The following is a 72,089-nucleotide window of genomic DNA, read 5'->3' on the forward strand; positions in this document are numbered from 1 at the left end:
AACAGATGGTGCTATGTATAACAGTTTTATGATATTGTATAACATAAATATAAATATTACAGCTAAACCGTACATGTAAGTACTATGTTGGAAAACAAATGTGAAATTGAAGTTCACAATAATAAATGCTTACCATAAAAATTAGACGTAAGGAACAGTAAATGTTAAAGTCACTGACAAATGTTCTTTTATCCTGCAGCTAGAGGAAGATGGAGTTGCATGTGTAAATCTGGCTGTATTATCAATGTTACCGCTTTCATACATGAGTATTTTTTACAAAATTCGATCTTCACAGCGGAAAATTTTAAGCACGCTAACGTTATCACTGCCTGTTCTGGTTCCTAATCTTCTGGGATTAATACATTTTATCTAAATTGAGACAGAAAGGATGCTCATACAACTGAAGTACTACCACTCCAGTAAAGAAGAGTTATGAAATGCAATTTTAATTAAAAATCACAGTGTTGAGTACCACCAGTATTACTTATTGTGCTAACATTTCATTATCCAAACTGTTCAATAAGTTTCTTGACACTACTCAGGTATGTAAAATTAACCATGAAGAAAATATTCTGTTTTCTGTGGGCTCAGTTCTTTTTGTAAATGAGATGGAAGCTGCATGGAATAAGGCATAACCAAAGCTATTATGGTGAATATCTTTGAATTTCAAAAGATAAATCTTATGTAACTAAATAACTGATTATAAGTCCCTCTTTTCTCTATACCAAAAAAAAAAAAAAACCAAACTAAAAATGTATCCAATAATGCATTTGCCAAATATTATATGTCAATTTCACTGCAGCATTCTGGCAAAGCTGTTTTCAACATCACTTTGTGTAATCCTTTGTCTTTCAAAGATTTTTATTTTTTTAAAATTTGCTGCCTTATTGAGCTAAGCAATAGTTAATCATATTTATCCAGTAACAGCAATCTTGCTGAATTTAAATAATATACATTTCAGCCTACATTCAAAATACTTCCAGAACATGCCTGTATTTCTACAATATAAAAAAAAATAGAGAAAGCTAATTACAAAATTTTCACATAGAAAAAGAATTTATTAGTTCTTCATTGGGCTGAGTTGTAAAAAGCTTCATCACTGTGGAATCCCATTACTTTAACAAGACAAAGTATATGTTTCACTGAATGCTGAAACAAGATGCTCTCAGTCATACAAAAACTGACAATCAGATCCTCTTTACAAGAGCAGAAGTATATTTTATTTTTAAATTTTGTAATGTCTTCCTTTTCTTACAGGAATGTTTAAAGTTTAACAAAGAGGTCTTAACTTTACAACTTTATAAAACTTAATTTCTGGTGAAAATTGTTTAAGAAATTTGAACTGTTTGTACCCTGCCTCCTTTTACTCCCCCTTTTTCAAATAGTTTGTTAAAAAAATAAAGTACTGTCATTCAACTAGTTGATCATCACTGTTAAAGGAAGACTTAAATGCTCATGCACAGTATAAATTAGTATCATGATGGTAATTCTATATGCTTACTGAAAAATATTGTAATTTAAAAAAAATACTAAAAAGACAGTTGCTGGTTTTATCATATATTTCATTTAATATATTGATTAATGACCCAGGATGACATAGTACAGCAATAATTTGACCGCATGCTGAGAGGTTTTTGAACTGAAACTGAATTGCTAGTGTCTAGTAGGATACTTGAGCAAAAATAGAAAACATTTTTCTTTGTAAAAACAAAATAAACACTATTTTGAATGGAAAAGATTCAACTTCAAACCAATTTTGAGATGTTCACACACGTGTTCAGAATTTTCTTCCATCTTGTCTAATTCCCTACTTTCCTCTTTTGAGTAGAGCAGCACTGTATTACTACTTTTCTACTATCTTCAATGATTCTGCTGCAGCCTTTAGTCCTGCTTATGTACAGTTTGTTGCCAAAAGCTCTCAGTGCTTCTTTCCTGTGAAGATTCAGAAACAGGGCAAGATCATCAGCTGCTGGTGCTGAGGTTATATAATATTTCATTTTAACTCCTATCACCGAAAAAACCTGTATCTCTTGTATAGCTTGTGGGTGAGTGATGGCAGACTAGCTCTGGACCTGGACTATCCTATTTTGCCACAATGGGGCAGGAAGTTGGGATGGTGGGTTTATTAATGGAAAGAAGCAGAGAGAGGTTGGTCCTCAGCAGGACTGTATGGAGAAGTGAATGCAGAAGCCTAGGAAGGATGTCTGGAATAGAACTTTTGTGAAGCTGGTGGTTTTGTACAGGATGGTGTCATCTAATGAACATTTTCTTCTCACTATCAGTGGCATACCGCTTTCCATCATCAGAATTACACATTGCACCGTGATGTAAGTGTGCATACTTTACCTTATCTTCTATGTCGCTCAGGAAGGAGAAGGGGAAGGGAAGGATCCTGTTGGTGTAAAAAACAAAAGAGAGTAAAGTCAGCATGGGATGAGTTGCAAGGAAAATACTACCAGGAACTGTCTCCTCACATTCTTGTGGTGAAAGTGAAACAAATGGCAATATTTGTATTGCCATTGCTGCTCTGAGCTCTTTCATTTTGCCCCTAGGGATTCTAGCTTTTAATTAATTCATTAATTGCATTGGAATATATCTAACTACACATCTATAATGAGGTCTTACAACTATTCAAGCCAGTGGTAAAATATTAACTAATGTTGGAGGGGAAGGAGATCCCAACCACAATGAATAGATCTATAAATACAGTTGCAAAGCACTAGCACTGATATCTGTGTTTCAGTCAGCTGGGAAGCCATGACTTAATTTCAGTACAAATGTACCATATCTATGTGTTTAAAACTATAACATCTGTTGTACTTACCACTCATACTGTGGCTCAAGCTATCTGTGCTCTTACTGTGTATTTTTTGCCCTGTCACTATCCAAACCATCCACAACAGATTCCTGCCTGGCCTAATACACCCTCTCTCACTTTTCTTCTCATACAGCCTATGCTCGATTGGTACTATGACTTTCTGTCTTGTCCTCAATATTCTTTCTGTGCACTGAGAGAAAGGACATCACCTCCGAGATCAGATGCATGTGTTCTGCTGGGGCCACATACACCGAGAGCAGGAAGTCAGAAACAGCTTCCATTCAACATTACCTTGGTAGTGGGAAGCTTGAGACTGGCTATCTGCAGGTCTGTAACTTGACAGTGGCTTCAGCTCTCCTCCCACTAGCCCCTCTAAGTGGAAGGGAGAGATAAGCCTCTGCATTGGAGACCAGATAAACTCCCATATATATAGGAAACCCCACAGTAAAATCCTTAGTGATCATTTAATGGATTTTTGGCTAAGTAGGCCTGTGCCCCGGTGGCATAGAGAAACAGGTACAGTACCAATCATGTTTAGTATCGCTATATGTTGTTTAAGAGATAATACAATATTTTCAGTCATCACATGATGCTGAATGTCAAGCCTCATCTAGTATAACTGAGTTCATATCATCATGAGAGCACTGAGTGCCCCAAGTAGGAGAGAGACCCACTAGTTCCCGTGCTCAGTGTGGGACCATTGCCAGAACTCGCATATTCATGTTGTGCCCATTTCCCTGCTTTTATTCTTTCATCCCTTTGGTTTTCTTCATCTTCATACCAGTCTGAGATTCCTTTACTACAAGATTACATGCAAGTTTGTTAAAGAGCCTTTTAACTGAAAGTGTGGACGGTCAACTTGCATGTACTTTTGTGCTTTTTTGCAATATAGCTCCTCTCTAAGGAATGTTGCATACTGCCAAGAACTCTTCGCTACATGAGTTTCTCTAACTACATTGTTTCTTAGCTACACGTTAAGGTCACTGTTATGAGACTATCTTGACTTTCACAGAAAAAGCCTTACCTATTAACCAAGCTGCATTTTTCTGATAAGATTTTCTTATTAAATAGCAGTCTACATTAATAGTTCAATGATTCTGATGATAGAGGGGATTATTTTAATAAGGAAAGGTTGTAGTTATGACCACTATTCCTCATTACATGATCTTGTTTCACCTTTACAGGAACAGACACAGGAAAATCACAGAATATATTGAATCCTCTGGAAGATGGGTATGAATTGTCAGCAATATTGCCATCCACAACACTAGTTCTTGATCAGTTAGTTATATGTTCTATTATTTTGAAAATATTTGACTGATACATTTTATTCTATAATTATAAGACTGTCACATTTCAATTACATACACACAACACTTCTCCAAATGTTCATACATGAGGTGAACTTCCTTCAGGTTGAAAAATGTCATGATAATTAGTGTGATGACAATTTTTTTAATGTGCTGTTACCCATTACTTTACTATAGGATTATTGTAGAAATAGGATTGACTAAGTTACGAGTTTTAGAAAGATCTCATTTCAACAAAAAATGGGGGTTGGTATATGCGCAGTTTTGGCCTAACCATCCTCTCATGGAAGATAAAGAGTGTTTTATAAATGGTCTCTTTGTCACAACATCAACAATTCTAAATACTTTCAAAAAGGACACTTCTAAGATAAAATTGCTATGTTTCATAATCCCAAATAATAATATCTCAATGAAAGTTTGAAGGAAAAAAGGGGAATCAAACTTTTAAGTGTCATAATTGTGAATGCCATTATCACTAGCAACACTTATGAAAAATACATCATGTAAATGTACAATGTAAAACAGTTGGATAAATTGCAATTACTTTTAATTAGAAATGTGTCTTTGCAGATAATTTTTAGAGGAACAGCAATTAATACCTTGAATTTAATTCCTCAAGTAAGCATCTTTAGGAAAGAACAAGGATGGTGTTCAAGAAAACCCTTAAAGACATGCAGTGATGCACAGATGTGCTGTGAAATTCTTATAATATGAGATAACTTTAAAAAAATCCTCACTGAATAATAAAGAACCTTTGAAACTGCTGCCCAGAAATAGCATTTTATGCTCTGCTCTTGCTGTGGGAGTGATGAGAGCTAATTTTGTCAGAAATGAGACAGTTGTCATTTTTGTTTACATAATTTATTTAGATTTACAGGTAAGTTAGATAATGGGATTTGTATTCATGGGTTGCTATTAGACAGGGACAAGTGTTTTTAAGACTCTATCATGCAGACTAAAGACACTTTAGAAGTTTGATTGTAGTCATCCATAAATGTTGAAACAAATAAAGCTATAATATGGGCATTTGACTGTCCTGACAGATAATGCCCTACGGATAGCCCTTTCTGCATGCAGCCCAGCTTCTTTCAGTGACATTCTTTCTGGGGACATTATATTGGCAATGTGGGGTGACAGGATATATAGGTATGGGAAAATGTGTAGGGAGAAAATGTACACAAATACTCTGAAATTCCATGTTCATGGTAGCCATCGAAACAAAAACTGTGGAAAAAGATGGGCTCTTGGTTCTCACAGAAATGTAAGCTATGTTTTCAATCAAGAGCATTTTTCTTTCTGTAGACGGTCAGTACTGTTAATCAGAGACTGTAAATGTAAAGAAATTATAGTGGGGGAGCTGTGAGGCTGATGAGCTTGGCACTGTTAATTTTCCAACAGGTCACATAGGTAGGACCTCATGCTGCCTCTGCCCTAAGTATAGTACAATATATTTTATGACAGGCATACTATTTAACTACTAACCTATCTCGCTTTGTGATCTTCTATTTTTCTAGTATTTTCTCTTCCAGTGTAGGTTGTCTATTCATATTTTAAAAGAAAAAGCTTTAAAACCAAAGAGAAATACACACCTTGTACCACTCTGATATCCCACTAGCAAGTAGGCAGAAAAAGACAAAAGGTTAATTTTACTATATTTTGGCTCTGGTTCCACAACAGAGAATTTTTTCCAGATTCATTATTATTAGTATGCTTTTATTTACACTTAAATATATTGACATACTTGACAGATTTTTAAATTTAGCCGGGGAAAGTTATATTCTGAAGTAAATAATTGGCTTGGTATTCATCACAGTGTCTTCTTTCTGAATGCTTCCAACATTTATCACTGATCTTGCTTTTTCATAACTTCCACTGTTAGTATTGCAAATATTTCTTGATATTTTTTATATTGTTTCTTCAGCTTAGGCAAGTTGTGATTTTTTTTTAGAATAACTACACATCCACACACCTACAGTGCACACACATTGAGTGCTGTACTTCTGTTTACTTTACAAGTGCAAATTTCTATTGCTTGCATGTGCTTGCACATCTGTATGTGTAATGCAGCCTGTGATCTGTTCCCAGAAGCTCAGCAGAAGTCTTCTTATTCTCCATTTAATAATGAATGAGCAGAATCCCAGAAGCAGCTAGTAGCTGCCTGATGAGAGTGCCAAATAACTGACCCATCATCTGTAGAGATAGGTTTCAGTTCTCTGAAACAAATGTGATTGACTTCTCTGACTATTTTAAATGCATTCTAACTCATAGAGATGAGGTTATGGTGCGTCTGTCACCTCTGCCAGAAGAGTGCCTCTGATAGACAAAGGCTATGGTATGCCAATCCTCTTGGCTTCCCACAAAATCATCCCTAGAAGAAACTCCTCTTTTCCAGCTGCCCACAGTGCTAGAATTTAGGGCAGAAAAACCTTTTTTTTTTTTTTTTTTTTTCCCATCGGATTTCAGTCAAACTAGCAGGGGACAGAAAGCATCTTGAGCTTTCATTTACCACTCTGAGATATGGCTTCCTTCTCTTTGGTGGTTTCTCTCTGAAGGCTAAGAATATGCTATTGGCCTGGTTATGGAATCTGAATTCAGAGTTTTCTCTGAAAAGGACAAATCTACAATATCCTTTTCTACCCCGCTGTCCAGGTAATGCTGCTGCTTATAACTAGATGAAGTGTATGTCCTATTGTAGGCATTATCTAGAGTACTCTCATTAAAATGAAACTTTCTCTAGATGCCACTAAAATAGAGCAAGCATCTTTGCTATTGTGCTCTGCCTCAGGGTTAGCAGAGTCTTATTTTGAGAATCTCTGTATAGCAAAATACTGATTTGGAAAGCATTTCCCTGTGTACAAAATTCATTTGACTGGGTTTGTGAGGGCAGAGATATGAATAATTTCTACTGTCCCCATTTTTTTTTTCTTAGCCAGAAGTGAAGCTTGGCAGTAGATAAGGAGCAATTGCAATAGAAGTATTTCAATCAGTATGCATATTCACAATTAAAGTATGTTCACAAAACCACGATGTCTGCTTTTTTTTTTTTATTTTTACTTACTATAGTATTTGCACTGTGATTATTTAAAAGTCAGTTCATGTGTTTTATGTTCAGAATACATCAATTATACCACTAGATTAAGACAATGTTCCTCTTGCTTACTAATTTGATGGAATGGTTGTTATGTTAAGCCAAAATTGTATAGGAAATGGCAATAAAAAATATTGCGCTCCCAGAAGTTTTTCCCAATATTTTATATTTTGTCTCAAGGCACAGGAACATCTCTTGGAAAATATAATATTTTTTTAAATTATTCATTTAAATGTGTCACTTAATAATAAAAGAGATTACAGGGTATGTATTATGGGATAGCTTCCACAAAGTGCTATTAACATGCCTTGAAGCCTGACCAGCCAAACCCACTCATGAATATAACTTTTAGCCCTTGTTATACTACTAGATACATCTCTCATCCATCTAAATACCTATTAGTTTTTAAATTATATTATATTTTTTTCGTTTTTATATTATATTAGTTTTATATTATATTAGTTTTTATATTATATTATATTTTTTTCCTTAGGATGCCAATTATCTTATAATTTTTTCTTCTACTAGTCACAAAACAGTTTCTGTACAGTTCAAAACGCTGGAGATAAAATGAGAGAATCCCATCTTTTCACATGGGAATAATCTGTAATATTATGGGAAAGTGGGAATAAAAATTACTTTATCATATTTGACAGGACTTCACTTAACAACTCAGTTTCTAAACTCTATGTGAGTTACAAAGCACATTGTATTTCAAATTCAGTGCACCCGTACTCAGTGACTGAATACTTGGATTAGTACATTTATGAGATTGGTACATTTGTGACCTGGCTGTGGCATTCCTTTTCCACGCATGTGGTGTAGAAACTCACAAGTGTTTCAGAGCATAGATCAATGCTGATCATACAACAGAGTTACTTTAAAGGTAACAACATCCCAGGGCTCTCTCAGCTGTCATAGAAGAGATCTGCCAGGAGCAATACAATTGGAATATCTCTAGTCAAATGCCTTGAGGGCTGCTGACAAAACTCTTGCCAGCATGGACAGATTTCTGGCGTATATTATCTATTGTCACCTAAAAATTAGATAGGAGACCTGTGGTGGCTATTTTGTAACAAAATGAAAGAGCATGAATAATCAGATACCATTAGACTGTATTGCCACTTTATGTGACATTGTGACATGTGTCACAAAAGCGCTGGGAAGTTTTACATTTCTATGCCAACTACTGAAAAAACAAAAACCTCCCCAGAAGCTATTTAATTATTTAATTGATGATTGGAAAGAACAGCTGATATTTAAAAAAAAAATAATAATTTTAAATATTTTTTGCAAAGCTCAAAACCATAGTCCAAAATACAATGTTGTTTCCTTTAATTATAATTTAAAATGTGGTGCTGCAAGCATTTTCTCACTTGCAGAGCTTTCAAGTATCCTGTCAATGCAGAGGCCAGAGGTAGAGAGCAGACATATATCTAATATAGAAACCATTTGAACAGAACAAGTCTAGTCTCTATTTATGCAATATTACAGAAAACAAAGTTCTTCTTTTAGGGAAATAAGTCAGCAGTCTGGCTATTTTAACTTCTACCTTTAGCTACACAAATAATGGTATATTTCACAACCAAACAACTCAGCACAAAACTGTAGCTTAGTTAACATCAATATAAATTGAAATGAGTTAGGAAAGTGCTTAAAGTAATGTCGTCTTAACAGAACAATATTAGGGCATTATAACCCATCCCTTGATTTATAGAGAGAAGTACTTACTTTTATAGCTCTCTTCAGAGTCTTCTGCAGTGGCAATCACAGTGGTAAACATTCTTCTTGGCACTAAAATCTCCACGTTTTCCTGCTAATGATGAATTTTCTGGCAAATTATTGGTACCATTTCAGTGGATTCCATTTTAATTTATTGAGAAAGCTTGGTACAAATTTTGCTTGATAATTGAATGGCTTTGCTAAACAGACCTTATATAATTGGAATGTCTACTTTCCACCTGGCTGACAAGAGGTCTGAAGGGCAGAAGAAGAGCATATCCTTACTTAAAATACGGCTTGAACTATATTTATATATACATTTCTGGCAATAAATTTAGTCTTGCTATGATGTCACACAAGCAGTGATATACTTCCTTCTGTGTAGCTATTCTTGAAGTATTTTGGATCGAATTCACAATTAGACATTATTTTTTTATCTCTATTGTCTACTGCAGTCTTTCTTAATGTTTATGAACCACATCTGCAATTTAAAAAATTATCCCAACAAACGTACAGAATCACTTACTATGTTAAATTTTGCTCACATTTTTCTAGTTCAGCCACTCTGAAAAAAAATATGGCAACCCATCACACTGTAACAGATTTCCCTAAGAAGTGGAGAGCCAAGTAGTATAGTGACACTTTGTATTTGTTTGTGCATTATTTATCTCTGACTCTTCAGACACTTCATGTCTGTATAGCATTCTTACACTCTTTCCACAGGGTGTGGGTGGGGAGTGCTTGGGGTGGAGCAGGATTTTACTCCACTTACTTCTTTGGTGCATCGTTCCTCTACTACCCAAGTTATGAAAAAGTAAGATTGATATATTGAAAGCAAATTTATGCTTTAATTATCCTAATCTCTCTTAAATTTTTACTTATATAATTTCACAAAAAAATACACCTAGGTTCCTGTCATCATCCTCTGTAGTTTTTATGTTACGTGCCCAGTAACTCCAAGGCATCCCCCACTTCTGTTACATACAGCTGTTCCTTCAATAGGTAACACCAACACTTAAGCATTTGTCCTGAGAAAAAGGTTTCATGTCTGTCATGAAATTTTACATTTCTATTATGGCTACAAATTTTGCTCATATTAGCTTTTTAGTAAATCCTTTTGGTCTTTTAATTTTTTTTTTTTTTTTTTTTTTTTTTTTTTTTTTTTTTTTTTTTTTTTAATTTAGGACAACAGGAAATGAGGTAAAGCTCCTCCAGGAAGTGTTCAAGTTGGATATTAAAAAAAAAAATTCTTCATAAAAAGAGTGATTAAACATTGGAACAGTCTGCCTTGGGAGTTGGTGGTATTCAAAAGATGGGTAGCTGAATTGCTACAGTGAATGGCTTAGTGGTTTGGGTCTTTAGGCTAGACAGCTGGACTTAATGACCTTAGAGGTCTTTTCCAACCTTGATGATTCTATAATTCTATGATTCTGTTCAAAGTAGTCTAAATATGTGCAGCTTCACTCACATAAGAATATGGACACCAGTTTAGCTACCAAGGTGGTGGAAAACTATCGTAGGTTAAAATAATTGTATTTCTCTTTCTTCTGTGGTATCAAATGTGAAGAAAACTTCACCTAAAAAAAATAATTAATTTTCTAATTAGTCTAATAGTTAGTTTATTCTTTCACCAGATAGAAGTGTCTATCCTCAGTTTGAAACCAAATTCCTTTACAGTTACAATGTTCACAGACTAGTTGTTGGCTGGTGGACTGTCTGAAATGTTGATGTCACACTTATCACTGGGAAGTTTAAAAGCAATTTCTTCTTGTTCTATGTTTTCAATGTTGTAAGATATTGAGGGGATTTACAACAAAGAAAAATGATTTTACAATCTAGACATTTTAAGGTGACAAGAGATCAAAGGTACAACAAACAGTATTCCTCCAACAAAGTACACAAGTTTCAAAGCTCTACCACGCACATCAAGTGCTTGGCTTATATTAATTTCCTGATAGAAGCTTTAAGCCATAAAAATAATTTTCTGAATAACCTGCTGGTTTTTTATTCTACAGCTCCAATTAGACTGTTAAGGTTTACTAAAGACACAGCCATCCATGTAGTGAGGTTATGGTCCAGTAGCTTACTTAACAGTGCTCTTTCTCAGTTCGGAACAGTTTTTGGAAACGTTATGATTTTGAAATTAAAGGTATGTTTGTTATTGTTATTGTTTTGTTATTGGAAAGATAGTAATTAACCTGAAAGTTGTAAATCAGATCTTTGAATACCTATACATTGAAGTGAGCCTGCCTCCAACATTTATGAAACTACAGTCATTTTTCAGTGGGCTCCTTTTAGTTTGTGTAACACAACTATTTACGATGTTCCATGCGAGTTTTTGTTAGTAACTGAAGTCATGCCTGTGTTGCTGCCTTGATATTATTTACCTGCATCTTTCACTGCATTCACATATGCAAACATCCCTTATGTTAACACCTTGCTGAGCTGTCCAGCATTTGAGTCAGTATTTGGTGCTTAGCCAATTTTGACAGTTTAATAACAGCTTGCATTAAGTTGTTGTAACTGGACATGCAGTGCTTACCACAGTCTGGATGTAGCCCAAACCATTCACTGCATAACTAATTCTTGTAAGTAGAAAAACATAAAGACCATGTGGAAAAAGACAAAAATACAACACAGACATGTCTTTGGCAAAACACACAGGAGCCTGTAGATAAGTTTTCTAGAGATAGGAATAAAACTGAAGAAACATGATATCTGGAAAGAGAATGTGCCCCCTCTTCCCCAGTCCTTCTGTATACCAAACCCCAGGAAGGGATAGGGTCTCCTAGCCTACCAACTTGTCCACTGAAATTTGGCCACCTTGCTTACCTTGAAATAGCATGTTTTTGAGGTCCTCCAGAGAAGGGATCACTCTTAGTCATTGACCAAGTCTACTATATTTTCATTGAAATTTAACTCAGTTAAATTCTGGCTAGCAGAGTGCATCTACAAAAATCACATGCAATATCCCAAAATTATGGTTAAACCTATTTAACTTACTATGCGTAATAAATCACACTCAATGCATACATTCTTGCTGCTTAATATATGTCAGTGCTACTCTTGGACAAGTGAAACAGGTTGGTGATTCTCTGATAAATACATGAAGCAACAAGGAAGAATTGATCTGGATGGGTCACTTGGTCCTGCCACAGGCCTGGCCTTTCTGCAGGAAAGTCTTGATCTGTGCCAGTGCCACATAAGAAGCACTACTTCCACTTACACCTGTGTGCACAGAGACTGAAGGTGCTTCTTTACAGCCAGTAAGACAGGCTGTGTTGCAGCTGGTGAATGGAAAAGTCATTAAAATCTCTTTGAGTGCCAATAAATTCAGCATGTAACTTGAGAATGCAGCCTGCCATCATTCATGTGCCGGCAATGAATCCACTATCAAGACAGCCCAAGTAGGGACTTGGCTGAGCTGCAGTCAGGGGCAAAGCAGAGTTCAAGGCACAGATTGTGTTCTTTCCCCAAAAAGTTTTTGGCTAGTGGAAGATACATAGCCACAGATGGTACAGATGCCAAGGCAGGACAAAGAATATGAGATTTGGGCTGAATTTCCCATTCCACATCTCAGTGAACAGGTTTTTGAGGCAAGAAGGCTACTCTTTGGAAATAAAACCGCAGTCCAGAAAAGGTTTGAGCATATCACTTACAAGTGCCAAATAATCCTAGTGAATACCCTGGTAATAGTGATAAAGTTAAATATGAATAATTTGAGGGAAAAATGTCTTGCTAAAATAATGGATGTATGCTTATAAAGCAAGCATATATGTTCACAAAGGTCAGTAGTCTGATGTCAAAACGAAGCTGCCATAAAATACAGTACTTCCACTAATAAACATAGTTCACTTCAAAACAACATTATAAATAACCATCTGTGAATTGTCAGAATTGACTATAGTTTATGGAAAAAAGTATGAACTAGATTTTTTGAGGATATCTTCTTGTCTTCTTTACTTGAAAATTTACTTCATATTCTAGGTTTTTTTTTTCTTTTTTGGTAAAATGACCAAAGGCTACAAAATACTTGTTAGTAACACATTAATATTTTTATTTTTTTTTCTATAGCTTTCCCTTTCCTTGAGGAACTGTTAATTCTAATTGCAATTGGAACAATTTTAATTCACTGAAGCTTTAGCCAAAAGCAGAATTTGTCAATTACAAAGAAAAAAAGAAATACAAGTTAATTTGCAAACATTTATGCATTCATTTTGATGAGAAGAATTATGATCATGTATATATATGATGTTTCTTTCTAAATCAAATTAACTCAAATTCAGAATACTGAGCACCTACAATTAATTTCGGGAGACTAATTTAGAGATTGAAATTGATTTTAGTGCTTAATTTGATTTATCATTTAAGAGTTATAATCCCATTTATGAAAATTAAGAATAGTTGTTCAATTCCAAGTTTTCAGGAATTGTTACCTGACACAGTCATAGAATATATCAGTCCAGTTTTCCTTTCTATTGTATTTGCTATATTTCTGAATTACAGTCAATTGATCTTACAATCTGCTCTTTTAAGTCATTAATCCTATAAGACCTTAACTAATTAACAAGTACATATGAAAGAAGCCATACTTAAGAGTAATACTGTCGATAACTCTTAAGCAATTTATGAGGTCTACAGACACTCACATAAGAAACAAACAAAAAAAAAACCCCCAAACCTACCAAACAAAATCCAACCAACCAAACAAACAAAAACTCCAAAACAACAACAACAAAAAAATGCAAAACAACCCCCCCAGAAAACAGCTTTACAAAGATTTTATATCAAATATTATATATGTCTGGAATTGAGGAATTGTCTTTGTTTCATTTCAGTAACAAATACTTAATTATTTGCTATAGAAATAGCTATTAGTGGGAGGGGGGAGGAGACGAAGATAAAAATAAGCCCCTCTAAAAGAAAAGGACTGACAATTATGTGTCTAGGTAGACATCCTTGTATGAAAAAAAAAAAACAGAAATAGGGCTGTAGTACACTGGGGTCTAACCATCAGGAGGCTTTCGTTTGTTCTTCTGGCAGATATCAGAGATAGACTTGTTTCAGTGAATAACCCTAAGACAGCTCAACAGTTTTAAGTACTGTGGCTGCAGTGATGCTTCATTTGTTCTAGATTTTGCTTCAGCCAAAGTATGTGTCACCAATTGTATTTTATGGATCTGTTTCTGTAAAACTGCAAACATTACTATCTGCTGTTGTGTAAATTCACCTTTAGGTATGACAAGGCTTACCACCCTTGTCCAACAAATTCTTGTTTTCAGTAGAAGAGTATAGTATTTGTTTATAGCAAATGGAACTCTTGCACTTATCCTGTAGCTTAAAAATTACCTCTAGGCTAGTGTCCAAGGAGTGGAACCTGGAGCCCCACAGACGGATCCGGAGTGGGTAGCTGATGCTGGTGGGTTTCAGAGATAGAACTCATATGGGGCAAGTGAAGTCCCACCAGAACATGTTGTACAGGCAAACTGTCTGCTTCTGAGGCCAGCTATTGATCAGACACTCAGTGTCTAACTCATTGAAATAGAAATTTGTACTAGAAAGGCAGCTCTAGGAATCATCCTCTTCAGTAAGGAGATAGAAGTAGCCCTTTGGTGTGCATGACACCATACAATCACTAAAGAGTTTCCAGATCTCAAATACCAATGCTCTCTCTGTAACACAAATATTTGGTCCTTTTTCCATACCTACTAAAAAACTCTACAGCACACATTAACATGGTGTACTTTAGAAATGAAATTTATTACATCTTTCTTCAAAAATTTGGCAAAGAAGAGGCCAAAGAAATAGTGGTGTTCTTGGCAAGTGATCTTTAAAATATTTTCTAAGGCTGTTCTTTTTCCAGCAACCTTTTCACATTTGATTAATATTCCTTCCTGTTTTCTGGTTCAGAACTTTGTTTCTTTGAGATGCATTGGATCTAAATCTGAAAGTGAAAAAAAACAAACCTAAACAAAACAAAACCCCTTACCTTTTAATCTTAGGATTACTGACTCTTGATTATTTCCATATCTCAGGCTTGTTGTGTAGGTTGTCAAGACACAATAAAACTAATTTTTATATATGATGCAAGAAAAACAAATGAAAGACAAGACAAAAAACCCCTAAATTTTTCAATATAATCTGGCTTTGCAGCTAAATACTTTGCAGTGGTCCCAAACACAGTAGGGCAGATATTCTTCGATTATGTTCCGTTTTCCATGAAAGTACAAGACTTCATACAAAAACTCCGTAAAAGAAAGCAAAAGACAAATTAATTTAAAAGGAATCACAGAATTTCTTTTGGTTAAATCCATGTAGTAATAATCCACAGAAAACACTGAATCTGTTTTAGTAAAATACCTGACACTTGTCCCCACCGGAGACATTAATAATACTATTACAAATAATTATAGATTAAGCTGATGAAATCTTTCAGTTACCCAGAAATGTGTTGGTAACTTGGGTGCTGCGGATCATCTACATGTGTTATTTGTGTGGTAAAATGCTCTATGGCTTTAAAAAGCTTATTGTTAGCTATGGGTTGAGGTCTCACATGCTTCTGAGATGCAGTCAAAATAAGAAGGTGGCCTCCAAGAATGTGTAGCGTTTCGATAAGAAGTTTCCTAACATCTGTCTGAATTAAATCAAAGCACTCTAAATACTCTATTTCATACTGCAGAAATAGCAGAGCTATAACCTCTGGACAGCCACAGAGACAAAAGAAAAACACTAAGTATTTTTGTTTGTTTGTTTTCACATTTAAGGCTGTTTGTTTGTTTGTTTGTTTGTTTTGGTTGTTTGGTTGTTTTTTTCCTAAAGAGATGTAACCACAACTTCCTTGGGAAGCCTATTGCAGTGAATGTGGTGAGACACTGGCCCACGCTGTCCAGAGAAGCTGTCTATTCCCCTCCCCCTAACCTGGAAGTGTTCAAGGCCAGGTTTTGAGCAACCTGTTCTAGTGGGAGGTGTCTCTGCCCATGCAAAGGGTTGGAACTAGAGGATCTTTTCAGTCCCTTCCAACCTAAATCATTCTAGGATTCTATGATAATAGACAAAGAAATGTGCTGGAGAACATTGGTGTTAGAAGTAAACCACACCTTTTTATGGAGCCCTAAAGATTGGGGACTGGTGAAACAAACAGGAAGAATGTGGAAGAGAAGTGAGGAGATGAGAAGCATCAGGTAGTCCGTCAGCTCCATGCTTGGCTGGCAGTGTGACAGACAATCAGGGTTCCCTAAGGTACTTGACTTCCATACATTGGAACAGCAGATGGTCCATATATGCCAGTTTCCTCAATAAAAAAATAGATGAAATGGAGTAATGAAAAAAAAATTAATAAAGACTTCTTTTGCTGGTTGTCTATGTTACTACTGATCTGAGGATAATTGTAATAAATGGTTTATTGGTTGAATAAAGCACCATTTATGCAAACTTCCAGAATGAAACTATTTCTACTGCAAACTTTTATAAATATTTATGGTATTAATTACAGAACTTGTACTGGTTTTCCACAGAGTGGCATATCCAAAACTCTTCAGAAACATATCAAATGTATTAAGCAGTGTCTTATGGCTATAAGCTAACATTGTGGCAATGTACAGAAGGTCTTAACCCAAAACATTTTTATATAAAGAATTTGCTGCAGTTCTAAATTAAAGGAAAGACTTGTGCAATATTAGGACATAAAGCTTACATGTGCTTTTATGCATCAAGTCTCAGTTAATAATTTTTATTATGCTTTGTGGAGAGGTGATCACACATCATACTTCTACCTGCTCTGTATTACAGTTGTATTGTTCTAGCTTTCCTTTAAAAATTTCTTCTTCTGGCAGCCACTGTTGCTAATCACTAGAACTTAAAAACAAAACAAAAATAAAAAAAACAAGCCCAGCTCCCTCTTCCCCCCCCAAAAAAAAACTCACAAAAAACCTAAAACAGCAACGGTTGCACTGTGAGACACTGAAATTGAACTGAATGTATTGGCTTGTTTGTTTAACATCTCAAACGAATAACTTCCTTGACTGTCACTCCTTGACATAGGCTGCCATTGATTTTTCCATTCTTTGCTTTTGCTTTTAAGGAACTTTTTTCCCTGTCTCATCAGATTTCCTCCAGAATTTACTGGCATGAAAAAGAAACTGCTCCTTCAACTTTAATGGGCACTGGAAAAGATTCAGGCTGAGACTGCTTACACATTTTAAAATAGTTTATCTCTTGCTATTTTATACTACTATAAATCAGGACTTTCCCCATCACATTTAGTCGTGAATGAACTCTGTACAAAACATAATAAGTGCATAGAAAAGATAACGTGTCCATCAATAGCTTGAAAAGGGTCCTGTTATAGGTGTTTGAATTCAGCAAGCATCAGCTGAAGTTAGGCATTAATCACACTAACACATATGAAAGAGCATTTCCTTAGGACTATGCACAGAACCAAAAATAGTCTTACCTTCAGTCCATGGGCAGTTCCCGAGACTCCAAGTATATGGAGAGAAGGAGTCTGCATTTTATAAAAATCAGTCACATTAGATGGCTGTATAATAGCATCTCCTGAAATAAGTAAAGCTTAACGAGAAAAAGTCCTTTAAGACAATATTGGTGTGGAGAAAGGACATTTACATACTTTGAAGTTGCATTTTCAACTTATATATATCCTCCTAATAGTTCTTTATTCTTAACTGTCCATGTGATGTGCACTGGGAATGGGTCTATCTATGTTGTATCAGATAACCACTATTACGGTTTGCTGAATGAGAAAGAAGGATGTTGTGCATTGTAATAAATGAATGGCTGCTTAAGTTCTTCATAGTTGTTGTTAAAGCTGTCTGTAATGCCCACAGGCAATCCCCTGGAAAAAAAGTCAGATTAAATCTCATCTAGTTTGGCTCCATTACTATGTGGATGGTGAAGATATGTGATGCAGCCTGATAGTTGCTGTATTTCAGGAGTGGTGCTGTAGAAAGACACTGGCAGAGACTTGCCTGTAGATTTCTCTCCCATCAGATTTCCCTCCATCATAAAGCCCTTGTGGATCTCAGATATTTTTTTCTTAAATATCTTATTATGTAGGTCACACTAAAAAATCTGTTAGATGTAAAGAAAAGAAAATGGAAGCTTCCATTAGAACCCAAATAAGGAAAGCATACACTCTCATTGTTCTTCAACAAAAGGAATTGGGTTGCAGCACTATAAAAGTGTGGTAAGATCCCCTGTTCTGCTTGAGAAATACATCCTTTATCAAAAAGAACCCCCATGCGGTTTTAGCATTGAGTATAAATTAATCTAGACATGCTTCATCCACTTGCACTGGGCTGTGCAATGATGTCAGTAAAAGCGATGAGTTTCCCTGTCCCCATCTCACAGCTCCTCCCTCAAGTTACCAAGAGGCACACAACACTGCTGGCTGCCTATGCTGACCTGGAGTTTCTGAAAGTTCCTGCACCAGGTACCTCTCCTCCATCAGTTGTCCTTCCAGGGCTGTTGCTCAGATCTGCACACAGCTGCCATACTTCAGACTGCCTGCTAGCTGCTCAGCCACAAGTGTCCTACGGGTTGTGAGTTCTGGTTTATATTTAGTGGAAAATATCTGAACAAAATAACATATTCCTAAGAACTGCAATGTTGTAGTTCAATGTATCCTATGTAGTACACATCATTGCATGTGAGAAGAATGGGCTAAATGCAGACGGGGTAGTTACTAGGATGCAAAATCAATTTTAGAAATATATTTTACCACTTAACTTTGACCTCTAAGTACTTCAAGAATTACTAGAAATTCTTTATCCTCTTTATTAGACCTGAGACACAAGTAAGTTACTTTCCTCCCCTGCTGCTTCCCAATTTTCAGTTTCCAATTCCATCACTCTGGATTTGGGAATTCACGTTATTTCAGTATTGCTGTGTAAATCCACAGAGAAGTGCTAGCAATTTTGTGGTGGCTTATACTGCACCGTAATATAAGAGAAAGACAGCAGAGAAAGGTGTGGAATTGGCTCTTAAGGATGACTGAATGGTTAAAGCTATCACCAAAGCTGTGACGCTAGAAATCAATACTTGACATGGCGATTTTAAATCCTGTAGATAAAGACACAATAATTGCAGTAGCAAGTGCAAATACATCAGAGACTCCATATTACTTTCCAGTGCCACCCAGAGACTGAGCAGTGGTTGTGCTAAGCAAACTCTGAAGTTCAGAGGCAGAAAAAGGTGTGTAAAATGGCATACTTTGTAGGAAAAGTACAGCCATAGGCTTTACACAACTCACCATGGTGTTAGCTTTCTCCTCTATGTTTCTGCAGAACAAAAGTGCCAGGCTACAGTCTTGTGGGTAGGACAGTAGCTAGCCTGCTAGCCTTGTTATGCTAGAGAAAAACATGGAATGCCAAGGAAGAAAGGAAGGAAGGAAGGAGGTCTACTTTTGGAGAAAATATTTTGTTCCAGAACCTTTGCATTAGAGAACATTATCAACAATCTGTCTCAATAGAATTTCTGCTAGTAAGATTTGATCACAAGCTGAGCCTGAAGATTGTAAGCAGGCCTCACTTTCTCTCCTAAAGTAAGATCTTTTGTCCTGTTGCGCTTACATTTCTGAGAGTATATGATGAAAAATACCTTCAGCACAAATCTCCTGCTGCCAGTTCAGCATCTAGGGATGCAGAGGAAAAAGTTACTACACTTTTGCTTTAAAGAAAATAGAAAATACTGTAAAGAAATATATCTGCTATTGATAAAAACAGTGATTAATTTACATGTACAGCTATCTTAGAGGTTGACAGTCACCCAGGTGACAGGATAGAGCAACCCCATCTACCAGAAGTTAACATTTCATTGCAAAATTTATTTTCTTCTGATAAACAAGGGAGAGATGTTGGTGGCAGCTCTATCACAGGCCAGCTTCTTTCAGAGGAAAGGAATTGCTATAAGTGGCAATAAGCTTTGTGGCATCTAAATTGCCTTTGCTATACCATCCTTACCAAGGAGTCTTGAGTTTGTGGTTTTCTGATTTCCTTTTATATTTAATGTTATTTTGAGTCTTCCGTGTAATTGGCAGGTACTTCCTTGGAAGAAACTAATGTGATATTGCCAGTATTTATCCATGGGGTAAAAAGTTCCAAAGAAAGAAGGATAGTTTTCTCTATGACATGATAGTCAATATATTTTTTTTCTTTTTTTCTTTTTTTTTCCAGTTAAGGAAGGTGTTGAGTGACTGAAGGCAGTCAAAAGAGAGAACTTGTCTACAAAAAGTAAAACAGAGAAAATATCTATCAAATATCTAACATTGTGCAAGACATCTTAACTCTATAATTGTTTTGTACACTTTGTTCTTATATTATCTCTATAACTCATTCAGACATATGACTCAATTTTTGACAATAGTTCCTTAATTTTTATGAATGAGTAATCAGAAAATTATTAGAGTGAACACTAATTAAGAGCTAAACCACTTCAAATGAATATTTGGACTTCTAAAGAGAGAATGGAGTTCCTAACTTGGAGATATCCACCTTAAACAGCTAATGCTGCACTGGATATCATAGGTTATCAAGCTTATCATCCAGGAAGTTAATTAAATTCTGAATAAATATAAGTGATATTTAAATCACTTTATCTCATGTAAAGTGTTTGATACAAACAAGCACTGCAGAATCTGCAACCAGAAAGTTGTTTTCTGATCTACATGTCCATAAATTAGCCATTTTTATTTATTTACCTAGGACTACAATCAAGATGGATTGCTAGAAAGTTGCTTATCCCAAGGTGTTTCATTAACTGAAAGTCTAAGTCTAACTCAGTCGTTTTGAAATGAGTAGGTCACAACATTTCTAACTTGATTCATTGCCCATATATTGGTTTCCAGACAAATAAACCATGCAGTCAGATTATGTGCTTTTTACATAAAACTTATAGACTCACTGGTTGTCAGAGACATCTCTTATATTGTGTTACCAATCAACAAAAAAGCAACATATTTAGCAGAAATCTTAAGCCCTGACATTTCCTCACAGAGGGGGGCAAAACTCAGCCTCTGTAATTTGTCAACTGCTGTCTAAAGGAAACAACAAGTGTACTTCTCTGTTTACCCCATATTTTGCAACTTAATCACTTAGGTCCAGATTCTACTATTTTCCTGTATGCAGTTATGCTTTTTAGGCCATGAGTAGTCACATATAGCTGAATAAGAATATAACAGAATTATGGTACAACTCACTGCTCATGAGGCTAGCGGGATCTGCTATGTAAATAAAAAACATTGTGTGTTTAGCATTTTCAACTTCATCCATCAAAATATTTTCCAGGAAAAAAATTCTCTCTCTCTCTTCCTCCCTGAACTATTTTATTTGTCTGTCTTCTAAGGTCCATTATTACTGGCATACCATGCACAATGCAAAGAAAGGAAAAGGGAATTTATAAAATTAACTAATTGTATAGGAAGCTCAACAATGTTAATGCTGATGCTTTTGAGGTTAGAGAAAGTGAATAAATCTCACAGAAAATTATTTTCTTAGAGGTAGAACTATTATTCCTTGACTTGTGTCTAAAGTACAATAAATTTTGCTGGAAAAATGTCCTCTATATATATCTTTGCAGTAATTATGTACTCAGGCTCTAGGAATAGCAACATAAATTCAGGAGTCTATAACATTTGCAGCAAATGCAGATGTTGCAGCACATAATTTTTCTCATATAAAGCAAAACTTACCAGGTTTTCCTAGGCATTATTCAAAGGTACATTGCAAGATTTTTTGTAAGTCTTCTGAACAGTTCTAAGAAGAAAGAGATAGAAGACATTGGGCACTTTTTAAGACACAGAGGATAATGTGCAGAAATGTCCCAGTCTTCTTATTTAATAATATATATTGCATTGCCATAAGCATCCAAGTCTATTTGGAGTTGGAAAATGAAGACACACACTTGAGACCCTTTTGAATTTTTCTGTATTTTGGCTATCCCTGCTGTTACTGCCTCCATCCTGTAAAAAGCAAGGTGAGCTCACCGCTGGTGTCTGCAATGGCTCATCTAGAGGGAGTTAATGAGCTGCTTTATCTCTCCCTTTCCTAGTGCTCTTGTGTAGCTATGTTCATAATATAATAGTGTTCACTTATATTTTTAAAGAATGAATTTAAAAAAGAACTGAGAAGATATAAAGGGATCTTTTGGTTTGGTTTTATTTTTTTCTTTCAGAGACTTATCATGAACAGAGACTGGTTATTGACATATTTCAGTACAGGAAAGAGGTGCTCTTAGGACAGAGGCAGCTATTTCAGGAAGATACCCTGGCAATATCAGATCAAGACTTCCACCAATAAAGTCACACAGGTTATTGTGGAGGAAAATGCTCATTAATGGGGCAGATGTTGGTCTCAGAACTTACTAGGGTTTGCATTTCACTTAGAAAAAGCAAGTCTCAGAATTACATTTTTTTAAAAAGTAACATAATTTTCACTGTGAAATGTTAGACAAATACATTCTTCTACCCTCAGAGTGCTATTAGCCAGAATATAATTGATTTCTTTGACAAAAGCATTAAAAAAACTATATTGAGAGTTGTAGTAATGATAGATGGCAAGACAAGTTATGAGGAAAATGTAAATTACTAAATACTTATTAAATCTTGAGAAGCAGCTGAAATGTTTTGCACCTCCAAAAAAAGATAGTAGGCTAATGACTGCAAAATCGTCTCAGAAAAAAAGTACAAATTTAGGGAACATAAATGGTCTAAGAATGATCAGCTGTGTCCTTAAAATGGTCTCTCAAGAAAAATGACAGAAATGACAGAAAACATGTGACTGTAACTGTACAGAACACGGTCTGCACATACAGTCCCTATTAATTTCCCACATAATATTTTTCTGTAGCTCCATGGACACCAGAAATCTACAGTGTATGAAAATCCACTGTGCACCTCTAGGAAATATAGAGGGGGCCTTAGAAACTTGTACAACTGTACAATCTGCTGTATGTTCTCGTTGCTGAAAATGACAGAAAATAGTAAAGTAAGTCTGAGTCTGGTCCATTTTTTACACCAGAAAACATGACAAATAATCTCATTCAGAAATGTGGGAAGCTCCATTTTAGACCTAATTAGATTTTGCCCCTCTGATTTGATCCAGTAACTGCTGTCTCAGAACCTCACTCCTCTCACAGAAACGTTCATCTAATTTCAACATATATTTATTCATGACTGTTTACACTCATTTGTTCTTGAGCTGACAGCATCCTTAGGTTTGAATAGCTCTTCTCTTTCTTGTTATTTTTAAGAGAGGGCTACTTTATCTCCCTTTCCTCTCTTGTATTGCTAGGCTAAACAAGACAAGTGCCTTTACTCTCCTCATGTAAGACAGGCTCACCATTCTCTTTATCATTTTAGTAGCATTTCTGGGACTTTTTGCAGCTTCAGTTCATCTTTCTTGCATGTGTGTGATCAAAGTGTGCACAGCATTCGTGATGAGCTCAAGATGATGCTTTATGCAAAGGTATTTATAGGTTTCCTGTCTTCAGTGGAAATACCTCACCTGATGCATTTTCTTTTTTTATGACCACATCAACACTTGAGTCTCATAGTCATGGATTAAAATACTAAATCTTTCTTTTTCTCTGCCACTTTCAATTGATGAGTTTACTGGTTATACTAGTTGGTCCTACTATCAGTCTTTACATGAGACTACACTTTGTATATTTGTATATTTTATATATATATAAATATTTATTTATATATTTATTTATATTATATATATATATATTTTATATATTATATAATATATATTTATATATTTATTTATATATTATATATTCTATTTATATATTTATAAATAAATATATTTATATATATATTTATTTATATACATATATATATATATTTGTATATTTGTATATTTTATATATATTTGTATATTTTATCCCTTCTCAGCTACCTCTCTTGACCAGGTCTTTCAGTTCTTTCTGTATGTTAATCTGATTCTCCTGTATATTGATGATGACTGTAAAATTTGTACTATCAATAAACTTATTTATTGCAATCCTATTTTTTGTTCCTAAGTTATTATTGCCTAATATCAGCCTCTTCAAGCCTCTAAAGACTTCTGCTCATCCCTACCAGTAAAGTCTTGTTAATTTCTCTTTTATTTTCTAATGATTCCTATATTAATGACTATTTCCACCATCTTAAGCCAACTGTTGTCTGTAAGACATACTATGATATACTTTCTTGGAAGCAGGTAATGTAACTTTGTCATTCACTCTTTGAAAAACACATATTATCAAAGGGAATACTTAGTTTGACTAAAATCATCCTTGTTTGACTTTTGCCAGCTTATTTAATTTAATCTATATTTGCTAATGATCTTGTATTTTAAAATTGGTTTAAAAAGCCTGTACAAGGCTGATGTGAGACAGATTATATCCTGTTCATTCTCACTGTCTTATCTTTGCATGAGCATCTGTACTGCCTTGCAGTTAGGCAGTATCACTTTAAGCTAGAAGGTCAATTATAAAATCTTTCTACTGGCCATAACTTTAAAGATCAGACCACATATACTCCAGGGACTTCACCTGTCACCTCAATCTGTTTATGTTGGTTTTCTACATGTAGACATGGCAATTTCCAATTCTAAATACTACTGGAAGTTTAGCATCATCCTTCTTACAGGAAAATTAAACAAAGGATAAGTGTCATCTTTGTCCAACATTTTAATCCCCTCCATATTGCATCCTCACCCTAGAATGTTTTCCCTGTCTTTTCTTTTCTTTCTGCAACAAGAAAATCTCATCCTCAGCTCAGTTATCTGCTGAGGGGTTTGTGTGTATATGATTTTTTATTTCCTTAGCAAGACCTAACATGGTATGATTATTTTGGCTTTTCTGATTTAATCATATGCCCCCTGCTCTCCAAAAGATAGCTGACAGTCTTTTTTTAACAATCAGCCATCTGTTCTATTTCTTGCAGCTTTCAGTTTGTTTTCAGCATCTTTACTGAGAGGAGGAAAGATATTCTTCATCAGTAGAATATCAGACAGTCTTTTTTAAGCCTAAGAGAACTTTTATAAAGAAACTTCCTTTTAATGTGTAGTCCTACAACTATAAAAAAAGGCTCTCCTGAATAGAAGGGTCGTGCAGTTTAATTAAAGCAGGATCTGTTTGATTTGTGGACAGAAGAGGTTGCCAGGATGTTGTGAGTTTCCTAAAGGAAGAAAATATCCCTGAAAAGGGGAGGGGAAGGCAAGAAATGAAAGATTTGGTTATTAGTTGGGATTTTCCTCCACACACGACTCAGTGGGATGGAAAACATTTATCACAGTTGTTATCAATACTTTTACATCTCTAAATGGAAGGCTGTGTTTTCTGTGGCTTTTTTTCTTTGTCCCATATTGCTTTTCTACAATGAGGAAAAAAAAATTATGATCCCATATGCAAAGAAATAGGGTGGGGGTGGATGGATGGACGGATGAAAAGGAGATAATAGTCTCTGGAAACAAAAATACCTATTTGTAATGTTTTCTTCTAGTTAGAAAGGAATCCTTACTAATCTGATGCAAAGTCAGAAGAAAATGAATGATACTTTATTTACACTTTTCTGTGTTTCATCAGTGTACTCCCTGTCTTTTCTCTTTTTGCAGTTTTAGTAAGACTGTGCTGCCTAGAAAATTCATATCATGTCATCCTTTAGAGAGAGCTTGGTGGAGACGTAGTGTAGTGGAGCCCAGGCTGCTGTATGGCTCCATAGTGTGAGCACCATTTCAGACATCAGGCTGGGTGTTGCATCAGGGGTCATGGTTCTACTGATAACAGATGGCAGCACAGTGTCTCCTGGTTGACTATAAACCATTGAAATGACAATTAGAAAAGCAGAAATATGACAATATAATGGAAATAATCTATGGCACCTGTAAACACAAAAGATATTTGTATATTATGTATCTATAGCATAAATAAGGTAAGGTCCTCATAAACTGCTGAATCAGTGGCAAAATTCTATTTACTCATGAAGTGATTTTCACTTAACTTTGTAATATTGCAGTTTGTAGTTTTTTGGTTTTATTACTTTGCTTCTTACTGTTACACTTTCAGGGTTAGAGAAAAATAACAGATACAAGAAACTGTAGCTGTACTTTCCTTTCAATTGAAAATGGAGAAGCAGCTAATAGGCAATTTCAGTTACACAACCAATACAATTATGAATTGTCTGTAATTCTTAACATCATGTTATATTGGCCCAAGAGAAGGAGATGATACAAATCTTCTCCTGTTATATTTTGAATTTCCTTGGTCCAGCATGTGGCAGGATTGGTAAAGAGCTCTATTGGTCATGTGATGGGTAATCTCAGATACAATGTATGTAAAATATTAAAGAGGAATTTGTTTTTATAAGACAAACTTTTGAAAGAAATACTGCATTTGTCAGGAATCTTGAAGCTAAATTAGGTGAAATACAGGAACTATTAAAATGAGTGGCACCTGCAAAATATTGATTACTGTGTCAGTCTAAATGTACAGAGAAATTACATCCTCATGGGAACCTGACTTGAACCTTCAAATGCTAAATTAAATGTTCTGGAAATAATTCTAATCTGCTAATATTTGCTCTACATCCAGACAATAGTATGTATGTGTTGATATTTGTTGCAAAGACCACACAACCAGGCATATCCAGTCTACAAGGCTCTTGCAGTGCATCGCTGACAGCTTTCTGATGCAGCTAGCTGAAGAGTCAATGAGGAGAGGCTCATTGCTGGACCTTGCATTAAGAAGATCTTGTTGGGGATGTTAAGGTTTTAAACAGCTTTGGTGACAGTGACCACAACATGGTGGAGTTTAGTATTTTACAAGGAAGAGGAAAGGCTGCAAGTAGGACTACAACCATGGCTAACTTTGTACTGCTTAAGGATCTATTTGCGGGAAACCCAGGGGCTAAGACTCTGGAAGGAAAGAGAGCCCAAGAAAGTAGGTCGATTTTAAATATCACTTCCTTGAAGCCCAAGATAGGTTCATTCCCTTGAGTAAAAAGTTGGGTAGAAATAGTAAGAGACCTGCATGGATCAACAGCAAACAAATGACACAAAGTTGGGAGGAGTGGCTGACAATAAGAAGGCTGTTCTGTCATTCAGAGGGATCTAGACTGGCTGGAGAGTTGGGCAGGGAGAAATGTAATGAGTTACAAGAAGGGCAAGTGTAGAGGCTTACATCTGGGTAGGAACAACCCCAAGAACCAGAACAGTTTAAGGACAGAGTTCTTGGAGAGTAGTGAAGGGGAAATGGACCTGGAGGTGCCACTGGACAGAAGGATAACCATGTGCCAATGTGCCCTTATGGCCAAGTAGGTAAATGGCATCCTGGGGGTTAGTTAGTAGGTCAAGAGAGGTTCTCCTCCCCCTGTATTCTGCCCTGGTGAGGCCACATCTGGAATATTGTCTCCAGTTCTGGGTCTTTCAGTTCCAGAAGGACAGGGAACTTCTTGAAAGAGTCCACCACAGAGCCTCCAAGATGATTAAGGGAGTTGAATATCTCCCTTATAAGGAAAGGCTGAGGGAGCTGGGCCTCTTCAGCTTGGAGGAGACTGAGGAGTGACCTCACCGATGTTTATAAATATGTAAAAGGAGAGAGCCAAAAGGATGGTGCCAGGCTCTTTTCAATTATGCCCAATGACAGGACAAGAGGCAATGGATATAAACTTGAGCATAGGAGGTTCCATATAAACACTAGGAAAAATTCTTTTACTGTGAGGGTGAAAGAGCACTGGAGCAGGCTGCCCAGGCAGGTTGTAGGTCTCCTTCTCAGGGAACTTTCAAAACCTTTAGGGACACGTTCCAATGTGACCTCCTCTAGGTGACCCTGCTCTGGCAGGGGGTTTGGACTTGGTCTTTCGATATCCCTTCCAACCCCTAACTTTCTGGGATTCTGTTTTTGTGATTCCATGAAAAGTTATATTCTTACAAAGTCTAGAAAGCTAATAAATATTAAGATACCTGACAATATTTGATTAAATTTACATGAAGAGGCAATATGCTATGTAAGTAACCTAGTTTATTGCCTCAGCTTTAACTCTTGAAAAAAATCCGCTGAATATACACTTTTAAGAATAACAGCAGGGATCATTAGTGCCCATCTGTAAAACAAGGACAGAAATAGTAATGGCCTTATAAGTGACCAATAGTTACAATATTTATAAGGAGCACAGATCCCATGACCTTATGATCTATTTCAGAGAAACTTTTAATGGAAAATACTGTCTTCTTGTGCTGTATTGGCTTTATCCTCAAAATAAGTACAAGTGAGAAATAATTTGTCAAGGATGAGTATCACTGACTATATTTAAGAGACAAGGACATCATTGATGCACTTAAATAAAAAAATGAGACTACCTATGAGTCAGTGAGAACAGCTTTCTAGACATAGCAGTTTCTGTCATCTCTCTTAGGCTCCTGCTCTGAAATGTCCTGTTTGGAGACCATCTATTTCCACTGGTTGCCAAGGAACACACCTGATCTGCTACACCTCCAGGGAAGCTGTTGTCTGACAACTGCTCTCTTCAAGTAAAGATCTAACCAAGATGAGGGTCTCCAGATAACAGAGCTACCTTAAACATTCATAAATGACTTTGTTAAAAGATGATTTAAATAGCATTGCTTTATTTCGGGAAAGGTGTGTGTTTGTGTCATCTTACTAACAGGTCAGAACTGGACTGCACTGTCTTTTGTCCTCTCCCTGGCTCCTGGAAGACTCCATGTCAATGACTCCACCAGATTGATTAGCCTCCTGACAGCATGGACAATTGCCACAAAATCCAAATATAGATTTCTGTGTATATATATATATGTATGTATTCTTTCATTGAGAGAGAAGAGGAACAGCAGATCTTAATTTATGAAAGCTGACAAAAACTCCTTTGAATCTTTTTACCCTTCTTAGTAGAGACATCCCTTATAGATAAGGAACTATTTGCTTTATGAACTTCCTGCTTTCCTCGGTAGAAGTGTCTTAAATTTACTAGAACGTTAAAGTACATATGGGAGCAAGGGTATATACTGATCATGAGACTTCCCTTGCTGAATGACAAGCTGATCAACATGACATCTGAGCCTTCACACTTTTGTGGCCAGAAGGAATTATTCTAGAAGCTGCTTTTGAGTACTGATGAAGCAATATGCAGTCCCACAAATGGTACAGAAATGAGAATGGAGAGAAAGGGATAATAATGTCCTACTGAAAGGAGTGCTAAACGAATGCAGAGAGTTACCTCTTTGGTAGATGCATAAAAACTGCAGGCTGGGTTTTTAGTATCCAAATGAATTACTAGAAAAATGATTACACAGAGCTGCACCAGCCTTTGCCTAGTTAGCATTCACCAAGACAACTGCTGTAGCTCTGTTTGCAGGCCTGCATGCAAGTCCACATAAATGCCAGGAGAAGTAAACATGAGAAGGGATAAAATGAGAAATATGAGAAAAGAGAAAAGCCACCGCAGTATAGCATGGCCATTCACTCCAACCAAAGCAGTCCTGCCCAGCTTTCCCAGAGCAAAGCCAAAAAATAAAATGAAGAGAGATTACAACAGCTGTGCAAATCAAGCACATGAAGTTTCAATGGAACAATGTTGTGGAGTGTAAAGAAAATGATGACTTGTAACTGTGAGATATATAGAGGATTCATGCAGTATGCATATTCCTGAGTACAGATAAGCAGAGGATATGGTAGCCAAAACCAGTTAGCATCTCTGAAGATAGACATTTTTTTGGAAGAAAATTTACATATACTGTTACCTTCCACTTCTAAAGCAGAAAGTGCTAGTCCCTTCACCTACTGGCTCCCTACAAACAATTATTTTTAGGATTTTTTTTAAGAGAGTAATGACACCCTCTGAGAAGTCTCTTTCACCTATGGGCACTTATCAAATGTATATTCCAAATACTGGGTGCAGGTAATTCAAAGACTTATTCTGGCAATAAACCCTGTACAGTTTCTCTGGAGCAAGTAGTGCATATTAACTGTCCAAAGACACTAGACTGCAGATTGTATGCACTGAAAACTTCAGCAACCATTCAAGGAACTGGGAAAAAAATGTTAAAATCCACATAGATTATTATTAGAAAAAGCAGAGGCATGTTTGGGGGAGGTTTAGGACAGCAGACTGCCAACTAGACCACAAATCTCTTTTAGGCTTTTTGTACTTTTAAGGAAGAGTCTTGTCTGTAAGTCTTGTCTATAATTTCTACAAGTCTTTCTTTTTAATTGTCAAAGGAAAACAAGTAAGTAAGGAGGGAAAAATGGTTTTGACTTCTTTAACTTTCCATTTCTTCTCTGAAGTCTCAAATGGCTCTTCAGATTTGGGTAAAATATTACAATAGCGTTATTTTCAACCAAAATTTTATGCTTGCACAGAGATGGAAAGGAGAGAGAAAGGCCATTAAAATGATTAACTGAAAGGGTGATTAACACATATGCAAGAGATAGAAAATACTTTAAGCTCTCAAGCGAATTGAAGGCCTTGTGGTAAGGACACAAGGGGTTTTGCTGGGTTTTTTTCACTTTCTATAAGCAAGAGTGTGTGTTTTTGAAAATTTTCTGCAAGGGATACACTACCAGGACTAAATAAGAGCTGTAAAGTATTTAATTCAATTTCAGTGTTGCTAGTTCAAGCAAAGAAAACATTCTTTTTTAAAAACAGTTGTCTAAAAAAAGCAAAACCAAAACCAAAACCAAAACCAAACTTTTAACTTTTAGAAAACGACAGTTCAGTTTTATCAAAAGAAAATGTTACTCTACATCTGGAGTACCGTGCCTGTTTTTTGTCTCACCAGTTCAAAAAAGATGTTGAGAACTTGTAAAATCCCTTTTCTCTAGTAAGAGAGTGAATAGGGGGTGAGAGTGGACACAGACTCCAACCAGTACTTTTGGAATCACCTTTTATTCATTAGCCTGTTGCTATTAATAGCAGATAATTATTCAAGCACAGCATTCAGTTATTCCCTCATGTGACTGACTCACACATTCACTCACAGTTGCCTACTGGACCAGCAGTGGGGAGGTCAACCCCAGCTGCACACTCACAAGCTGAAGTTTGTACTGCCTTCTGCATAAGAGCCTGGAAAGTCCCCAAGGGACCCCTTGTTTCTTCAGGCATGCACATGGTCCTGCAGTGAATTTCTGTTCGTAGCAGTCACTGACTCCATGGCTGTGGTCCCAGTCATGCAGCCTGCCATTCACACCAAATGTGTACTGTAGACCTTTGGTATGTTTGGCTGACTCCTGGGGTATAAATTCATCAGTTCTTTCAGTTTCAATGGGGTTTACAGCCTTAAAGAGTCTGACAGTTCTTGGAAAAATTCTGCAATCTTCCTTCTATGAGAGTATGTTTCTGTAACTTGGCCTGCTCTTTACTGGCAATTCTTTGATATTCTAAATCTGCAGGTACCTAGAGACATCACTTCCACCAGCTGACACAGAAGTATCCCTGTGATGGTATATAGGTCATACTTAGTGACCGAGGACGTGTCATTATTGGAGGTTTTCATTAAACAGTGAGATGGTACTAAAGATGATCTGAAATAGCTTTGGTTAACTCCATTCTTCAAGCTAGAGGTTGGACTAGGTCACCTGCAAAGGTACAATCAATATTTCTGTGATTCTATGAAATTTCAAAGCATCCATTCCAGAAGAAAAAGGGAGAGTTGGCCACTCAAGACACAGAGAAGGCTGAGGGACTCAATGACTACTTTGCATTGGTCTTTGCTGGTAAGAAGTCTGATCACACCCTCCATGTTATAAAAGGGACTGGGAAAAGGAAAATTCCCCCAGTGTAGATGGTAGGTTTGAGATCACTTCATGTGATTACTGTGATAACAATACATATTATGTGATTCCACTTGGGCCAACTGATCTTTGGGCTTTGGGACCTTAACAGATTCTTGATCAAACCTCAAAATCCTAGGAACCTATGATCCTAAATAATTCTTTAGAATAACAATAGAATTTGCTGTTTTCCACATTGTTTAATCTCCCATTGGCAAAGGAATGTATCCCTCAAAAAAAGTGACCAAAACCTCAACCAGAGCTGAGAAATTTTGGAAGAACACTTTCCAGCACAAGGCAATGCTTTCTGTCCTGAAGAAAAGACAAATAAAATAAAAATAAAAATTATCTCTACAGTTCTAATATAATCTGTGTTGTGGAACTGTTACTCAAGTCAGCCATGAAACACGTCAGATAAGTCAATGCATATATCAACATAGGAAATCTTTGTGATTTTTTTTGAAATAAATTATGAAGTCAGTCTTCAACTATGTACTTTTTTATTTCTTCAGTGGAGATTATAAACCAATTTATAATTAAATTTAAAAATCAGACATTTTTTAGCTATGATTAAAAATGTTTTTTGAAATAAGATCTTAGATATGGCTGAAAGTTTTAGTTAAATTTTCCTTCTACGTAAGGCAGAATAGCATTTTTAATGCAAGAATACAGATGAGAGAGAAATATGAAAATAATCTCATCATTTCAGTTTCATTATGAGAAGTTTGTTCATCTTTGTGCTATGTTCTGCCAGGTGTTGGCAGCAAAAAGGTCCAGATAGATCTGCCAGTGGGCCCCTTCAAACACTTTAGTAAAACTGGCTCAGTCCCAAAAAATCACCTCATGAAAGGCTCCTGTTGGGGTAAATCTTCCCCAGACACAGCTGAGTCTAATGACAACTTTCTAATGACTGTAAAGAAAGTTCCAATTAGTTTGGGGAAAGCAGCAGTTAACAGATCTTGGCAGTAGTCTTAGGTGTGACCTTCCTCTGTTAGCAGCTTGTGAATGTAAGCAGTACTAACATTTGCTGAAGATTTCTGCACCTTTTTAAGGGCACTGTAGCCTGGGATGTTAGGGTGGGAGACTGTGAACTTCCATTGACATTGAAGCTTTGCTGTGAAATACAGTCCCACATCCCAGCTACCCTGCTCTAGTGTGACTTCACACATCTCAGTGGCAACTCTCTAAGTCCAGTTGCCTTAGAGTATATCCCAGCATCAGTTCTGCACACAGAGGGAACAAGGCTTCAGTAACAGTAAGCAAATTTGATACCAGTTTATGATTTCCCACATTTTAGTGGGAGAGAGCAAGAATATATTAATATCTAGTCTGGTTATGCTTTCAAGAATCTGTTAAGGTCCCAAAGCCCAAAGATCAGTTGGCCCAAGTGGAATCACATAATATGTATTGTTATCACAGTAATCACATGAAGTTTAACAAGGATAAGTGCCAAATTCTGCACCTAGGACAGGGCAACCCCAGTTGCAACTACAGACTGGAGAATGAGTGGCTGGAGAGCAGTGAAGCAGAAAGGGACCTGGGGGTCCTGGTTGATGGCAAACTGAACATAAGCCAGCAGTGTGCCTTGGAAGCCAGGAGGGACAACTGTTCTTGGAGTGCATCAAGCACAGCATTGCCAGCCAGTCAAGGGGACTGTCCCACACTACTCTGCACTGGTGCAGTCTTACCTTGAGTACTGTGTGCAGTTTTAGGCCTTGTAGTATAGAGAAGACAAGAGGATCTATAGGAAAGCAATGAAGATGGTGAAGGGTCACTGGGTTGTCTGGTTTGGAGAAAAGGAGGCTGTAGGGAGACCTCAATGAAGTCTATGGATTCCTAATGAGTGGAAGTGATGGGACTAGCACTAATTTCTTCACTCCTGTGACTGTAGGAAATTTTAGAAAGCTGAATCAGGGGAGGTTTTTTGCCCAGAGGTCAGTTGAGCAGTGGAACACTCTCCCCAAAGAAGTCATCACAGCACCAAACCTACCTGAGTTAAAGAAATGTTTGGATGATTCTCTCAGGCACAGGGTGTGATTACGGGGATGCCTTACAAAGCAACAGGATTTGGACTTTATGATCCTAATGGGTCCCTTCCAAGTCAGCAGGTTCTCTGATTCTATAAATCTTCCTGATTATTAAATGTTTGCAGGGTACGGGTGGATGCCTGGGTTGACTGCCCCTCCACAGTGGCTGAGTTTGATGAGCAGCGTGTGGTGTTTCCTCTGTCTTGAGGTTAACAGCACTGTGACAAAATCCAAGTCCCACAGAAACGTGCACTGTTTCTTGACTTCATGAAGACCTCGCTGGGTGGTGCATTTCCATCAGCCTCCAAGGTGGTTGGAAAAGCCTTCTATTTTTTCATGTAATTTACATCAATCTTTACAGCATATAGTTAAATTTCTTTACTTTTTATAGCTATTTCCCTGATCAGAAATACCTCTGAAAATCTAGTGCAACTGACTCTGCAAGATCTACTTTAGAAAACTGTATTCTTTTTAGTGAAAGAAGGGATTGAGTCTAGTGTCCCAGACATTATATTCTACCAAGAGCTTGTTCTGCAAGCTGCTACAACAAGCTTTCCTGCATAGATAACAGATAGATAACAGATGTTAGGTTATAGAGAGGAAAATGTTTAGGAAAACCATCTACAGATTGTTGAATCCTCACAACTAAAATGATGAATGGCAGTGACTGAAGTCTAAGATGTAGTTTTAATAGAGAATGTTTCATAAAGGAACGATTTTGTGTCAATTTTTAGTTATTAAAATGAAAATATTTAATTTTGCAGTCTGAGTTACATGCAGAACAAAAGAAATCAATGTAAGTTAATAATTTTGATTCTGTAACTCTCCTATTGAATAGTAATTTAGCTGAAAAGCAGATGTACTCTGATTAGGTGTACAAATATAGAAATACATTGATTACAAAGTGAAATTCCTTGAAGTGTTCCCTAAGAGAGGACAATCCGTCTTTTAAGAGAAAAATATCTTAGTAGTCTTTCCATTTACAAAAATTTTGTGAATTAATATCTCAATAAATAACAGATACTTACTGACTTCTTTATGAACTATCAGCAAACTCGAGTGACAGTCTGTTGAACAGCATTTACAGAAATGTACAGAGTCATAATTTGATTCCATCTTATGGTCATAAATCTTATCAACTGCTGGAGACAAACAGCAGATGGAAGAAATACTTGAATATGCATAGAGTCTGACCCTTACAAATCTTTGAAAGTTTGCAACCATTTATACTAGTGCTCTGTTTTACCTCCTTTCCTCTGTTATGAAACAGTGAAATCAAAATTAATTTGTCTCTCAGGATCTCTTACAACAGCTACTTTTAGTGTACATGAACCAGCCTCCTCGCACACTCTAAGTAAAAAAATCTCTTCTGATTTGGCCTTCAGTCTCCGTAATCCCCTGAAGAATGTCTGAGAGTTCACCCAGTGCTAGTTGTCCCTTTGGTAAAGTCCTGGTTTGAGACAGGATAAAGGTGATTTTCTGTCTTGTAATTTTGCTTTCAGATAAGTTTCGTGTAAGTAGCTGCACTTGCTGAAATTAAACACCAAGTTTCTCAGACAGTGTCTGCTTCTGGGACTGGTAATGCTTGACGTTTATAACTACAGCTAGAGACTGGTATGCAGAACCAAGGACACTGCTCAGTTTTGAGGAGCATTTTGCTCTCCAGAAGGAGAAAAGGAGTAAAGAGGTCACACCTGCAACCCTCCCTTAAGGAGGAGTGGACAAGATAAATGACCAAAATTAACTCAACAGAGTATTCCATCCCATACACTTCATACTCAGTATAAATTTGAAGGATCACAAGAATCAAACTTCTTCCTGCTTCTTTCCTTCCCTGTCCTTGTTTCCTTTGGCATCCTGGGACAATTCCATCCATTTGTCTGCCTGTGGTCCTGATCCATGCCATACTGAATCTGTGTGTTCTGCCTCCAGCTCCCAGCTGCTGCTGACTCCAGCCTGGACTTTCCCAAGGCTGCCCTGCAGCCTTGGTAGTGACGTGAGAGTTACTGGGGGAAAAGAGGGAGCAGAGTGGTATCAATTTTCCTGTATATTTGCATATATTTAATAATTTTTTTCCTTTTTATCATTACTGTTCCATTAAAGCTGTGTAGTTTACTTTCCAACCCATAAGTCTCTCTCCCTTATTCTCTCCCCTTCCTTCATCAGGGACGGGAGGGGATTAATAGAGATCATCTGGTATTCAGTCTAGTTGTCAGGGCAGCGTTAAATCATCCCATGTTGGGCACCAGTAAATCTGTCATGGTTTAACACAGGTCTCCACATACCACATCTCTTCTTCTATTCCTTTCCCCTCTTAGAGGCAATAAATATTTGTACATAAGCTAGCAGGAAGAAGCCAGAAACTGAGATAGTTGTGCGAAGTTATTTGTAAGAGAGGACTACCGAGTTTACTGAAAAACACATCTGCCCGTCACATATAGGGCTGACTGTCCATGTCATCTCACACTGTTAAGGCCAGGAGCTGCCATTTCAATGAAACTTTGTCTTTTCCTCTTGCCTGAGGTGATTTAGAACATCCTGAAACTGTCCAAGTCCAAAATGTTACTTGACCTTCAGCTCTTGGCCTGTTTCCAGCTGCAAGGTCGACCATCAAAGACATCTAGAATAATGAACTGCTTTCTCTGTCTTATGTGGAAGTACAGGTCTCAGCTATTAGGCTTTATCTTCATTGCTGATGTCCACAAAGTGAGTGTTAAGTGAAGTTAGTGGAGCCTGGCAAGTTTGGGTCATAATGTGATAGCAGAAGAGGTACTTGAAAGAACCTGGAAAATTCATTCTCTGGGTTTTGCATACTTTGTAACTCTGCAGGTGCTCTTGTTTTTGAATTAAACTGGGAATGACTGCCCTTGGGGTGCTGGGTAAAAGATCAGTAAATATTAGTATTGACTCCACAAAGAGGTCATATTGAGAGGTTATTTATTGCCACATTAAACAATCCTCCTTTCATTTTGTCACTGGCAGGCTACTTAATAAAGGCTAACTTTATTTTTTCTACCTCTTTGAATGTGACTTTTCCTACTGTGTAATATTAATTTGCACTTTTTTCACTGAAGTCCTGCATGTGTGAATTCCAGTGACATAATATATATGTCACTATATATTGACATAGTTTTGGTTCCAGTGACATAATATATACTGGGAGCAGAACCAAATCAGCTGCCTATCTGAAACTTCTCAGTCCTGTAGTACTCAGCAGTTGCCAGATGCCATTTGTCTCCTCAAGCCTGTAAGATGTGAAAAATTATTTTTACACCAAGCTGGTAGATAACAGCATCCAGATGAGAGGTGCAAATGACCAAGGTAACTGCAAAAGAGAAAGAAAATGACAATAACTTGTTCCTTTGTGTAATCATCAGATGGAAAGCAAATGTTTTCAGTAACTGATAATAATCTCCTTCTAATAAGGCAGTCTATGGGCTTAGAATAGATGACTTAGCATTTTTTCCTAAATAACAGACAAATATATAGCTAATAGAATGTGATTTAATTTTATGAATAAGAAGATCACATAAATTTCCTGTAACATATGATAATTTCCAACTGAATTATCCTTGACAGAGTTATGCCATCTTTAATTTTGTAAAAAGATTATGATCTTAATTGAAAGATTCTGTTTTTGCCACAGAATCTTGCTCTCTTAAACTTTTCACTTCAGTGTTTCTTCATTATCTACTCTACAATATATTTTATTTGTCACTAGGAACAAAGGTGTCTTATTATAACAAGATATAGATGTGAACAAGAGGTTTCTGCAGAAGAATAAATAACTGCAGTGACATTTTTTGGAGGGGTTCCTTTTTTAAAAAAAATTTCTTTGCTTGTAGCAGGAAACCTAAGAGCTCGTATTCACATGTCCACCATCCACTCTGGCTTTTCAGAGAGTATAAAGGAATCTGGAACACACTGCATCATCATAAATACTCCATGATAGAAAAAAGACCCTACTCCTTCCAAAACCATCTTTTTCTCATTAATATATTAATACTGTACTGCTGATTATGTATTTTAAGTTGACTGATAAAATTCTTCATCAGAGTAACTTTGTTTTGGGTTTGTGCACCATAGCTCCATACACCCTCAAATTATACTGAAACATGCAACAGGATTTAGCATTCATATTGCAGTTAGAGAATGAAGTGATATCATCCTTGGGTTTTGTTGTTCCTGGCAGAAGAATGCGTGGAATCCTCCCAGGATGCCAAAGCAAACAGGGTCAGGGGAAGAAGGGAGCAGGAAGGTGTTCGATCCTTGTGATCCCCCAAATTTATTCTGAGTATGACTTGTATGGGATGGAATACTCTGGTCAAGTTTGGTAATTTATCTTGTTCATTCCTGCCTAGGGGTAATTGTGGGTGTGACCTTTTTACTCCTTTTCTCCTTCTGGAGGGCAAAATGTTCTTCAGAACTCAGCAGTGTCCTTGGTTCTGCATACCATTCTCTAGCAGTAATTAAATTTGAGCGTTATCAATCCCAGAAACAGACACTGTCTGAGAAACTTGCTGTTAACTTCATCAAGTGCACCTACTTACAAGAAACTTAGCTGAAAGAAAAATTACAAGACAGAAAATCACAAGTATCCTGTCCCAACCAGGACATTCATTCTCAATGCATGAAATCAAAAATACATTTTTTGGATATTTATGGGATTTCATTTTTTCTCATGTCTTGGGTAAGGGATATTCAATTCTTGTCTGGGAGAGCCCTCTGACATATTTGAGTTTATCAGTGTGTTCTGAATCACTTTGTTGACATGGAAGCCTAATATGCTACACCACCAGAATGGCTTTTCAAAATTCAGGAATAGTAAGATTTATAAGAATGTTCTACATCGACTGGAGGTCTGTGAAAGAATGGCACAGCATCTTCAGTAGGGCAATGCTGTGGAAGTGAGTCTGGTTTTAGAGGACACGAATTCTGTTTATTTGTTAGGACTAGCCTTGAAGCAAGTGCTGAAACTGCTTGGGGAAAAATATTAATGAATTCTATGTATTTCTCTTCAGACAAAGTAATTAATCTAGATGAGGTTTTTCTAGAGGTACAGTAAATGATTCTTATAATATTGAAAAAGTATGCTTTTTACAATCTCTAAATAAAAATTACTGCCATAGGAATATTTAGTGCTTCCCTATGCTGACCAATAACCAATATTCTAAGGTTAGTCTTCAGATGTACTAAGCTTTAGGACTTGTTTAGTTATTTCTGCATGGTTTTTTCCCCTGCTGGTATGTGCTTGCTAATTTAGACAAAGTCAGAACAGTAACTCTGGTTTTTCATTGATTAAACACCAATTAAAAAAGAAAAATCATAGAGTTGAAAATTGTAGTCTATTAGGTAAAAATCAGACTACATTTGATATCGTCAGTGAAATTACTTCCTCCCTTCTCCTGAATTTGTCCCTGGGACATAAAATGGCATCTTTTTGGTGTTTCAATATGATGTAGTAGTTTATTATTATTTAATTAATGGCTAATAGAAAGAGAATGCAACTTGCTAGACTTACCACGCTTCCTGGGATCCCCCAGTCATGTCCAGAGTGTCTGAACAAGAAGATCCACAGAGTGTATTCTTGCAAGATGTCCCAGTTGCATATCTTCTCCCCACAACTGCAAGTTTCCCCCAGTGAAGGCTGGAACACTTACAGAAAGTAGGAAAAGAATGAGTGGGAAGGATTAGAAGTAGATAAATCAAAGACAGCAAGGGTTGTGGGCAAAGATACCCACAAATATCTGTTTAAAGTAATTAAACCACAATACATAGAAATTAATTTTTCAAATGACTAGTAATTATCCACAAACTCATTACCTCAGGGTAGCATTCTGGATAAGTTCTTAGCAGGAGCAAAAAATGTTATTCATACCACTAGAAATGTTACACTGGTTAGAAAAGAAACCTAAATTATACTGTGCCGCTTTAGTGGAAATAATAATATACAGTAGTGCCTCAGGGCATGAACTCACTAAGAAGTGGTGTGAGCTACGGAGAAAGTGCCTCTTTGAGCAGGTAGGATTTTGAAACCCTGACTCAGGAAAGATTTCTTTACACTTTCCTTGGAGGATTTCCTGCAGGTTCAAACAGGACATACTGAACTGGGTGGTCTAATGGCTTACACTACAGGAACATCTGTTTTTATTCCTACCAACTGGGAACACACTGTTTTTGTACTCTCTCTTATGCTGTGTGAGACTTCATAAAAACATTTTAATAGTGCTTCAGTTCTGAAGCTCCTGACGTATTATTATGTGTACTGAGGTGACATAAATTGCAGTCAGTAGTTACAATGTGTAACAGAGCCCAAACAGCATGGGACGTGATTTGCTTAAGCTTTTACATTTGTTCATAATATTTTCAGCTAAGAAATATAGGTTTTATTTCTTCCATCATATTTGCAAAATGTATTTATCTATGTTAACAGAGGACTTGATGAAGTCTCTCTTGAACACAAAAGCTCTTATATCTGAGATTTTAGTACTGAGCTGTGGTAGATGTGTACTGGGAAAATTTATGCACAGTGTACTTAATTTATTTCAGATTATTACTGCCCTAAGGTTGCTGATGTTTGACTGAAAAATTAAGATCTGTCTATGCACATTGTCCTGTTGTATTAATCATACATAGATTTTTATAGACATGTATAGAAAAAATGAATTTAAGAATTATCTTACATGCATTCTGCTCAGCTTTATTTATGAGGAACATTTATTTTTATTACCCACTGACATCTCATAGGCCCTCACACTTTTCCTGCATGTAAAAATAGGTTTTTCTCGGTATACACAGTAAATTAGGGCAGAAAAAGAAGTCTTCTAATTTCATTCATCTACAGATGACATTGCAGTTATCAGAAATAAATGAGTAGAATAATCAATTTTTGATCATATGAAGAAAGCTCTTCAGCAGTAGGCGCTTTCAGGGCCAAAGAAATCTGAATCTTCAGCATTCATAGTACATCTTTAACATTCTTTCAGAATCTTACCTCAAGGAAAATGTATTAATATTTTGTTGAAACTTCACAGCCTGAAAATCCTTTCCATTTGTTTCCTTCCCCTTTTCTTCTACTGTACACTTCATACTGCTTTTTCCCTATTTTTGCCAATGCCCCATATTACTGCCTCCAATTTTACTTTTTATTTTCACATTTTCCAAATTCATTTTCACATGGTTTTGGTGTGAAAAATCCTCACATCCAAAATTGGTTGTAAATTTGTTTTAATAAGGTCAATGCAAGCTACCTGGTTGCTCTATAAATGAATAAAAACACCATCTCCTAATCAGCCTCTAAATAGCATCTTCTCTCCTGATCCAGAACAATCTCAAAAGTTCAGCTTAATTAATTAGGCAAAAATCTGCTTCTGCTGTTCTTGCCCAGTGAAGTTGTAGAGTCTCCTTCTCTGGAGCCATTGAAAACCCACCTGGGCATGTTTCTGTGTGATCTACATTGGGTGATCCTGCTCTGGCAGGGAGGTTGGACTTGATGATCTTTTGGTATCTCTTCCAACTCCTAACATTCTGTGGTGTCTGATTCTTTGATCCTTTTCAGGTTTGCCCAAGACTCTTCTTGGACAAGATTCACAATGTATGATACATATGGTACACGATGCATATGGTATCTATGCCTGCTTTTCTCTAAATTTATTGTATCTTTATTCTTATTTACAGTAATTCTGATGGATTATTTTATGGTTTATTTCATATTTTTTTTAAATATTATTTTTAAAATATTGTACTGAGAGCCTGTGATGCAAATGTTCTTTTTTTTAACATTTTCTTAAATGCAGATTTATGCTCTCTAGCTCTCTGTTTTACCAAAGTGGTAATTCAACTTAAAAAAAAATTAAAAATCAAGTTTTACAGAAGAACTAAGTCCGTATGAATAAGTATTTAGTTGCAAATGTATGTATTTTTTTTTTCTAATTCTGGTTTTATTACTGTATTGAGCAGAATAAGAAATCTGCTCATGGTGTACTGCACTATGTATTAATATTACATAAACTTTCTTCAGTCTGTAACTTACCAAACAATTCTGCTGGTACACAACTGGGTTACAGTGAACCTGATTAACAACCTTCAGGCGTATTTCTGCTTCAGGAAATGTACATCTCCTAAACACTCTTCTTAAAAATGGTAATCAGTAGCATGAAGATTGCAATGATTAAAAGAGTTTAAACAGTCTCAAGACTGAAACAGGCAGTAATCCTATGGCATATCTGAGTAAACCAAATTCTTATGAAGGACAAGAGGACAGGTCAGAGTGTAAATGTAACTCTCAGCCTCCACTGATTTGCTGCCAGTTTCAGACAAGCAGGACTATTATAGTTTGCTGCATGAGAGGAAAAAAAGATGAAAGCAATGACTTTCAGTCTAATGTCTTCCTTTATTCTTTCTATATCATTTAGCCTATGCTATGCTTCATCACCATTTAAAATGTAACATTTTAACAATTTTTTATTCTACCCTTTTATATATTCTCTGAAGCAAGACACTTTTAACTTCAGTTACAGTGCTGGAACGTTTGATTTGAAGTGACTTGAAGCAGTATATATTAATGATGTATAAGAGGGCTACAGACAGAATGGCTTTAAATGTGTGGGTTTTTTGGTTTTTTTTTCTTTTGTATCACTCAAGCTCAAATTTTTTATTGCAGGTGCTTATTTTACCCCATAGAATTCTTGGTGCCTATTGCAAAACTCTTGCTCTGCATTTCAGAAAGAGTTCTCTGACCTTTTCCACAGAAACATTTTCCTAAAAGAATATTAAACTTCACTGGATAAATGTATCCCTTGAAAGTTACACAGGTGGCCATACACATGTGTCTTAAAAATAAGTTACTGTCTATGCAAGGGCAATAATCTCAAAGGTTAATTTTAGTCCAGTACACTAGATCTGATATAGATCTGGGCCAGAACTGTTCCCTAAAAAGCATCTCATCTCTCATTGAGCCATAAAAGAGACTATGAAGATTAAATTTATGTCATGCACTTTGGTGGGTATCCCCTTTTTACACAATTTCCTTATACACAGGATCAACAGTTTAACAGTAGCAATGCTGGCTTTCCAGAGAGATCTGATTCTCTAGAGACAAAGGAGAAATCCTGTTTCTATCCCAACACTTTCACATTTTGTGCTTTTTCCATACATTTAAGCTGTGACTTGTCTCTCAGTATCACATGTGAATTCAGAGTCCTCAGTCCTATGTCTATATCATGAAATATGAAAGTTGTTTGGCAAGATTTTCAGATAGGTTGAGAGTTTATCTGTAAGGTTTGGGAATAATGAAGGAGTCAGATAGGTTTCTACATGGCAACCAGAATAATTAGAGGTGTCATCATAGGCCTTCCTTATTTTTCACCTTAGAGCAAGAGATCAAATGAGACATAACCACACCAAATAAATCCTCACCTCTGCAGACCTGGCAAGATCCATCTGCCGCTCTTGAGGTACCTGACAGATGAAGATACAAAGTCGTCTTTGAAAATTCAGGGCAGTTTGATGAAGTTCTCATTGACTGGAAAAGACACAATATAACCTGATTTTCGAAAAGGAAAAGAAGGAAGTCACGGACAAAGAGAAGTTATTTGCTGGCAACCAGCATGGCTTCACCAAGGGCAAATCATGCCTGACAAATGTGGTAGCCTTTTATGATGAGGTCACAGCATCAGTGGACAAGGAAGAGAGTAACTGGTGTCATCTGCCTGGCCTAGTGGAAAGTGTTTGAATGTATTCTACATGACTTCCTGGTCTTTAAATTGGACAGATAAGGATTTGATGGATGGACCACTCCTGGATAAGGAACTGGCTGGCTGTTCACACCCAAAGAGTACTAGTCAATGTTTGGAAATGAGTGGCACTTTTCAAGGCTGGGTACCGGGACCACGCTGTTTAATATCTTTGTTGGTGATATGGTGAGTGGAATCAAGTGCACCCTCAGAAAGTTTTGTGATGATGACAAGATGTGCAGGATGGTTGACACACTGAAGGGAAGAGAGGTCATGCAGGGGTGCACTGACAGGCTTGAGAGATGAGCCCATGACAACCACAAGAAGTTCAATAAGGCCAAATACAATTCCTCTCTTTTTTGTCTTCCTCAACTCTTCTTTACTAATTCCACAATGGATTTTTTTTTTGTATTATCATTGAGTACATTTGTGCTTGGTAAAAAAGACTGAGAAAATGGGTAACTTCAGCAATCCATTTGCTTACAAAAAGGGATATGTAAGGCACTTAATATTTCTGGGCAGCAAGGTCATCTAGTGACAAGAGAGAAATCAACATGAAGCATCCATTTGTGATAGCCCAGTCACACAGTAGCTCTGCTTTGAACACAACATAAACTGAAATCTACTGCTGGGCTTTCTGGGCCTTTGAGCCATCAGACTGAACTAGGCCAGGATGAATGTTTTCTGTCTAGAAAAAAAATCTGCCCAGTTCTGTTCTTTGTGTCTAGGGTAGAATTTTAGCTCAAAACATGGGAAATAGTCATTGTCTGTTTTGAATCAGGGACTTAGGTGTGGGGTTTTAGACTTTTCAAGCAAATTACCTGTTTCTGGTACCCATGGGATTTCTATTTGACCCTTCTCAATATCTTATTCATGAATAAAACCACCAAGATAAAAGAATTTTTTTTTTCCTCCCACCCTTACCAAAGAGATTCAAAGATCCTTTCTTTCCATTCTGGACTAAAGTATTTGAAAGAAAACAATTCAGCATGGTTTAGGTATGAGTTATATCCCTGATCTCTCAAAATGAAAAAGCTGTCAAGACAATTTTCACTAAAACACATATTAGGGCTTCCTAGATGGACAAAGATCCCAGTTACCAAGCTGCAGCATTCAAACACCTTTAGTGGGATTTCCATGCCCAGTCAAGACTTCAGACCTCTAAGCCTCCCTGTCTGCCCAAATGTAAGTCTGTTTTGAAGCATTGTGAAAACAATGAGCAAGCATTGATCGTGACGACAGAAAGGGAACATGCAGAAAAGTGCCAGGCATAATGCGCATGTGTCCTACATAATAGACACAGGTATTTCAGGTATATCCCAGTGCTTTCATGTCAGAAACAAACAAACAAAAAACCAACCAAGCAAATGAAAAGCTGCTGATTGTTGCTTCTGTTTGGAGTTTATTGATTTTTTTTAATTCACTTTGTTGCTATGATTTATGGGAGGTTTTCTTGCAAAAAGCCCCAAAATAATTCACCAATGTGTGTCATAGCAGTTTTCAGCATATTTAAATCAGTTTTTAGGTAACTTAGAAATCCAAATATAGCAGACTTGTTATTTCTGGTAGGCTTTCCAGAAATTTCTGAAAAATTCTGAGTTCATTCAGAAATTCAAATTTCAAATTTTCGTCACTTCTGAGATTATTACTGAAAAGATCAGTTATGTACATGAAGAATGGAGACCAAAATCTTTTCACTGAAATGCTGTGAAAGTACTTGAATTTCTCAAAACCTTGTTTGAATTTTTCTTAAAAAAGGATTTAAAGGAGCCAGAAAGGAATTTAATAAGAAATGCAGTATTAAAACTTTATATTTCTTATATAAGTCATATTTTGTTACAAGATGTAGCTTGAGTGAAAAACCTTCAATGACGTAAATATATTGAAAGGAAGGTGTATTGGCACTCTTCATCTTCTTACACTCATCACTCTGCTTCTAGAATCATGTTTCTAAAGATGGAGGATTCTTTTTCACCTTTAGACTTTCACATGATCTTGGAAAAAGCTGATCAAATGAAGTTAATTCTCTTTTGTACACTAGAAGTAAAGCGGCAGTAACACAAGCTAAAACTCACCTTTCAGAAATAAATTTTGGATGCATTTTAAGATTTAGAGTAACTGTAGAGCTACATGCCTCATTAAAATCATAGAATCATAGAATGGGTTAGGTTGGCAGGGACCCTAGATACTTAGGTATTCCAACCTCTCCTCAAAGCAGAGGTTCTCCAGCCCCTGGATCATCTTTGTGGGCCTCCTCTGAACTTGTTCCAACAGATCTATGTCCTTCTTATGGTGGGGAGCACTTTTGAGATCTAGCAGTATCAGGAATCCAACAGGAGAGAAGTCTTCTGATCTGTTTGCTCTCCAAACCTAAGTGAGAAGAGGACTGTAAGGAAGCAGGGAGAGCAAAGGTTAAAAAGAAGCTAACATCATAACATTGGTTCAGCTTTAGACTAACTGCAACATATTCCTTGGCTACTCCTTAAAAATTAATCACTCCGGTCCTCTCTCTTCCTCCTTAATTTGAATCATGCATTAAAGTCTTTTGGTGAATAACATCCTGTTATTTGCTGTCACCACAGTTACTGCAGTTTGGAACACTTCATTCGATTTGCTACTGTCCCACTTTTTTGCTTTTTGTTGTGTAACTGGTTGTTCTGACAAATATCTGAAGTACTGCTCTACTTGGTCTTCATTCTTGCTCATCCTTTTTCCTGTTTCCTTCATTAATTTAGTCAGGGTTATCTTCTCTGTGTAGATGGACTATATTTTTGCTCAATTTTCCCCGCTTTTTCCCTGTTTGAAGGTTATGGTTTGTGTCCTGGGTTTGTGTCCAAAGCAGTGCACTGGAGCAGAAAAGTACTCTATATGGGAAGTTAGCAGTGCTTACTAGGAGAGATGGGACTGGTGAAATGGAGGAAGAAGGTTCAACAAAGTCAGTTGCCATGGGAGAGAGTGAAAGAGATTGAAAACAGGCTGTCATCCTGTGAATGCATTTTTTTCTAAAGTTTCTCTGACCAGAAGCTGTCACTATCTCTCTGACCCCTGGTGTTCCAGGGCCCATGGCTCAGCTCTGCTATGGTACCAGTACAGACAGAACCCTCGTTCATGCAGCTGAGAAAACTGCCAGGCTGTGAGGAAGGGTTGTGAGCAGGTCTGCATGACAGAGACATGCATGGTAAGAAAGGTAAAATTACAGAAGCAGGACTGATGGAAAAGGGATGTTTAACTCAGGGGCTAAGGGGAAATACAGAATTAAAATTAAAAATTAAATTAAAAAGTACAAAATCCTAAGTATAAGATTAGAGTGTTGACTGATCCTATGGGAGAGCAGCACTGAAGCCAACACATTCTCTCCTGCCTACCCAGCAAAATTTTCCTCTGGTGTCTTACTAGGGTGGGAAGCAAACTCATGATGAATCTCCAGTTTTCTTTTATGTCCTGGCTCATAATTATCTGCTTTGTACTTACACACTGATAATATGATGATTTGGTAGTATACAAGAAAAGAAGCCACACTCATGTTAAATGCAGCAGCAGTACCAGAGTGACTGGTGCCTCCTCTTCTATCTGAGTCTGGAAATAGGCAAATAAGAACACATCCAAGGAGGAAGGAGAACATACACAAGGACTGTGTAAAGATGTTGATCTCATCTCTACTAAATATGTTGGAGTAAGCAGCATTAACAATACATCCTGAGAAGGGAGAGAAGGAAACATCACATGTCAAGACCCCAGGAATAAAGAGACGAACAGCTTACCTAATGAAAGACAGTGCATCCCTCATGCATTGGCACTGGGGTAGAAGATGGAGTAGGTTATAGCTAAGCAAAAGGTAAACACATTATATTTTGAAGTTAAAGTAATGAACCTATCACTTTGAAGGAAGTAGAAAATGAATTTACTAATATTGCATTTCTCCACAGCAGGTTACTATGTTTTCAGATGAAATACAATGGAAATGAAAGGAGATCTTTAGAGGCACCCTTTAACAACAGGTTTGCTCTGAGCTGTTTATAGGGTAATTTCACTGGAAGGAAACTGAAAAATATAAATCAAAGGAAATAAATTTTTCTTCCCCTCAGAAACATCATATTAGATTTTAGTATGTCATAATCTAATCTTTGCTCGGTCCCCAACAGTGTATGTGACAAGTAAAGCACTAGAAATGGTTGCTTTTTGAAAAGTGATTTAAAACCAAAGGACAATCCACTGAGACAGAAGGGTCAAAACCTTTATTTGTCATGGCTTCAAAGTTCATTTGTACATTTCACATTGAGCTTGATTTCTCCTGGATGCTACTGTGGAAAAAATTCTACATAAAAGTAGAATTCCAAGAGAGGCTGAGTGGGAAAAACAAACCTTCTACAGAAATAGAGTGGAACAAGAAACATCTAAGATACCAGTCTCAGAAGGATTTTGAGCACTCTCGGAATTGGTAATAAAATTGAGTGTGATGGTAAAACATGGTGTAGTACCATGAAATGCCTAGTGTTTAACAAAAGAAGCAATTTCATTAATGAAAAACTTGAGCTCAGTCCCAGGAAAAAAAACCCTATATCCTCACAAATAAATAGTTTAAAGAGTTAAGCATAACTTCTTTATGACAGGAGAAGGAACAGAATAAATTTGAAAGAATTGACGATCTTCAAACTAAAAATATTTATTAAGAAAGCCTCCTAGCTGTATTAATTTTCTTGGCAATAGTTTTAGTCTAAATACCCCTTCAGAAACTGAGTTACTAATGAAACAATATGCTAGACTTAATTCCTTCCTTCCTCTGACCTTTTGCTGTGATGTGTTCCAGTTGCTGTTGACAGCTGCTGCAAGACTTGGGCCAGTGCTCCTCTGCCATTCTCACCCATTCTGCCTGTGCAGATGCCATGGGGTGATACATATCCTGATCTGGAGTGCAGGGTGTGGCCTTCTAAAACCATTGCAGGTCTTAGAGATAGTCTAAGCTTGGAGAGGATGACAATGTTTCTTTCTTCCTGAACTTCTTGTGAATTACTTGGCTCCTTTCTCCAACAAGTTCTGAGAGTAATTCTGTTTACAGGTTTTGAAGAACCCTAGGCCTAGGGTATACTGAACTGTGAGATTTCCAGGAGTATTATAAAGCTATTGTGAAAATAATAAGGATTTTATCCTTGGCTATTCTAGACATTTTATTCTTAAGTAATATATATGGTGCACAGGAAGAAAGTACACAATCTGGTGAGATGTCAAGAGTTTGCATCACTCCCTGAGTAACCTTCAGAAAAAACCAGCATTACATATCCTCTGTTATCCAGGAAAATATATGAACAGCATTCCTTCTGACTTGATTCCTTCTGAATCTTGATTCCAACAAATACACACATTCTGAACTAAATTTGTGAACAAAATTTCTTTTACTTCAATCTGCCATACGTATCATAGGAACTGAATCATAAGAATTAATATCTGCTGCATGAATGCTGTCTACGTTTCCATTAAAAACTAAAAATGAAGAAACAAGTGTTTCCCAACATATATGGAAGGCAGCAGCTGTTTGGGCAAAACTTGTGTAAAATCAAGACACAAGAGTTCCATTTATATGCATATGTATCATTCCCTATATATTAATATCATGCCTAGTGATATTTGACAGTAGGATTTCTTTGTTGGTATGAAATGCCAAGAACACTGAAACTTTGCAAATGAATAAAATGTTCTGTGAAATGTTATGTGTTTAGACACAGCAATTTATTTCTTGTTTATTTCTGTTTGTATTACCTGTATAGCGAGCTTAGGGCACATGAGCAAAAGTTAGTCACCTGAAGATTAATAAACTCAAAATAAATTAAAAGCAAAGCAAGAAATAAACATAGTATGCCAATTTCCAAAATTTAGAGATATAGACAAACAGAAAAAATATTCCTACAAATCTGTGTTATTACACTTTACAACATTTCAACAATTTTTCTACAAAAACATTACTTTAAACATCAATTAAAAAAAAAAAAAGAACAATGCAATGATTTATCTGAAGTCATGTCTCACTTTAAAGTGCCTTCTCATGTCTTCAAAGTTAAGTTTGTATGCTCTGCTGAGGTGTTTAATGAATTCTATTTGTTCTAATAAAAAATGAGAGTCCAGGAAATAAGTAAAATTTTAAAATATTGGAAAAGTGAAGAAAAATAAATAACTAGTGGAAGGAAACCTTGCATGTCATTATTTTTCCCACCTCACATCTATTCTGCTGGGCTTCTCCTAGTCTGCTACTTGCTTTAAGAAGCACGAGAGTCTAAGAGTCCCACTCTTATTTGGAGTACCATGCAAATGCATTGTAGAACTACTTGGTATTTTACTCCAAAGTATAGCCAAGCTTTATTCACAGTGAAAGAATACTAGGAACTGCCTCTAGCTTGCAGCTTGTCCTGGAGCCAATCTTTATTCACAATACGAGAATATTAGGAGCTGTCTCTCTCTCTCTCTTAACTGGTGCCACCTGTGATAAATTAGAACAAGTTTAATGCTACTGTAATGGAAGTAATTCTGTATTTTCTCCTGAACGTGTGTTACAAGACTTACGTTGTAAAAGTATTTGATCTAGGCAGTTACATGGCTGTGTCAGAAGTACCCTTCTTACCACTTCATTGTGGTTATAAGGAGGGGAGAAAGAGTAATTTTTATTACTGAAATATGGCATAATATCTCTGTAGATGTAATGTCTGATCCTACATAAAATTTGAAAACAAATTTCTGGTTTTCAAGCTGTGGCAGAGCACACATCATATTCAGTCCCTTAAAATAAAACCAGAATAGATGTAGGCTCATACACATATCTTAAGATAAAGCACGTGACCCTATGAAAGTATGTTCATTGATTAAAGAGGGAATATATATAGCTTCATCAGACAATTTTATACTTTTTATTTTCCTATGGATATATCCTATGGATAAAATGAGTCCCTCTTTTCCCTCTTTACTAAGTCAAGGCTTAGTCAACTTCCACCTGTCTCCAGTAACTGCAGGGAACTGATAATGGACCAGAAGCTTAAGATGAGCTGTCAGTGTCCTCTTGCAGCCCAGAAAGCCAACCAGGTCCTGGACTGTATCAAAACAAGCATAGTCAAACAGTTGAGGAAGGTGACTGCTCCCCTCTAGTCTGCTCTTATGAGACCCCACCTGGACTACTGTGTCCAGTTATGGAGTTCCCAACATAAGAAGAACATAGAGCTCTTTGAAAGTGTTTAGAGAGCCACAAAAATTATCAGAAGGCTGGAATGCCCTCTGATGGCATGATAGACTGAGGAATTGGGGTTGTTCAGTCTGGAGAAGAGGAGGCTCTGAGGTCACCTCAAGGCAGCTTTCATATACAAGAAGAGGGCCTAAAGAAAGATGGGATATGATTTTTTGCATGGGTGTGTAGGAGGAGGTCAAGCAGCAAAGGTTTAAAACTTGGAGAGTGGATGTTAAAGATTAGGAAAAAATTATTTCCTGTGAGGGTGGTGAGATGCTGGAAAAGGTCGCCCAAGGAAGCTATGGATGTTCCCTGTCAGGAAATCCTCAGGGCCAGGTCAGATGGAGCCTTGAGAAATTTTATCTAGTGGGAGTGTCCCTGCCCATGCAAGGGGGATGGAACTAGATGATCTTTAAGATTCCATCTCTAGCCATTCTATGATTCTATGTGTTTTGCTGTTTAATTCTTATTATTTTTATTATTATTTCATCAGCAATTGTAATCAAACAGGAAAACCCCAATTCACTAATAAGATCAAATTCTGCTTTCAGGCTAAGTTGATAGATAAAAAGTTCACAGGAACAACAAAACCCAAGGACGATATCACTTCATTCTCTAACAGCAATATGAATGCTAAATCCTGTTGCATGTTTCAGTATAATTTGAGGGTGTATGGAGCTATGGTGCACAAACCCAAAACAAAGTTACTCTTATGAAGAATTTTATCAGTCAACTTAAAATACGTAATCAGCAGTATAGTATTAATATATTAATGAGAAAAAGATGTTTTTTGGGGGGATGAGGTCTTTTTGCTACAATGGAGTATTTATAAAAATGCAGTGTGTTCCAGAATCCTTTATACCCTCTGAAAAGCCAGAGTGGATGGTGGATATGTGAATATGAGCTCTTAGATTTCCTGCTACAGGCAAAATAAGTTTTTTTAAAAAAAGAACCCCTCCAAAAAATGTCACTGCAGTTATTTATTCTTCTGCAGAAACCTCTTGTTCACATCTATATCTTGTTATAATAAGACACCTTTGTTCCTAGTGACAAAGAAATTAAAAAATCTTTTGGAGTAGACAATGAAGAAACACTGAAGTGAAAAGTTTGAGAGCAAGTTTCTGTGGCAAAAACAGAATCTTTCAATAAGATCATAATCTTTTTACAAAATTAAAGATGGCATAACTCTGTCAAGGATAATTCAGTTGGAAATTATCATATGTTACAGGAAATCTATGTGATCTTCTTATTCATAAAATTAAATCACATTCTATTAGCTATATATTTGTCTGTTATTTAGGAAAAAATGCTAAGTCATCCATTCTAAGCCCATAGACTGCCTTATTAGAAGGAGATTATTATCAGTTACTGAAAACATTTGCTTTCCATCTGACGATTACACAAAGGAACAAGTTATTGTCATTTTCTTTCTCTTTTGCAGTTACCTTGGTCATTTGCACCTCTCATCTGGATGCTGTTATCTACCAGCTTGGTGTAAAAATAATTTTTCACATCTTACAGGCTTGAGGAGACAAATGGCATCTGGCAACTGCTGAGTACTACAGGACTGAGAAGTTTCAGATAGGCAGCTGATTTGGTTCTGCTCCCAGTATATATTATGTCACTGGAACCAAAACTATGTCAATATATAGTGACATATATATTATGTCACTGGAATTCACACATGCAGGACTTCAGTGAAAAAAGTGCAAATTAATATTACACAGTAGGAAAAGTCACATTCAAAGAGGTAGAAAAAATAAAGTTAGCCTTTATTAAGTAGCCTGCCAGTGACAAAATGAAAGGAGGATTGTTTAATGTGGCAATAAATAACCTCTCAATATGACCTCTTTGTGGAGTCAATACTAATATTTACTGATCTTTTACCCAGCACCCCAAGGGCAGTCATTCCCAGTTTAATTCAAAAACAAGAGCACCTGCAGAGTTACAAAGTATGCAAAACCCAGAGAATGAATTTTCCAGGTTCTTTCAAGTACCTCTTCTGCTATCACATTATGACCCAAACTTGCCAGGCTCCACTAACTTCACTTAACACTCACTTTGTGGACATCAGCAATGAAGATAAAGCCTAATAGCTGAGACCTGTACTTCCACATAAGACAGAGAAAGCAGTTCATTATTCTAGATGTCTTTGATGGTCGACCTTGCAGCTGGAAACAGGCCAAGAGCTGAAGGTCAAGTAACATTTTGGACTTGGACAGTTTCAGGATGTTCTAAATCACCTCAGGCAAGAGGAAAAGACAAAGTTTCATTGAAATGGCAGCTCCTGGCCTTAACAGTGTGAGATGACATGGACAGTCAGCCCTATATGTGACGGGCAGATGTGTTTTTCAGTAAACTCGGTAGTCACAAAACTATCTCAGTTTCTGGCCTCTTCCTGCTAGCATATGCACCAATATTTATTGCCTCTAAGGAGGGAAAGGAATAGAAGAAGAGATGAGGTATGTGGAGATTTCATTCCAATGCTGAGTAGGATGTGAACTGCCACAGCCAGAGCAGGAAACTCTGCCTCATACCAGCACAAATTTAAATGAGAGAATTATCACATGGAACCACCAGGGTTTTCTATATTGTCTTGTTTCATTTCTGTAATTTCTAAATGGAAGTGTGGTATCCTACAAAATGGCTGTTTATTTGAATAAATATTTTAATTTATACAGAACTTCACCTAAACTAAAGAACTAAATACAGAACTAAACCAAAACTTTTTAAAAGAAAACCGTGGAAAAATCTTTATTTGCATGCTTTCTTTTTAAAACCCACACGTAGAAGCTCTTCCTCCACCAGATGAGGAACTTTTCTGTTACAAGACAGAGAGTTTCAATCCTAAAATTAATGGATTACCTCTACTTTTAGAGGACAACTAGCAGTAGCTTTTGCATCAATGACTACTCTTAACCTTTAGAGATCTTAATGGCATCAAGTATACTCTTTTATTCTGTCTCTTAGGCTTTTTTCAAGATGCAAATAATTTTTATTTTACTGTACAATCTTTCCCTCAGGTTTTGATGGGAATATCTATAACATCTGGCAGCAAGGCTTTTCCAGGGAGTACTAAAGATTTTCCATTCCCACCAATTCCAAATGTTGTGTACCAGCCACAAAACTCCTACAACACCTGTGCCATGGGTCCAGGTGGTGCTGCCTCTGAGATTCAGAAAACAATAGATCCCTGCCTACAAGAGATTCTTATGCTGCATATGGCAGAAACTATTTTGATTCGTGGTGCTGATGTGTTTCTTTTTCTCCAACAAAAAAGACTACATAGACTTTTGTTAGGAATAATCATGGTGGCTTAGGTGGACTTTATGTTATACCCACTATTTTGAAAGATGAAAAGATAATTGCTGGTATTTTTCTGGAAGCATAAATACTTCTTTTATCTTGTTTCATATGATTTCTGGCAGCTCTTTGAAGTGTGAGTAAAGACACTGAACATTTCTCAAGTCAGTTAAAAAGTAGTTTATTTAACAAGTTTCCTCCTTTATTTCCCTTTCTCAAGTAATTTTGTAGTTTTGCATTCTAGGAATCATGAATAGATATCTCTTGAAAAGCTTTGCATTGGCATGGAGGGGATGGTGGAGATACAACAGGATGTGTGCTAGAATACTGTAGAGATATTCTGGATAAGACGAAGTTGGAAAACAATGAAAAAATGACAAATGAAGAATCAAGGAGAGAGCAATCTGCAAGAAATAATGTAAGGAACAATCATTCAAATTATTTTGCAATTAGCTACTGCAAAGACCTAAAATAGAGAAAAGTTCTGTCATTTCTGTGCATGAGGGATATCAAAACAAATCTCTACATTTTCAAAACAAAATTTTTGTCATAGTCTGACCATCGTTAGCAGTAGTTTCCCCTAAAAGCATTAGGATTTATAATAGTGCTATAAATTGAAAAGGAGGAAGACCTTTTTGTTGCTCACATTCTATGGTAGTATACTGTGGGGTCCAAAAATATGACATTGAAATAATAATTTCATTCTTTTTCATCTTGTTAATAAGTAATTACAAGAAATGCATGAATCAGCTTCACAAGGATTAGGTCACATCTAATCCTCTTCACACACCTCTTCCCACAAATAAAATATATTTTATTTGCTGTTGATGACAGTTTCTTTTCCAATGACCTCCTGTTCCTTATTCAGTCAAAAGTTCAGGGCACTTTTTTTACAATTTAGTCCACCTGTAGACCCTGAAAACACTGAATTAAAATAAATTGCACAGACTATGATAAATTTTACAATAAACAAAGTGCTGAATTAAGTGTAGAGATCTTTTATAGGTAATGAAACATTATATATATAAGTATAGCCATAGGTTTTCGTCCTTTATTATTTTTACATGATCATAGAACAGAAGCTAGTGAATTAATTTTCTAGCATCCAAAGTGTATTATATCAGTAATTTTTTTTCAGTTTAAACAGCAGGAGCCCTCAGATAGTTTTTTTTCATATCAGTTTAGTTATTAGTGAGATAAAATCACATAAGTATCAATAAACAGATGTTAGTTTCCCTACCTGAGGACACAGGTTTTTTTGTGTTGACAAGGATCTTTATCTGAATCAAGAAAGATTTGCTGGATTAGGCTTTGCCCATTTCTAATCTTTCTCTCTCTTTTTTTTTTTTTTTTTTTATTTTATTTTATTTCTTGGAAAAGTATAGTATTTGTAGGTTTAGATTCTAGGCTTTATGACTGACAGTGGAAGAGGCCCTGGCATTCTGATAATAAAACATTACCTACGGGGAGGAGGAAAATTCACAATCACAAAGCAGCTGGAATCTGAGGTGTAACAAATCACACCCTGCAAAAACTTAGCTCTGTCCAGCGGAATGTGTGAATAGAAAGGGATGTTTGAAAATGGTTTTCATCCTCAGGCAGTGCACATTTTGGGATTCACACTAAAGCCAAATAAACCTTGGGTCTTTCATATTAGATAATTAACCAAGAGAGGGCAAGTAAGTGAGTTCATGAAAACAAAGGTGAGTTTTCAGGTAGGGACAAAGAGCAAAGGAAGCGAAGTTGTTTAAAAATATCTGAGTCACAGAAAAGTTCAAAGACAAAGGAAATTTATGATCTGAATATCTGGAAAATTTTCTCAGGATTAGCAAAAAAAAAAACCAAAAAACAAAAAAACCCACAAAACAAACAAACAAATCACAAAAAAAACACCGAAAAAAACCCCTATTCTCCATATGGTTTCACGTATTCACCAAGTGGTAAAGTTTGGCACATATTTGAGGGTTTTTTTCTTCCAAAAAAGAGGAACAGACAGTGCATATTTCTTAATCCCACACAGAAATTATTTATGTCTGCACTGTCAAGAAGGAAACTGTACATTTCAAAATTAATTCATATGCTTCGTCAATTTTCAAGATGAAACTCCACTGTCTCTGAAATGACATACCAACTGTGAAGTTAGAGAAAAACAGGTTCTCATTTTCTCATTTTTCTCATTTTTCACTATTGAATAACTATTACTGGAATTTCTAACATGCCCATCACTTAGATAAGTAGGCATCGTTGCCCAATTCTTGAAAAGCAGCTGTTCCTTTGTGGTATGAAAGCCAAACAGTGCTCCCATTGGGATATAGCCTGAGTCACTAATGTATCAGACTGTATTAATTAGAGGTAATGCATATACTAACACTAAAAAGGGAAGATGATGTCATAGTTTCATCTTCTGTGAACATTTGTCCAAGTTAAAATAACTACTTAGAGTATGAAAATAAAGAGATAAGAGACATTAACAGGCTGTCTTTATTATCTATAAGGTGGCTGTCATTAACATGTTGAGAAGTTTGGAGAGCTAATCAAAAAGCTGATCTGAACTACTGTCTTTTATAAATCAACAGAAGGTATTGTCAGAAATGATCAAGTGGCAGATCATAAAATTTTTCTTTCTCTCAGTTCAGAAATACATACTATGAAAAATCTGTGCCATGAAAGATAGGTTAGGAATGTGAGTCCAAAATACATTATAAAATATCCCTGTCTACATATTTTTCTGAACAAAGTTGCTATAGTTGCTGAAAAGTATGAGATGACCCTGCATTACCCATTGTTTTCTTCACGTTACATATACAGTAATTTCTTAATTTATTGCTATTCTTATCCATTGATATAAAGTTATCATACCAAGTGTCTGAAATGAACCACTCTGCTCTGCAGCAATCATTTATAACTTTCCATTGTCTTCATAAACATGATTGATAAAACTCATAAATATATAAAGCTATGGAAGTGTGTTACTTGTTCCTAATAACTAAATACGAGTTAGTATCTGTTTTCCTCATGTTAGAGAGTCACTATCATGTTTCAGCTTGCAATTCAGGATGCAATAGCCTAGGCTACTTAGAAGCATTAATGTTTTGGCAGAAGTCTGCTCTTCTGCTTTTCTGGAGTTGCGCCATCACAAACATCACGAACTCATGATAGGTATACTGGCACTTTTTTAAAGTAAACAACAAAAGTACTCTGTTTTGTTGTGTTTTTTTTAAAATAATCTTGCTCGATACAAGTTAGTATTCTAATGACTCTTTTGCTTTGCTATTGTTTTAATAGAATGTTGTCTTCAAAAGATGTAGACCTTATGACTTCTAGGATAACTCAATCTCCAGTAAAACCACAGACAAAAATTTATTTTTTAAAGCAAGTAAATCTAGACATGCATTTGACATTTGCTCTACTTTTTACATTTTCTTTTTCATTCTTCTCTTTCTGCCCATTTTTTGTTTTGTGCAAGCTTTGTACAGATACAGCACACCTCTCACATCTGAATGTTCATAAAAATGATATTTACATAGGCAGAAATCTTTTATTCTTAGTTCTGATCCATGTTTCACAATTTTCCATCTTTGAGAAGTTCCTGCCACTCTCATGTGTCTCATGTCCCACAGTTTCTGACTTTTTTGTAATTTTCACAATTATTTAATTTGTGACTAGTAAGAACATATATTTCATGGAATTATCAGGTCTCACATGTTCTAGACTAAACAAAAGCACGAGTAAAACCCCACATTTTTTAACAGTCTCTCCAGAGATAGCAGAGGCAAAGGCTTCCTGACATCACCATTCTCACCTTTCTTCTACTGCCTTGATATGTGTATTTCTGTCATGAAAGAATATCCTAGAAATATTCTCTCAGCTGTATTGCAGAACTCTGCCAACAGATGTAGCAAATCAACCTGCTGCCATTTACGTAACTCTCAGAGATGATCAAGTATGTTTGAAAAGTTGGTCCTTATTTTGATTTCAGGAAGTCTTACCTTTTCCAGAGCTGAATTCAGATATGAATGTGGGTGCTAACTCATGCTGGGTGAGGTATTGACATTTTGCTAGACATCTCCACCTTTAACTTTCTATCATCTTGACAGAAGAATCTCATTTTCAGCAAAAGGATAAGAAAGACAAATCTATGGCTTGACACCTTGTGACATCTTTCTATGGGTGATGAATTTCTGTTACATGACAGGTTCAAAGTTACTGAGCAATGGATGGATGAGTGGCACAGTAACTTCAGGCTTGCTGAAAATCACAAGAATGAGTCAAGTCATAAAAAACAAAACACTGTGACATTTTTAGTGTTGGGTTATTCTATGTATTTAAGTAGATTTGAATTTATTGTATTTCATAGATACTTAAATTTTGACCGTAAGAATAAATAAATTAACTGCTATTTCCAGCTCTGGTATTTCAGTCCTGATGGCAAGTATCTCATATATCATCATATCTCACTTTTCTCCTACATTAATCATAGCCAAGGTTTTCTCCTGATTGTTCTTTGTCTTTTCTCTCCTTATTATCACAGTTTTTAAGAGATTTTTCCATTCAGCATATCTTCCTACAGCTTCCCTCTGATTATTATTGTAGATCCCTATGACTTTTCTTCTCCCTCATCTTTAGGGACCATAGTTATATACATAGACATCAAAACATGCTCATAGAGCAATAAAGCTATGGTTTCACGTGCGAAAATGATATGAAGACAATATTATCTATGTCTCAAGATCTTAGGATAAGATTTGTTACACAGAATATGGAAAACTCATCTGTAATGCCCTTCTCTTCCTAGTGGAATTTGAACATGTGTTTCTAAGGTAAAAGCCATGAACCAAACTCACATGCATGCTGAGTTTGAGCACTTTGAGTTGTTCTTGTTAAAGCTGCTCTACTTTGTATCGTCTACTTAAATAGTCTCCAGATAACTTTGTTATCTCAAGCGTTATCTTAATTTTATTTCCTCTTACCTTAGTTGAGTGAAATTTACCTAAAATGTCTGTAGGTTTTAAAACCTCTGTCTCTTTAAGCCATACTTTTTCTATAAAATATAAATATTTTTTATCAACTTTTTCTTCCTTTTTCTTTCGTTGACAGAGATACTGTCTTTGAAGCATGTACTATTCAGACTCTGCTATGAGAAGCAGAAGTGCGATTTCTTCTGGTCTCCCACAATGATCTTCTGACTTCTCTGAGACTGTGGCAATGAGAGTGACCACACTCTCAGGCAGGCATGGACCTGCTCTCTGAAAAATGAACCTGCTGGTCCACATGACTCCAAGTGTCTCAATACTTCCCTTTGCTCAAAGGGTGGGGTTGGTTTACCCATGGCCAACCAACCACCTCAGGGGCCCAGGGCAACTCCTTCACTGCTAGAATGGATTTTCCTGATCTCCTTGTGTCCCTTTTCTGTAGCTTCTCCGAAGAGTCAGACATGGACCCCTCACTCAGATGTGAATGCACAATCAGAGAGTGCTTCTGAACAATGTGACCTGCAGTCAAAAGAAATTTTGACAGTTTGTGGGCTTTTTCTCCTCTCACAATAGAAGGACAGGTGTGTTGCTGTGTTGATTTGAACACCTGAATTTAAAAGTGTAAAAATGGAGAAAGCAGGACTCTAGAATTCCCCACTGTCTGCCTACATCCCAGGATGTACTTTTTCAGGATCTGGATTTCTGAGTAAAACACCAAACTCCAAACTCCAGCCACAGGGGCTGGATACCATATAGCTCTTAGGACCAGTGGAGTTTATGGTAATTTACACTGGTTTTCAAATATTTATACTTGGAAGAGCTGTTTTATTCCTATTGTCTACTAAAAATTATTGTTCTTAAGATCATCAAAAGAGTGGATATAGTGATATAGTGTGGAAAAGAATGCAGCCTTTTAATGGCAATTAGGCTTCTTTTAGGACTATAGGTAGTTCTTGCAGATTAATCACAGGTAGTATGGCATGACCATAGTGAAGGAGATCTTTACTCAGATATTTTCAGGCAGCAGAAGTTGACCTGAAATCTTACGTTATCTATGTTTTTTTCTTAGTATATGAATTGTGTATGTCTCTATTTGATGCAGTAATGTATTAATAGAATATTAGATATTTTGAATTCCTCTCATGGATGGGTGGTTTATGGCTTCACTGAAGATGAAGCTGAACAATAAAAAGTTTTAAAGTTATGTAGACAGCTTCTATGTCAGGTACAGCAGACTGAGAATGCTTTACCTACTTATTTTAGTTAATGTAATAAAATAATTGGATTTTAATGTTCCAGGCAAGAGCTGATTGTGGGCTGGTTTTTTAAAAAATTTAACAGATAAGACAAGTATCAATTTTCTATAGCCAACATTAGAAGAATTTATTAGAAGTACAGTTACAGTTTCTTCCATGGTGATGACGCAATATTGAAAGTTCTTGATTTTCTCCTACTACAGCTTGTGATATTATCTTAATCATTATAACCCAGAAAATCATAGTTTACCTTTTCTTACAGATGCTGACATTAAAAAATTTCTCCTCCTAATGCTCTTAGGAAGCTACTTAAACAGGTATTTCTGTATGCCCTGAATACTACATGGAAATAAGGAATGTTCCCAACAATACTGAAAACAGTTTTTGCATGATGGCTACTGTAAGTACTGGAAGAAGATCATATCAGTGTTATCAAAAGCACACTATTCTATTAAAAATTAGCTCTGTTGTCTTTGAAGAAAGATGAACAAAATTTTTTTTTTTTAAAGGATGAACATACTAACACTCCAAATGTGCTAGAGTCTAACCACTTTCTTCCATAGGTTTCTTTTTCTTCTCTCCACTTAAAAAACTATTAGCAATTTTCTAATACTACAAGAGCTACACCTGTTGTGCAAGGGCTCTGCAGGATGAATGCATTACAGATAAAAACCCTCATCATACCCTTAAATTCCCATTTTCAGCCGCTCGTGGTATTCACCCACAGCTCATAAACAATGAATGGGCTTCTTTGATGAGTCAAGGAGACTCATATTCAGCATGAGACTGATCAAATTACTTTTCTCCTTGCTCAGTACTTTCTCCCTTGCTTTCTAAAGTGCTGTGCTTTGGAAAGTGTGAGGGAGAGTTTAGTAGGTAAGTTTAACAGGCCATATTTAGAAAGGAAAGAAAGGAAGAGAGAGATAGCAAGGGCTTGCAAATGAGAAATTAGAGCAATATAAATTAATAAGTTGTAAAAAGAAAAACAACAGAACTTAAACCCTGTAGATAGAGTAGCATATTGGACCTATCCTTAAGCTAGATGCTGCTTTATTTATTTTATACTCTAGGAAACTAATACTCATCTCTTCTTGTTGCACAGAAAATATGAAGAGGTGGCAATTAAATGGAGAAATTTCCAGTATAAGGCCTCTGTTTTTAAAAGTCAACATGTAGCATGAACCATTTACAATGTTGGTTGTTTTTTTTTTCACAAGATATAAACTGTGCACTTTGGGAAAGAAAGGGACAACTGTCTGCCTTGTAATGGAAGGTTGAATAAAGGATATGGATTTACCATAGGAATGCATGGAGAGATACTGGTATCATCATACCTAAAAATACCCAAAGAAGTTAAAAAAAAAAAATTTCAATGGAGAAATTGGATTCAAAGTAAAAGAATAATAGGCAATTTCTCCTCAACTGAAAGTAAGGTAAGTTCTATTAGTAACAGACAAAGATATCATTGAATATAATATTTGAACATAAAGAAAATTCAGTCTTTGGATACTGGTATCAAAGTGACATTTTCCTAAGATTCCTAAGTAGTAGTAGTAGTAATAATAATAATAATAATAATTATAATTATAATAATAATAATAAATTAATGAGGCACATTATCTCCTAGGTAACTATTGTAATAATGCTAGGCTTGTACTTTGTACTTGTACTTGTACTTTGGTTACCTGCCTTTCTTTATAAATTTGATGTTAATTATTACATTTTAAATATCTGCATGTCATGGAGATTTACTTAAAAGCTGTTACTGTTTTCATTTGTGCCAAACAACTGAGAGTTTAAGTGAATACTAGAAAATCCAATGAAATATTGCAGCTAATGATTTTCTTCTAAGAGGATGTTTGTTGAAAACTTGTAAAGAAACAAACACATCTGTCTTAAATTATATGAGATAAGCTGTTTCATTCCCATTGTATATAACAGATTACTCTTCAATCATCTATAAAGAAACCAGTCTATTGCAGTATGATTTTAATCTTTATTTTAGCTTTCAATGGACAGCACATGTAATAGGATAATTGCTTCCTTAAATATTTGTGATTTTGCTTGTAGAATAGCATTTCAGCTTGTATCATTGAGATACCTAGAAGCAAACACTAGGAATATGTAACACTGTCATGGTTTAATGCTGGGGCAGCAATTAAATGAATGACAGATGCTTTCTATTAATCGCCCTCCCTTGTCTGATAAAGAAAGAAGAGAATAAGGGAGAGACACTCATGGGTTGGAAACTAAACTGTGCAGCTTTAATGAAAGAGTAATGATAAAAAATGAAAAATAATTAAATATATACAAACATACAGAAAAACTATACGACATTCTTCCTCCCTTCCTCCACAGTAATACTCGTCACCACCGTGGCTGCAGGGCAGCCCTGGGAAAGTCCAGGCTGGACTCCTGGAGTCAGTAGCAGTCAGGAGCTGGAGGCAGGAACACACAGATTCAGGCTGGCATGGATCAGGACCACAGGTAGATGAACAGATGGAATCCTCCCAGGATGTCAAAGCAAACAGGGACAGGGGAAGAAGGGCTGAAGGGAATAGCAAAAGGCCAGGGAAAAGAGCAAAGAGGCTTAACCCTCATAATCCCTCAGTTTTATATTGAATATGACAGTTATGGGATGGAATACCCTTTGTGGTCAATTTTGGTCCCCTGTCTTCTCCGCTTCTCCCTAAAGCAGATTTGCAAGGGTGACCCGTTTATTCCCTTTCTATTTCTGGAGCATAAGATGTTCCTCCGAACTGAGCAGTGGCCTTGGTTCTGCACACCATTCTCTGAGTATTCTCATAAACACTGAGTATTACCAGCGCTAGAAGCAGACACTGACTGAGAAACCTGCTGTTAATTTCAGCAAGTGCAGCTACTTATGAGAGACTTAACAGAAAGCAAAATTACAAGACAGAAAATTAATTCTATCCTGGATCACACCAGGACAATCACAAAGGATTTCTAAGTGAGCTTTTGCTGTCAAATCCATATTTTTAGAGTTAAAACCAGAGGAAGAAATACTTAATTTTCGTTGCAATATTCTGATATGTCTACATGTCTTAGGTTTCTTCATTTTTTTCAACATTGCCTCTTGACCAGTCAAGCAAGATCAGTTTTGTTATTAATTCCCCTGTGCTTTTCCGGGCTGAAGAGAAAAAATGTCCACTGAAATAGAACCTGAAACCAAGATGGAGTCAAAAGCATTAGAAATTAAGTTGACTAAAAACATTGAAGAAAGAGCTTTCTCTTCTTATGTTAAAATATTAGTACTATTACTGTAAAATCATAGACTTCTAAAATGGTTTATGTTGGAAGAGACCTTAAATATCAACTAGTTCTCACATCCCTACCAGGACCAGAGAAACTTCCAGCTAGATCAGGTTGCTTGAAGCCCAATCCAACCTGGTTTTAAAAACTTCTGGGTGTGGGTAAGTCACAACATACCTGGGCAACTTTTTCCAGTGTTTCACCCCCTTACACTAAAGAATTTCTTCCTAATGTCAAACCTGAATCTACCCTCTTCCTGTTTGAAGCCATTACCCTTTTTCCTTTTATTACAAGCCCCGATAAAAATGTCCCTGCCCAGGTTTTCTGTAGGCCTCCATTCAGGTACTGCAAGGCTGCTATAAGGTCTCCTCAGAGCTTTCTCTTTTCCAGCCTGAACAGCCCCAAATCTCTCAGCCTATCTTCATAGGAGAGGTGTTCCAGCCCTCTAATCATCTTGGTGGCCCTCCTCTGGAGTTAATCCAATAGCTCCTTATGTGCTGGGACTTGAGAGATGTACACAATACTGCAGGTAGGGTACTTCTTGGGCTTCAAGCATACATTGGTGGCTCGTGGTGAGCTTTTCATCAACCAACATCCCAAGTGCTTTTCCTCTGGGCTACTCTCAATCCTCCATTCAGCCTGTATTTGTGCTTGGAATCATCTAGCTGCTGGACCTTGCACCCAGCTTTCTTGAATAAGGTCTGTCTGGATGGCCTCCCTTCCCTTTAGTGTGTTGACCTTAGTACACAGCTGTCCTGGTTTGGGCCAGGATAAAAGCTGATTTTCTGTCTTGTACTTTTGCTTTTAGCTAAGTCTCTTGTAAGTAGTTGTGCTTGCTGAAATTAACAACAAGTTTCTTAGATAGTGTGTGCTTCTAGGACTGATAACACTTGATGTTTATAGTTACTTCTAGAGACTGGTATGCAGAGCCAAGGACACTGCTCAGCTCTGAGGAAAACTTTTACCCTCCAGAAGGAAGAAAGAGGTCCCACCTGCAGCCCTCCTTTGGGGAGGAACGGAAAAGATAGATGTCAGAATTGACCAAACAGAGTATTCCATCCCATATACATCATACTCAGTATAAATTTGAGGGATCAAGAGGGCCAAGCCAGATTTCCTGCTTCCAGCTTCCAGCTGCCTGCCCTTCCTGCCTTTCCTGCTTCCCTTCCTTCACCTGGCATCCTGGAAGGATTCTGTCCATTCCTCTGCCTGTGGTCCTGATCCGTGCCAGCCCATATCTGTGTGTTCCTGCCTCCAGTTCCCGACTGCTGCCAACTCCAGGAGTCCAGCCTGGACTCTCCCAGGGCTGCCCTGCAGCCGCGGTGGTGACGTGAGAGTTACTGGGGGGAGAGGGGGGAGGAACGTGGTATGCATTTTCCTGTATATTTGTATATATTTAGTAACTTTTCCTATTTATCATTACTGTTTCATTAAAGTTGTGTAGTTTAGTTTCCAACCCGTAAGTCTCTCTCCCTTATTCTCTCTCCTTTCTTTATTAGGGAGGAGAGAGAGATTAATAGAGAGCGTCTGTTACTCAGTTTAATTGCCAGGCCAGTGTTAAACCGTAACAACAGCTTAGTGTCATCATCAAACATGCTAAGGTTGCACTCAATTTCACTGTTCATATTGTTGACAAAGATTTTAAACAACATGAACCACTCAATAACAAAAATGAGGAAGTAAAAAATACCAATGAGGTGAAGGTTGATGGAGATGAGGAGAGTATCATGGTTTTGGCCCAGAGAAAGGGCCACTCAGCCTCTCACTGCCACTCCCCCACTTGAGGATGGTGAGGAGGAAATGCACTTTAAGCTTCAAGGGTCAAGATGGGGACTAGGAAGGTTTTATTCACACCTTATCTTGGAGAACCAACACAAACAAGACAAGTAGTCATAGTCAGCAACTTGTCAACACTAGATCACTGCTCTTGCTGCTTCTCAGTATTGCCTATTCCACTGAAGAATATTTTTTTTCTGTTCTACCTGAGTCAGTTGGTCATGCTCATTTGTGACTCACCACTCAATAAAGCGGTGTGAACCCAGAAATGAAGGAAAAACTTTTGAGAATTTATCTAACTGGTAAAGATTTTTATTGGAATGTGCTGAATCTATGTGTAAAACCCACCGAGATAAAGATTTCAGGAATAAGCCAAGGCAATGACAGTGAATTCTTTTTGGAAGCTGAGTGCCTTGTATTATCTACATTATGGCACTGCACAGATATCTTGAATACAAGATGGTCACCACAGCACATGAAGCTTTTCTGCACTGCAGTGCGTTCTTGGGCTTTTGCAAAGAGAAAACACAGACCCAAAGTGTCCTCTATCAGATGTCCATCCAAGGCTTGCAGAGGAGTTTTGGATTGCAGCCAGGCAGTGCATTCAAATATAGATATAGGCAAAATGCTGAGTTACATTAAAGCATCATTGTTCAGAATGTCATTTCAGTATGGATGCAATATTAATAGCAGCAACCAGGTTGTTTCTGCATGTCCATTATTTTGTATTACCTAAAGCTATGGTTGTTGGGCCAAATATCCATTAAATTCAGAGATGGTTATAATATCTTCACTGTATGCTTCTCCCACCTGCATTAGACTCCTGATAATGAGTCAAGGCATTGGCTATGCTTCAAAAAGATTGAAGAGTGTGGTGTAAAGCTTATCCTAAATATTTTTGTACCTGAGTGTAACAGCAGTTAGTTTTCCTTTTGGCCAAATTTAATAATTATAACAAATGGCAATGAAATTTTAGGAACGCTGATCCTAAGCAGAAATGTTCCACATATGATTGTCTCAGCAAGGACTTCACAGAAAATAAACTGGGTAAACATAGCAACCCAGCCTCATGAATTCTCCAGCTTTTTCCAGGTTAATAATTGGAATTAGGTTTTCTGAGGTATTCTCCATCCTAGAACACTGTGACTTGTTATTGTTACTGTTTATTTGTCTTATAGAAAAAGGCTAAGATAGTAAATCTCACATGAAACAAGGAAAAGATGCTTGAATGATATAAAAGTGTTATTTATTTATTTGGGGACTTGATCAGTTCTACCAGTCTGATAATGATGAGTGCAGCTGGTGAAGGAAGGTCATTACCAGATAATGGAGCCTGTTTATTACGTCTCTTGCTATTAGGACGATCTATTTCCTCCAGAAGATTGTTCAGGATTTCTTAGAGATAGCATTACTTTAGCACATCTTTGTTTCATGATAGGAGAAAATACAGCATCCATGATCAAAAGAAGCAATTTGAAGCTAGGAAGTTTCTCTGGAGTGCACACACACACTTTAATATTTCCAGGGAGTTGTTAAGTTCTGAAACCGCTGTGAATGAAGGACTCTATCAATTGCAGGTATGCTGTGCTCATAACGGTTTTATTCACGGGTGAGCTGTGGCAATGAGCATTAAAAATACATGTGTTACAGATTAAAATGAACACAGAAAGTACTCTATATTGTGTGCCTTTCTCTCCTCAGATATTACTTCAAACTGCATACCTAGGGTGTGTCGTGCCTGCAGGGGAACAGGACCCCAGCTGTAACCTCCCCCCTATTTCACCTTGAAATCCTAATGCACTGCTAGGTTTAGCTGCTCAGAGCCAGGGTATATATGGCTGTGCTATGTGTTACCTCCGCCTTTAAAAAGTGTGTGGGACATGTGAAGAAACCAGGATGAACCCCATGTATTCCTTTCTTCCCCGTGACCAGGAGATAAGAAGCCGTCTAACATGAGGGAAGAAGGTGTACAGCATTGCATTTAGGCTGGAAATTTTCACCCTGCAGAGCACCAAATCAAGCAATAAATAAGTTAGCAGAATGAAGAAAAAAAAAAAAAAAGTCCTGGAAAATAATGAAGGAAGGAAGTGAAATATCAGCTTCAGAGGCAAAGCACAAGGCTCATGAACCTCCAGTGGGATGCCTTCCTTATTCAATAGCTGCGAGGATGAGCAGAAGCAGATTTCTTTTAGAGGCTTTGAAATACACAATAGTAGGATTCAGGATGAGTTTAAGATAGCTTCTGCAGACTGCCAACAGATGAACTTCCTACCCCTCTGTGAATGCAATAAGATGTTTTTTCCCTGTTGGCAACCTTGGCCCTGCCGCAGTGTTATTGAGCATATGGAAAAAACATTTCATTCCAGCCATATAATTTCAAACTTCATGTGCAGAACAATTCATGGGATGTCTAGACAGAAATTTTCAATAGCTTCCCAAATAAAATGCTAACAAATTAAATGTTATGTTTTCATTAGAGATTTATAAATTTGTCAGTTCTGCCTTTTCTGATACAAAACATTCCACTGAAAACTATGTCTTGTCAATAATGTTTGGAAAATGGAATGACACAGATCCTTTTAACCTTCATATCTCATCTACTTTTTGGCAGATGCTCCTTCATGAAATTTAGTACATGCTGGAAAAATGCATAAGATCTCACAAGAAGCAACTACTTCTACAGATTAATTTTTTTAATTCTTCCTTATATCATGCACTTGTTTATACATGTTTCTTACAATCCTAATCCTTTTCACATTCCTGAGTCTGATGCCTATTTTTCCTACTGTGGTGAACAGGAATTAATTGTGCCATATTAACAATTAATTCTGCCATCCACTGTGAAGTAATGTAGAGGTTTGTTCAGAGCAGCACTTATGAGAATAGTCAGTACAGGTAAATGAAAGAAGTGATAGACATGACAGAAAGAACTGGGAGAAAATAGCAAGAAGTCACAAGTTTGAAAAGAATTAAACCCTGTAAAATCATAGAATGTTAAGGGTTGGAAGGGGCCTCTGGAGTTCATGGAGTCCAACCCCCTTGCCAAAGCAGGATCACATAGGGCAGGCCACACAGTAACATGCCCAGACAGATCTTGAAAGTCTCTAAAGGAGACTCCACAATCACTCTGGGAACTCTGTTCTAGTGCTCCCTAGAACAGTACTGAAGTTTTTCCTCATGTTGAAGTGGAATTTCTGTGTTACAGTTTTTGTCCTCCCACAGGGCACTGCTGTAAAGACATTGGCCACTTCTTGAGACCCACTCTTCAGTTATTTATAAACATTAATTAGAAGCCCTCTCATTCTTCTTTTCTCCAGACCAAACTGAGATTCTTGCTACAATATTGCTAGCCTAATCTACTCACCTGAAGTTTATCCTCAGTTTGGAGCACTTCCACCAAAAACCCTGAAATTTAACATACCTTACTTCCTATGGCAATCATATTTCTTCACAAATTTGCTCTCTTAGCACAAGAATGAAACATTACATGAATACAAACACCTAACTTGGGCACAACGTTTGGTCAAGTTGTGTTGTCACAGGTGTTTAGTTGATTCATGTGCTTTGTGCATTAGGCAGTTACAAAGCCTGTGTTCTTCACTAAAGGGATAAACAGACTTGGGGTTTTAATAACAATGAGAATGTAATTACTTTTAATTTCTGTGAAGTGTTGAAATTCAGATAGTAGAGGCACAGGAATGCTGTTAACTTTTTTTATTTCTAGTATTCCTTATGCTTTTAAAATCACTGAGTATTATTGGGTAGTTGTATGAAGAAGATCGTCTCTCTACATTTTTGCCCCAAACTGTGTTACTGTGGCAGCCTTAGGGAGGGGAAATCATGACCAGCTGCTGGTCATGATTAACCGTCACTGAGGGGTGAAAACTTAAAAAGAGTAGTATTTGAATGAAATGAATGCTGCCTTACTGCCCTATGAAGTACCAATCTAGTGCTTTATGCATTTAAATAATTCCAACAGAGCACAGGATGGAAATAAGTAAAATCGGTTCAATAATAGGTGGATTTCCTTCTCAGTGCTGTAGAAAATGGAAGGTTACAGAGCTTGAAGAAGCACTATAATCTGTCATCAAGCAGATACAATACATCTCACAGACAACATAGGAGGAGGATACTATCAATACCTCTCTTTTTTAAATAGAGATAAGGGATCATTTGAAACTGTAAGGTCTTTCATCCATACAATAGTCAAAACCAAAAGCATATAGAAAAGAGAACAGCTATTGCTCCCTATTTCTTTCCATTAAAAAAAAAAAAATTAGAAAAGGTACTGTCTACTTAGAAGCAGTTAATGATATAAATTCAGTGAGAGTCATGTTTTTCACTCTAATTTTGTCAGAATCTACCCTCAGCTTTCTGTTCATGCTTATTTCTCACGGTAAATTGTCACTCTGTAAGGGAACATTTGCTTTTATTTAAGTCACCAGAGAATCAATGCATAAATTCATATTATATTTTCCTTCTTCATGAACCCTTGAAGATAGAATCTGTCCTTCACAGTTCAGCAAACTCATGTCTCACAGTTGTTTCTGTAAATACTTCAACACTTTCTATGCTAACCAAAATGATCATTTCAAAGGAATTCAGAAAGCTCTGTACCTCAGGCCTTCCTTACTCTAATAGTACTGACTGATTTAGGTAATGGTGAATAAATCTTCAGTGTGGTAACACAGACTTTTACTGCAAACTCCTCACCCTCTCTTTACTAGAGAGCTTTCTGGATTTGAGATACCAGCATGAATATGGAAGTCAATGGAGTGAAGACAGAAATGGTACTGCATTGAGATAGCTGTGTTAAGTCAGAAATGCAGGAAAAGTATTTCAGGTAGAAGGGATTTTTTTTTTTGTTAAAGGAATGGAATAATTTAAAATGTTTTAAAACTGAATTGAACTTCCCACTCAACATATAATATTTGTTAAGACTTATTCAACATTTACAATTAAAAAAAAATTGGAAGAAATATCTTAAAAAATAGTTGTCATTTGAACAATTAAAACTGCTTTGATTCCTTCTAACAAAGAAGTTTAATAAAAGCATCATGTATTGTTAATAAATTTTAGTGCTGCTGAATGAACAACTTTCCTTCAAGAAGTTCATTTAATTCTAATTTATCTCAGTTTAATATATGGAAAATCAATAGGTAAACTGAATTGTTACAGGCACAGCATTCCTGTTTCTCCCTTAGTGAAAACTGGCAATTTTCTGACACACTTTTCTGGCTATTTCTCACACACTGAAGTATTTTGCTCCTAGTACTACTTATAAAGTTGTCATTATTATTACTGCCTTGTAAATTATTCTTAATCAATTAATATTACTTTACTTGTATTATTAACAATGATAATTATATCATAGTAGTTATATTTTAACTACTTAAGTTCCACAGTAACTAAAAATTATATACATGCAAGGTCTACTCTGTCACAATAAAATACAAGCACAGAACAAACAAACAAACAAAAAAAAACCAAAAGGAGTTAATGATGCCAGGTCATTAGATGAAAAGTTATAAAGAGAACAACATAAAGAATAAACGAATTTAGAACCATACATAAGCAGTCCAGACACACAAGTGCCATCTAGAGCATGTGCTAATATTCCTCATTCCATTTTTTTGCTGTTTTTGTCAGAGATGGATGTAGGTAGAAAAAGTCCTAAAGTGAGATAAGTACATTGTTTACTAGATATGAAGGGGAGATTTTGCCCATCTAAGTGATAAAACTCTAAGCAGCCTGATCTAACCTGCAGGCCAGTTTTGAGCATGAGGTTGGACTAGATAACCTCAAGTTGTAGATATTATCTGGAGATAAGAGCTGAATATGAGAGATGAGAGTGCAAAGAGATTTGAACAGAATCACCATGGGAAGTGGATGTGTGTTATGAGAGGGAACATTATGAGGAATGGTTAATCGTGGCATTAAAAACAGATGTAGTAGAACCAGGACTGGATGTTGAAAGGACCTGAACACAGAGGATAAAGATGGCTGACAAGATGGAAAGACAGTAACATTCTGGTTGTGCAGAAAGAGAAAATTAAGGAGCTGGAGTTCACTAGAGTAGTCATTGAAGGAACTAATGGATGTTCTGTTCTTACTACAGGTATAAGAAATTTAGCAAGGAAGGGAAGAAAACAGACTGGCTGAATTGTGACCTGCTGGCCAAATTAAAAGGCAAGAGGGAAATTCACAGGCAGTTCAAGCAAGGACGGGTATCTTGGGAAGAGTACAGAGATGCTGCCTGATTTTGTAAGGATGTCAGGAAGGTCAGGGAATAGTTGGAGCTAAATATGGTAAGGGATGTGAAGAATAACAAGAAGGGATTCTACACATGCATCAATTTAAAAAGGAAGGTTAAATAAAACATACAACCCATGCAGACCAAGTCAGGTGAGCTAGTGAAAAGAGATGAAGGGAAGGTTGAGGTTCTGAACAACTTTTTTCCTCATTTCTCCCTGGCAACTTCTCTTCCAGAACCTCCCAAGTTAAAAACTCACAAGGAGGGGTCCAGGACACCAGAATCCCTCCCACTGTATGTGAAGATCAAATTCATGACCACCTGAGGAACCTGAATATACATAAGACTATGGGACCAGATGAAATATATCCCAGAGTCTTGAAGAACTGGTGGATGTAGTCACAACCTCAATGCACAAAGGCAGAGAAACAGACATCATTTACCTGGACCCATGCAAAGTGTTCATCACTATCCCACATGACATTCTGATCTCTAAATTGGAACAATATGGATTAAATGGATGGACCACTCATTGGATAAGGAACTGTCTGTGAGGTTGCACCCAAA

Source organism: Calypte anna, chromosome Z (assembly GCF_003957555.1).
Source record: "Calypte anna isolate BGI_N300 chromosome Z, bCalAnn1_v1.p, whole genome shotgun sequence".
Lineage (NCBI taxonomy): Eukaryota > Metazoa > Chordata > Aves > Apodiformes > Trochilidae > Calypte > Calypte anna.